This window comes from Heliconius melpomene, chromosome 2 (genome assembly GCF_056956725.1).
Source record: "Heliconius melpomene rosina isolate 202511_hmr_F chromosome 2, ASM5695672v1, whole genome shotgun sequence".
NCBI lineage: Eukaryota > Metazoa > Arthropoda > Insecta > Lepidoptera > Nymphalidae > Heliconius > Heliconius melpomene.
The window spans coordinates 480287-552375 of record NC_140390.1 but is presented as its reverse complement, the minus strand read 5'-3'; the positions used below and the strand labels follow the sequence as shown (position 1 = coordinate 552375).

Below are 72089 nucleotides of genomic sequence, written 5' to 3'. Positions count from 1 at the left end.
TTTTAATAAATTAATTTATTAATAAATAAATATATTATAAATATCTAATAATAATTAATTGGTAGTATAAGATAAACAATAATTTTTAACAATAAAATTTAGTTAATTTATCCGGACTTATCCATATATTGTTATGAGTTTTAATAATACGGTAATTTAAATAGATGATCGTCATTATTCCCATGTTCACTTATCATGGAGGAAAACGGTGAATTAATTAAACTCAATGAAATAACTTTAGACATTGACAGCGTCTGCGTTTAATCTCGACGGTTGTGGATTCTATGTCCACTCTTCGCTCTAGTTAAAAAGCACAGCGTTGAGTTCCGCAACTGAATACTGATTAACTGTCATATTACTAGATTTCCGATATCTACTCTCTCTTTGCGGGGAAACGCGTGAATCTGAATTGTTACATTGAATTGTTTTAACGATCGTTATTTTTTTTTTAAATTATTATTGATATGAGACATATCTGTGGTAGGAAATTTGCTGCGTTCAACTACAACATTCAACAAATAGAAAAATTTTAAAGATTAGGTCAAATTTTGGTAGAAGATGGAAAACCTGATCTTTTAACACTATGCTCTTTCTGGCTGGTTGAAGCTAAACTAAAAAAACAAAACAATATAATGTTATTGTTACTGTACAGTCACTTGGTCGGTATTCTTTTCCTATATGCTCTTTTTGCCGGTAAATACAAAAAAATGGTAGTAAAAAACTAGTTTCTAAAGCGAAAAATATTTTAATAAAATAAAATACGAAATATTCAAAAGTAAATACTACAAATTATACAGAGAAGACAATTAACTATTTATTACTATTAACGTTTTAAAATGAACTACACTAATATTTGTACATAGTGGGAAACGAATCCATCAATATAATCTCGAGTCGTTAACTAATAGATCAATTAAATTTATAAAAGAATTACAAGCTTTGCCCTTAATATTGTTGTTTTTTGGTGTTATTGTTGAGAATTTCATCATTTTTTAATAAACTTCAAAAGTGATAAAAATGGAGAACGCTATGTTTTATTAGGACTTTTTATCTGTTTAGAAGATGGCACTATAGAAAATTTTAAGGTTTATTTAAATTTAAATATACTTGTATTATGTTAAAATTACTTATTTTTAAAAATCATCAACATCTTCATTTACAAAACCGACAACATACAACATTTTTTTTAGTATCCCGTATGTTACAAAGTAGTTAGAGGAAATTTATTATTAACACACTCCGTTCCCCACACTCCGCTTAATTCAAACGCTTTTACTTTTTCCAAAGCGAGGAAAATAAAATACTTCATTCCCCCGAATAGGCATTGAATCCACAACCGTCGCATTTACAGTCAGACGCTGTCAAACTGGGTCACGACGGCCCCATGTATACATGCAAAATAAATTACGCCAAAAACAGAATTAAAACTAACAACCTTCAATCATTAATAATGAACTATTTCGCTATAGCGTCAAGCACAATCTACACTAAAAATAATTGTAAGGATCATCAAATACTTTTAATAAACAAACAAATATATTTACATTCGTAGATGATTCGACAGAACGTGGTTCATATAATGCAAGTCATCAGGGAACTTATATAGTAAAGGATAATGACTTGTATGTCATTAGATCTCAAGATCTTGCACGAAGTGGTTGTCGCGAGTTATAAGAAATATCTATATTTAAAAATAAATATAGAATACAAAATTAAAAATAGTAGGTACATATAAAATACCAAGAAAAAATGGATCGTTGGGTAGGCAAAGTGGCTGTCGTCACCGGGGCTAGTTCTGGCATTGGGGCAGATATTTCTATTCGTCTTGCCAACTTGGGGCTCAAAGTGGTCGGGTTGGCTAGAAGAAAAGAATTGATTGATGTAAGTGATCATTTTGATAATTTTAGTGTCGTAACATTATAAACTTATAATCTACTAGCGACCCCCTTGCGGCTTCGCCCGCTTTTACTACTGGATTATTCATATAATGTATGTTTGCAAAGCACTTAAGATAATGTGAAAATTAATTAAACCCTAATGCAACCCGCATTTTCGTAGTTTCAATAAGGATTTTCCAATTGTTTTACACAACAAAAAATCCTTGTTTTTTAGTAGGTACCGTAATTTTAAATCTGTGCTACTAATCTTTTCAAGTACATATTTAAATGACTATTTTTAAACGGAAGAAATTATAAACAAAAACCTACCTACTAATAACTACTACAAAAAATATGAAACCAAATATATCGCGCTGAAATAATACATTCAACTCCAATTATCCAATACGTGCAAACGCATCTAAATCTTCGTTGCTATAAAGGCAGGCGGGTTTTTTTTTTCGAGCTTGTGGTTAATGCTGAAGAGGGTATTCTGTCCCTGATGAAAAGCAAGCATTACGTAGCTGCCTGTGAGGAAAATTAAATAGAATGATCGGCCGGGAATCGAACCCGGGCCGCCCGCGTGGCAGGCGAGCATTCTACCACTGAACCACCGATGCGTGTAAGCCGCGGCGGACGCGCTTGTATTGCATGGCGAGTGGCGAGCCGTTACGCAGCAAGGATTTTTTGATATTGTAACAACTTCTAAAGTACTTAGTACTTAAAATGAAAAACAGTAATAGACAGTTTTGATCTACAATAAATGGCCACCGTAACTAATATACTTATTTATATGCTGAGAGTAAGGGATAAGTGAAACTTGACTCGATACAGCTGATGTGTGAACGGCGTGATGTGTCAATAATTAAATGCGTTTTTCTCTAAAACTATTCGCAATTTCGAAATAGTTTAAAAAGCAAATTTTATCTTCGTTTAACGTAGAAATTTAATAAAGTATTTTAAAGGATAAGGATTAATACCATTATGGAAAAATATCCCTCACAATAAAAAATATATTGAAATTACTATTTTTAGACAGAAATATGATCACTACACATTATTCTTAAAAGATACGAATATGCCATCGCGGACTTTTTTGTAGATCTTATTAAGAGGAACAATACTCCAGTACATTTTTTTCATGTAGTATTTACCATTAAAGCAGCGCATGCGCCTAAGTGTCTCAGCGGGTAGGACTTTATACACATTTATCGTATTTATGTTAATTTACATAAGAATGTACAAATAATAAACTATATATAAACCTTCCCTGAGAAATACTCGACCTAATGGTGAAAACCGCATAAAAATCCGTTGGGTGGTTTAGAAGAAGAAGAGTTAGAAAGTTCAGACAGACACAAAAAGCGACTTTGTTTTATAAGATATAGGATTTATAACTCTATACTGTGATCCATAACACGCGGTCCACAATCTAACGAAATATATTTCGTTAGATTATAATCTACTGAATTGAAATCGTTTCATTGCAACTTGTCATTTTTCAAACGCTGTCAAGGACTACGTTAGATTGGTCGGTTTTACAGCAAAACCGTTAAGTTAAATTAGTTTAGTTATTTTTTTAGCGTCTTGTTGTATGCGAGCACACTCAATATTTCAGAATAAGCAGAGAGCTAAGACCACGTGCTAAGACACTTTGTTTCCCAAGGATTTTAATTTCCGAGACATTGTGTGTTGAATGGTGGAACTCAACACCGCACTTTGTCTTGCAACCAGAGCGAAATAAAAATAATTCATTCACTCGAGTGGTAGCCGCATTGAAAAATCGTCGTTTCACATATTTTTGAAAATGTAATTACAAGCAATGTTTTTTACGAGGGCCATGCGTAATACAGCATTAAGCCATATTTTTCAATCACATATTTTATACTCTAATTCATGATTTTTAAAAAAATATATTTACAGAAATTAGCACAAAAAGTCACTGGAAAGGGCAAAATTTACTCAAGACAGATAGATCTCTCAAAGGAATCGGAAATAAAAGAAACTTTCGAATGGATCGACTCGGAATTCGGGGGACCTTACATTCTTGTAAATAACGCTGGTTATTTGCCAGTGGGATCTATAACTGGTAAATTTATATTTTCAATACAAATTATTATTTTTGTATGTACATATAGTGGGGTTCAAAGCATTGCGTGTTGAGAGGCGGAACTTAACGCCACGCTTTACCTTGCTGCCAGAGTCAGGAAATTAAAATATTATTAAATAATAACATAGATTTCCCCGAATAGGAATCGAAATCACAACCATCAACCTGTTATTTTAAATAACAAATATTTCAACTATATTATTCGTAAAATACATTTTCTTCTGTCTGTTTTTGATGCTATAAAATAAATATTTTCATAATATTTTACAAAAGCTTACAGCTTCATCTCAATCGTTTTTTTTTCTCCAATTTTCTACCTGTCACCTGTCAAAATCAGAATATAAAAAAATAATAACAAGAATATTATATATTTTCTTGTAATTTCAGATTATGGAGATCAGAAAGTAAATGACAGTGCTATAGCACTAACAGTTGATGTCAACGTGAAGGGCCTCATACTGTGTACGCGGTACGCCGTCTCTAGCATGAGAAGGTGGAATATCGAAGGTCACATTGTCAACATAAATAGGTAAATATCTATTATATAACACGTGATAACTGACCATCGAGGATAGCGTGACAGTATCTGATTTTAAAAGCGGTGGCTATAGGTTCGATTTGCACTCAGGGGAATTATTTTGAATTCCTTACTCTGGTCGATGAAGTGCGGCGTTGAGTTCCGCAACTCAATACACAATGTCGAATTAATTTTTTTAAGAAAATGAAAAGCAGGGTGTCTTGTCACTACGTTGTCTCTGTCTCCCTTGTTGTATAAGGATGCTTTATATAGAAGTAAGGCATACCAAAAGCCAAAAAAAAATTCTTACAAATAAAGACAAGTTTCTTGATATGACTTGCAGAGCGAGGACATGAATATATTAAATAATTGATTCCTTTTTCTATGATAATAAAGATTCCTTTTGTTTCAGTGTAACCGGTCACTACGTGCCAGTCTCCCAGACTATGAACGTGTACCCGCTGACGAAGCAGGCAGTCACTGGATTCAGCAGTTCCTTAATCAATGAACTCGCCAAATACAAAAGCAAAATAAAAGTTACGGTACGATTTAAAATAATATTTGTAAAGCTATGATAGTAAATATTGTCATAATAAAATTGCGCTACATTAAATTTTTATACAGTATTTTAATATTTACTTATTATTAAATTAATTAATGATCTCGGGGTTTACTCGAGGGGGGATGGATTAGTTTCATTTCCACATTGGGTTTTATCTTCCCACTCTGCAAAATGCGGGATACAGCGTGAAAATAAACAAAAAAAAGTTAAAAGAAGTAACAAAATAAATAAAAAAAACATATACTCGTATAGTACGTCAGAATCCACATATTAAGTAATAACCTTGCGTTCCGATACTCACGTTTTTATATTAGATTCAGCTCTAAAACTATTCTACATATTATAATTTACTAGAACACTATAAAATAATTATTTAATGACTAATTTTACATGATTAATTATTTGAATATAATACAGAATCTCTCTCCCGGTGTTGTCAAAACGGACATGCCTCCCGGCGAGCTGGCGAACGCACCCAAGCTGGAAATTGACGAAGTCGTCGACGCACTGGTCTACGTGTTATCTACACCACCTTCAGTTAATGTATGTTTTTAATATTAATATTTTGTAGCCTTAACATATATATAGAATAGGATATTTTTTTCATAATGAATTCAATTAATGGCACACGCTATGTCCCACATGAAGTACTGACGCAGGATAGGCACGCCGAGCTTTTGTCTTGTTAACAGAGAAAAGAGAAAATAATTCAATTTAAATGTCAAAGATACTTCTATGAAGATATTATAATTAATATAAAGCTATGGGATTCAGCGTGAAACTAATAAAATGGACTATTATATTTATCCATGTTTTTTATTTCAGATCTACGAACTTGGAATTAAAGCTATAGGTGAAGGACTTTTATAAATACCATATAATATGAAATAATTACATGGTTTATAAAATTATGTTCATAAAATAAAATGTTCCTTTCTAAATATACTCAAACAAAAAATATATTATAATATAAATAAAAAAATTGTTTTCATTTTCATATTTCCCTCTGAGGGAATGAAACATTTTAATTTACCTCCTTCCTTTATTTACTCGTATACATATTATAGAGGTAAATTCGAAACAGCAATGACTTTGGCCTAAGTAGAGTAGTTTCGTGCAAGTTCGTACAAACGGTCACAAAGGCGAACTGTATTTGCTATCACCAACTAAACTTAATTTGGTTCTAGACATTTCCTCTTAAGACTATCATACAACAAAAAGATTGTATAACAGGATATTTTTAAATAGTCATGAAATATTACTTTGATTTACGGAGTTCCTTCTACATATCCTGCTATATCAGGGATGAAGCTGAAAAAAAAAAATTAAAATATACATTTTTAAAGGCACTCTGTGGTTTTCAACTGACCACCTTTAAAGAAGATTATGCCAATTAGTCCTACGTTTCGACCTCAAGTTTCAATTAGCAGCAGAGGGTTTCAGCTATAAGGCCCCTAATGCCAATCGTTTGAGCAGAGTTAAAGTGAGATGTTTAAAAATATTTGAATTTTATAGAATACCTTAGATTTTAGGTTTTCTTATATTTTAAGATATATAAATTTCAATAATGAGGAGAAAAGAGTGACTATATAATGTTGAATTACTCTTTTCTCCTTATCGTTGAGTTTCGTCACTCCACATTTAATAAAAATTGTGCGTAAAGTTGGAAAGTAAGCGGAGTATCTTGACATACAAAAAGAAAAGCTACTTTTTTTTCTTAATTGATATAGACGCGGTCGAAAAGTCATCTAAGGCTTAGAAGATTTTTTATGAGTATTAAAGGGTGAACTGAAGAACTTAACGCCTCGTTGTCTTGCTACCGGAGCAAATTCCCCTGAGTGGGAAATGAACCCACAGTTTGTGTCTTCAGTCAGACGTCCTTCATCAGAAAAAAAGATACACACAGATAACAGATCAAAAATCTTAAGAGAAGTAGGTTACAGCAGCTACTTTCAAACTTACATTTGATACTAAGCTTGTCAAAAGAGCTTCGTTAAAGCTCACATGTTCGCGGACGCAGAGTCGAGTCGGGACTGGTTTGTTATTTTTTTATTGGAACTGCCATACTCAGGACATAGTGGAGAGTTAGCGGATAATGATGTCATACGGACTGCTGATGGAAGTAAAAATTAACTCAGAATTTTAGTATTAAAATTTGAAATTTTCTATTTGGCTTATTTATATTTAAATACTTCATCAAAATATACATGTGAAATGAGAGCTAAGTTCAATGTAAATTAACAAACAAAAGAATGAGATGAGTGCCGAATTCTGTGTTCACTCGGCATAAAATTCTTAAAGGACAAGCAGAGGGAACTTAGTGTTAAGACACTCCGTTCTCCACATTCTGCCAAATTTTCAAAACATTTTATAGAGTGGGAGAACAATTTGTTTTGCTATCAGAGCATAGAAAATAATATTACAAGTTAAAGTTGCCTGTTTGGTTTTTAATATTACAAAATACATAAAAATATCCTATTACATTATATTTTTGACGTCTTGGAAAATAAAACAGACGACGAAATTGTACAGCGTCTAGTACCAAACTCGTTATTTCGCGATGTTATATTAAAACAACATCGCAAATACTTACTCGTATGAATGTTGGTATATTTACTTTATAATGGAAATAAGTTTAACTTAAATTATAATATTACTGGAATATTTTATTCGCTAGCTCAAGTACGTGACTTCTTTAGCCGACTTAACAAAGGGGGTTACCAGTTTGATTTGTTTTGTAGTGTTGAAATTGAATAGTATTAGAATTTGATTATTTATTGAGGCCCGTCCGAGCAAAAAATCAATCTCTCGAGTGGGAATCGAACCCACAATTATCGCGTTTATAATCGGGTATGCCGCAGTACCACTATAGCTTCAAAAACAAATTAAAATATTCTATATTTTGTTACCATTTAGTTTCAGTAACGCTCATTAGTACATTAAGTATTTACAGTTAATACGACTAGCTAATGTTTGGAGAACGCTTATTACTCGCTGAACTAAAGTGTAGTTTTAGTTTATTTAAAATAATATTATTTTATATTTGATACCAACGCCTGTGTTCCAGACCCTGTTTATTTCATAGCGGAACTTAGCACTACTCTATTTTTAGAGTTCCGTACTTTTTAAGGAAAAAAAGAACCCACTCTCTTGTCCGTCTGTCTGTTCGTCAAGACCTTTTATCTCATGAACCGGAGATACCGAATTGTAATTCAAACCATTTACTCAGATCTACGGCACCATGATCTCTTTTTAAAAAAATAATTCTATATAATAATTAATTATTCTAATAATTATGTAGTTTTATTTTAACATCAAATATTCCGTGAGAACCTACAGTAATGAAGTTTGGCAAGAAGTCAGAACTTACAACACAAGTAAATAAAATCCGAAATATGAATATTTATAAGTTCTTTATAGAACAACAAAATACACTCGCAAATTTAAGTTTGTAAACTTTTATAAGTTGTACTTCTTCTTTTATTAACATATAATCTTAAAATTGGTTCAGAACCCTCGGTGAGAGAGTCCGATTCGCCCGTCTCCTATTTTTTCATTATTTAACAAACTGTATTTTAACTAGAAGGGAAGATAAAATCAATAATAAGAATTTGCAGCGAAAAATTCTAAAACAAAGTTCGGATCATAAAGGAAAATAGAATTTATTTATATATAAGAAAATACTCTTTGAACCACTTTATCTCATGTTATCAAAACAGTTTCTAGCAGAAAATGTCGGAGAATAACATTTTAAATTGTTATAGCTTATTTACTAAGAATTACGTTATATAATCCGGCGAAAAATGGGAAACGGATAACGAAAATGTCTTAATGGGAACGGGGTGTCTTGCGCCGTCACTAGCCTAAAATATACTTAGTTTATTTATTTCAATTACAACTTTAATAATTTATTCTAGTATTTACAAAATACAATGTATTATGCATTACATTCATTTAAAACATTTTCATTTAAACTGTACTTAGTGTTTCAGCGTGAATGTAAACAGTGTTCGGTAAATGAGTCGCTGTTAATGTTGCTTTTAAAATGACCTAATACACATTTGAATAATTAAATTATTATTTAATGTGTTAATTTCACAGTACGTTAGTTTAGTGGGGCCTTTGTGGTATATTCCGATGAAATTTGATACTTATAGGTTCTATTTCTAGATGAGTTGATTTAAAAAAACATGTGAGCTAGTGGGAAATTAATTATTTTCTTTTTTCCGCTCTGGGGATAAAACAAGGTCTCGATGATTACGCAGAAATGGGGGAAGAATTGTCTTAAGACAAGTTTCTTAATTTAGGTGTATTTAATATTTTAGAGAAGCATGGTCCATGTCCAGCGCTATTCGAAATGTTAAATAAACATATTCCTAAATATACTTCTCTTCTTAGAGTGCAATAAAACTGTAAAAACGTAAAGATATTTAATAAATGAATTAAAAATGCGACGTTAGCTTCATTTATTACATTCTTCATTTAGAGTTATCTTAATTTTCAAGAGTAATTGAAAACAGAGTGTCTCGGCACTTTCTTCTTTTGGCCTACATGAGTAATAGAGTTAGGTAATAATTTGTAATCTACACGTGGTTTATAAACCAAATATAACTTGTAATTAATTTAAATTCCCCAATTCATACAACCGCGGAGTAACCTTTTGTTCTCAGTTCGTTCATCTCTAACATTTTAGTTCTGGGGGAAGAACATTAAATTATATCGCGCTGTATTTTACTAAATTTAAATATTTTTAGAAGTTTATCCTTTTTTAAATTGAAAATAATTAGTTATCGGACGAAAACTAATTTGTTTTGTGAACTTAAAAACGTAAAATGTTCCTGTTTTTGCTTAATCAAACCCTATAGGATACTTTCCATGTTCATGTACAGTTATAAAATACGGCACGATTTGAATTTTATAATATAAATAAACAATAATCCGTAAAGTGAAACTTTATAACAATTTTAAAGAAAAAAAACTAGCAATATAAGCGCCATACTGATTCAATATACAATACAATCAGCAAAGTTTCAGTAGATGAACATAGATCAAATGCAACTGAAGCAATATTGGTTAAGCATTGTGTTAGCATCATGTTTGAGTTTAAACTCCAAGTAAAGCCGATAAGCTTATAGCGGATATAGCGCTTATACCACAAATGTAAGATAATAGCTTACGAGGAAACTTAGATTAAGCTTAGTTTTGCCAAATAGAAACCAGTTGTCTATTAACTAGAAGGACACTCAACCTCTTGACGTGCCCAAGCCACCTGAGCATGTCGTTCTTCGTACTACCTTTTACATTCTCTCTGGTACCTGCTATACTACTTAGTTGTGTATTCAATCATCCAAAGTGAATCTGACTGACGGAGAGATTGCGGGTCCAAAACATTCATATTTCTTTAATTCTTCATCCCTAATATCTTGGTTTCGTTTGCCGTATAATAGCCGGCCAAACATGCAGTGCTGACGCTTCATTCTCTCAACAATTTACAGCTATATATTTATTGTTTTAATTTCATACAATTTGAACGCATGAATCGCAAACGTAAACAAAAGTTTGACAGCTTATATAAATTTGTATGAAAATCTCATTGGATCAATTTGACTCACACTTGACCAATTTTTTAGTTCACTAATTGGAAGTGAAACACGATAAATTGTATATAGAAATAAAACTAAAAAGAAATTAATTGTTCATACATAAAACAATGACCACTTTCATTCATACTGCATGAGAAGCTTCATACTAATTACAATAAGCTTAAAGTGGTGTAAACATACATTGAAAAATCAATCTTAAGTCAATACTATAAGGTACAAAATAGTTAAATAATATCATTCGGCGTTGAAACTATCGTAATATTTATAAGTACAACAATTGTAGCGCTTAAAACGAATATTTTATTCAGATAGGTTTCATTTGAAATGAATAATGCGCAAACAACTGGTCTGTTTGGATCTCCATGGTTGTGTAGCTACAGGTCTGTGTTTGATAGTAAAGAGTTTAAATACGACCTAAAGGAAAGTAGTTTCTTTACGCAGCAAAGTAGAACGGGAATTTGTGCTCAGATATTCCATTTCTCACTTTCAACCAAATTTTCGAAACATTTGTGTCGATCGGTGGAACTCATCGGCGCGTTTGTCTCGTTACCAGAACTAGAAAATGTAAATAATTTCTTACCCTGAGTTGAAATCGAACCCACCATCATTGCGTTTACAATCAGTAGCTGTGCCACGTCGGCCTCTTTCATAATATTTTAAGGTATAGTTGTGTTAGTTTTAGTTTAGACTTTTCGTACATATAATGTTGATACTTTATTTTCTATTTTTCACCTGATTTGATTTCTTCTGGGTGGCGTAACTCAACTGTTACATGTACAGAAAAGAAAAAGAATCCGTGCAGACATGGCCGTGGCGGGCCGGCACAGGGTCTGACTGTAAGGGCTATAGTTGTAGATTCGATTCCCAGTCAGGGAAATTAATTATTTTCATTCTTTCACTCTGGTAACAACACAAATCGTAGCGTTGAGTTTCTCCATTAAGAACAATGTATATGAAAATTTAAAAAGAAAATGGGATTCGGAGTGTCTGACCACTGCATTCCCTTTGCCTACCCTGTTATCTGCTACTAATATTATTTTACTCGGTAGCCTACTGTAATATCTTCAATAACCAAATCAGCTAAATAAATGCATATATGACATCTTACTTATGTAAATCATGATGAGAAATGCAGCTCAGAGTACTTGACAAGATTTTGCACTTCAAAGCTATATGCATTTACATTGCATATGTAAACATTCTGTTCATTATTTATTTATAATTTACTTAATCACTAATGCTGTTCTACAGGGTGGAATTGACAGCACCACTTTAAAAGAAACCACAGCTTTAACTACCTATAAAAGCCTATTATAATTCTGAAAAAAAAATAATTCCCAAAAACGACAAAGTCGATAGTCGACTAACGATAGGCTATCGATATTCTATCGATAGTTGTCCGATAGTAGGACTATCGATATTTTCGATAGTATCGAGTACAATACTATCGGACAAATGTAATATTATCGATATTATCGATAGTATTGTATCTCCCAGTCAGAAAGATATCGATAGTATCGATTGCTGTGAACTATCGCTGGCATGCTAAGTTGCGATAGTATCGTTTACTATTTTCATTTATAGTAACTAATCATCATAGTATTAGAAACGAAGTTGAAGTACTTAACTATACTTCGGTATTAAGTAATCTTTCTCTTCACCAAAATATGAAAAAACAAAAGAAATGTAACAAAAATGTTTCTTGTTCTTTACATTTCATCTTTTAGCTATGCTTAAGAATCATATTCAACACTATCGCGAATTAGCATACAATCGATAGTCCAAAACAATCGATAGTATCGATACTATCGATTCTACCGATACTGTTGTTGGGTGAGCGGGGGTGTCTTTGTGTAGATATCAAAATTCATTTTTAATATTGATTAATTGTTTAATATAACACTATAGTTCATAATAAATGTAGATTATAATTTTTACGCATGATTTGATATTAAAATAATTTTATTAACTAATTATCAATACTATTTACAAATAATTACTAAATATTAATTTATTTCGTATCGAGTTTTCGTAGATTCTCGTGTAACATTATAAAACTCGTTTACTATTTAATTTTTATACGATTTTCTATCAAAATAATTATATAAATATAAATAATAATGAAAATCTTAATAAAAAATTTTAAAGTATGTTCGATTAGTATTTTAGTTAATGGCAACTATTACAATGTTTTTAATTATCTGTGTAAGAACAGAAGTTAGCCGCGAAACGGCTAAATTCTATTGTATTTACATTATTTTGTTCGACTTTACGTTGAATAATTATTGTTTTAAATTATTTGGATGTTGTTTAATATTAATTTATTAAACGGATTTCTAAAATCGTGGTGAATGTATCGTGATCGTGATGATGTGATTACTGAGTATTTTTCTCAAATGTGAAACTATTGTGTCAGTATTTGAGTGTCCTATCAAAACATACATTCTTTTAAGACATTTCAAACAAATGTTGAGTTTTTAATATTACTTATGATGTAAATATTAGTGCTAGTAAAAGAAGAATGCGGCAACGGCGATGTAACACTAATGTTAAATGTAAGTACCTATCTATCTATCGTAGTTCAATATCATTTTGTGTGTTAACAATTTTGAATATAATTTTGTGGGTGATTCAATAACCATGCAGTATTTCTAAATAATTTCATAATAAAGGAGATATAATAAATTGACTTAAAGTAGGATTTTATTAAACAATTTTAATAAGAGCTTTGAACGTTGTTTATATTAATTATAATAAATAGGTAATTGCGTGAAAAAGAACGCGAGATATCGTTCTTTCTCGTTCGGTTATGTTTTGACGTAGTATGTGTATGTGTGCGTCACACGAAATACAGGTATGGAGAAAAATTGTAAAATGAAAAAAAAAATCCTACGTCCAAACTGTTGAGGCATCTTGATTAATTTCTTTAGCTCCGGGTTTGTTGGAGGGAAGAAATAGAAATAATTCATTATACTTAGGACTATATTTCTATATTATATACTAGTGGGCCCGGACGCGGCTACGCACTATGGGAAATCGAGGTCTGTATCAGATCAAAAATCGATAACTTTTTTATTTGTTAAGATAAACAATAGAATTTTTGCACAAGCATAAAGTATGAAATAGTGCGTTAGGTGACGTTCAGATATTATACCTTTATTGGAGAATATATATATATAAAAAAATAATTAAAAGAAAAGTTTTCAGTAAATAATAGTAAAAATTAAAGGAATAATAGTAAAAATGTATTATTAAATTAGTTTATTATTATTCCCGACTGCTAAGGAAGAGTTATGTTTTTCGCGCGTATTTTGTATGTATGTATGTACGTATGTATGTATGCAATACTCTTTATTACCTTGTATCTCCAGAACCACTGAACGGATTTACATAATTAAGGTATCGTTATATTCGCTTTAGCAGCCCAAGTATTCTTAGACAGGTGACGTTAAAAAATAATAATCATGGCGGCTGTGTTACGCCATTGGACTTAGTGAAGAAAAAATTTTTGGTTTCGAATACCACAATATGGGTATCAAATTGAAGAACTCAACACGAGGATTTCAAAAAGGTATCATGATTATCATTACCATAATGAATCCTAACAAAAATTTTAAAAATAAAAAAATATTTATTAAAAAACAAACACCCCGACTGCATAAATCTGAAAAGAAATTAACAAGCCCAATAGTTTATTAGGATGAACAGTCGGGACCTATAAGTAATTCTTCAATCAATAAAATCTTTACCAGGAACCTCAAATAATTTAAAGAGGTGCTAATTCTTCTCCTATTGAACGTAAACCCTGCACCTTCAATGTATGGGAGTAATAATTCACGCTTGGAACACTAAAAGTATTCGTCATTTTGAAATTTAGTGAAAACACTTAATAATCAAACGTCTGTTAGTAATTTTATTACTAATTTGTAATAGTTTTTTGAAATTAATTCACTCTTCATATAATTTCATAAATGAGGGTAGTGTGAATAAATGATTGTGCAAAAAGTGTGCAAAATGAGGATAAAACGTCCTTTTATCAGTAAATAACAATAATTTTATGGAAATTTACTACAATCTAATCAATTAAATAGTAAAACATTAGAAACTACAATAGATAGAGTTTTCGTGTCCCCTGACTTGTATCGCAGTTTTCGTGATAACTTCTCAGTCTGCAGGTCTCTGCAGCTGATTTTTGATAAATGTTATTTATGAATATCTGGACTATAAAACAATATCAAATATAACGCGTCGGGAGACGTCGGTAACTGTTAAAAGTCTCGATGAACTTTAAACACGTACCTTTTTTCTCTTCACTTGTTGTTAATATTTTTTATAAAAATATAGTCACGATATCCACAATATAATAATTGTTTTAAAATCTACATACTATGGGCTTTTCAAAAATATATAACACTTTATACCTACTTGCACATTTTTTTAAGGAAATTATGTTTAAAGTATCAAAGTGAACAACCTGAAATAGACATTCTCACGAATGACAATTTTTCACGATGAATAAATATATATTCCAAATGTAATTCACGAAAAAATAATTCATAACATTAAAGTTCCACTCTTATACTATTAATTAAAAAAAAATAATGCGTCACGGACGACTTTGAAAAAATGACTTTTGATCTGCCGTTGTTCTACCATTGTCCATAGTGCTACGCCCGCTTGAACTATACGATTACTTATTAAATATATTTATGAAGTTATTTTCGGTTTTCAATAGAATTTGTAAGAAAATATAAGCCTAAATAATTAAAATAAGTTAAAAAAGAATATTAAGTGGAGATTTATTATTAGAAAAAATATCTGAGTAACCGAAATGAACAAACAAAAGAAGTAAAAGTAACTAAAGGAAATTCTTAATATTAGAAAAAGTATCTAAAGTGTCCCATGCGCGCGTATTAAACATTTTTCTATATTAAATAATTAATAATTTTTGCGAACAATATTAAATAAAATCCCAAATGATTAAAATTACGATATTTTAAGTGTATAACATCGGTATAGATAACCGAACTGAGATAAATTAATTGTAAGCAGCAAATAATTAAATAAAAATTAACAGTAATTCGAAAATATATAAAAATTTACCAAACCATCAAAGTCATCTGCCCGTTCGCGTCGGTCATACTATGGTGCCCGTAGGCTAGGTCATTTCGAATCAGTAACATCTCCTTAATTATTTATTAGAATGTTATACAGTAAACTATTATATTTATTTTCATAAGAATGAATATCCAATTATAGAAATGATCTAATTTTTGTTAATGTATACAAATCTATATCTATAGTACCTATATATCAATACGGACTTTTTTAAACAATATTTAAGGGACAATATTTTTGTAGAATATTGTTTTTGTGTCTCATAAGGTTGAGTGGGCGCACCATATACGCGTCAAGCAAACTCATTTTGGGTGACGTTTTCTAACAACAAACTTTGCAAATCGTTGCTTAGCAACGGCGGTTGTTATAAGCATGGCGGAATAAATTGCATATCAATTTAATAAGTATTTTAATATACTAATATATATCGACAATATTACAAAAAAAGTATCCTATGTTCATCCCGGGACCCTCAAGTATCTCTATATGAGTATTTTATCACAATTAAATTAGTGGTTTGGCCCTGATTGCGTAAAAGACAGACAGACAGACAGACAGACAGAGTTACTTTCGAATTTATAATATAGGTATGGATAAGGCTGTCGTGGCGCTATGGAACAAGCGTGTGACTGTCACCGCGACGGTTACGAGTTCGATTCCCACTTGGAGAGGATGAAATATTTAATACATGTATGTATGTATTTTCCTTTTCTCGCTCTTATCTGGTTATACTTATCTTATAGTGTGACGTTAGGTTCCACAATCCAACAAGCAAAGTTCCGGAAATTCGACGGGACGTGGAGAACAGAGTCTCTTAACACTAGGTTCCCGAGTTACTTCTACGTGTCCTACTAGATAACGGCGTGATGTTGAAAAATAAATATATATATAAAGCAAACTTCAAATCTATACTGATAACGTGGCAAGATACTTTTAATTAAAAGTGGAAAACCGTGTAATCTGGAACTTAGTAGTTCGCAAGTTCCTTTGCGGGAAGTAGGCTTGGCGGTGCGGGTCGTGATCGATACTGTAAGTAAACTTTGGTTTACAGAACTAATAAGGAGGTTTGGACATGGTATGAAAATTATGTCTTATTTTAATACTAGCTTTAGTCAAATTGTAAAATTAAAATACATATCACTTAGAGAGACACGTGACACCGAAATATTTAGAGAAATGTTGTATAAATAGTATTCGTTGATAAATATATTACTCAATATTAAAATACTTTTTCAATTTGAACCAGTATTTACTGAGATTGCGTATTCATGGAAACAACCTCTTCAGTTTTATAAGTAAAATAAAGCTTTAGCGGCCGGAGCTGGTGGAACGATTTCAACGTAATTTTCTATAAATAAAATTATATCAACTTGTTTCAAACACTTTATAACATTATTTTCAAATGGAAAAATGTCAAATTCCACGATGTAGAAAAATATGATGTTAGTCGGAGTTGCTATCTCTTAGAGAGCAAATAGAGCACAAACATGGCTATAAATTATATGAAACATTATTGGCCAAGAGTTGACTGCAAAATTTATATTATATCTTACAAATACAATACAATATTTTTATTTTCCATTTTCTTTAGTTTTACACTGTATCCCGACCACTGCAGAGCACATAGAGGGAACCTGTGGACCTACTGTTAAGTCGCTCTGTTCCCTTTAAAACACTTCTGTTTCCAACTTTCCATCGAATTCTTGAGGCATTACAGGTTGACTCAACTTACCAAAACGAGAAAATGAAAATATGAAATATTTCATTTCCTCGAGTAACCTACCAGCAACACAACGTCGTCGTACGCGTATGCCCCTGCGCTACAACTGGCCTGCCTGCATTGCTTATCTCTTCTCTCAATTCAGCCCTGTAAGAATAATTATTCACTTAACACGCAATATACAATACACACATATTTCAAACGAAAGTAGAAAACGGAGAATCTAAACGTTACGTTCTCTTTGTCTCCCCTCGTCCACGTCTGCGTCTCACTTTAATAAGTCGCTACTTTTCCAAGGTTTCTAATTATAATGAAGATTTTCTAAGAGGTTAATCTTACTTAATACTGTTTTATCAGGGTAATTGTTTTAGTCAGTAATACTATACTTCTAGACTAACAATGAGTTGCTGAGCTAGAAGGATTTACGACTTATCACTTAGTAAATATAAAAAGAATGGTCATAAAATTTCAGAATAATACTTTAACTTACTGGATTTGTACAAAAACAGCTAAGACACTCCATTCTCCATTTTTATCCAAGTTTAATAACACTGCGTGCCGAGTGTCAGAACTCAACGCCATGCTTCCTCTGTCTATACGGAACCCGTAACGTTTATTGTAAGACATCCACTACGCCACAAAGTAATTATCTTCTATATATATAAAAGGACTTGTCCTCACTGACTGAGGTAAGACGCACGCACAGCCGTAACCGTTGATGGTAGAAACGTGATATTTGGACAGATATTTACTGTTGTAATCTGGACATCCACTAAGAAGGGATTTTGAAAAATTTTAACCCTAAAGGGGCGAAATAGGGGTTGAAAGTTTGTATGGGAAAAAAAGTAAATATGCACCGATTTTAATAAAATTGTAAATTCAGACTCTTAAAATGATTTAATTGAACACGTGTTTCACGATTTTTTGGAATTTACCCCCTAAGGGTGCCAATAAGGGGTTGAAAGTTCGTATGGAAAAATCTTTAAATCGCCATCGCTTTTTATAAAATTTGAAATTTAGACTCTTAAAAATATTTCATTGAATACATGTTTCTTGGTTTATTTTAATTCATCCCCTAGGGGCACAAATAAGGGGTTGAAAGTGTGTATGGAAAAAAAATTAAATCGGATTATTATAAAATTTGAATCTTAGACTCTTTAAAATATATCACTGAACACATGTTTCGTGGTTTATATTAATTCATCCCCTACGGTTCTAAATCAGGGGTTGAAAGTTAGTATGGAAAAATCCTTAATCGCCACCGATTTTTATAAAATTTGAAACTTACTCTTAAAAATATTTCATTGAATACATATTTCGTGGTTCATTTTAATTCATCCCCTAGGGGTGCAAATAAGGGATTGAGAGTTTAGTATGGAAAAGTCTTTAAACCGCCACCGATTTTTTTTAATTTTTAATTTAGACTCTTAAAAATATTTAATTGAACACATGTTTCTTGGTTTATTTTAATTCATCCATTAGGGGCGCAAATAAGGAATTGAAAGTTTGTATGAAAAGTCTTTAAATCGCCACTGATTTTCATAAAATTTGAAATTGTTACTCTTAAAAATATTTCATTGAACTGCGAAAGCGAAGCTGCGCGCGTCCGCTAGTATTATATAATAACCTCTTCGAGACAAAAGTTAATATTTTTTCCTTTTCTACTAACATATAAAGATCTAATATACTACCACGAAATGTTCCAGTCTCATCTAGTATCATTATTACGATATTTATTATCATTACCCCGGAGAGTAAAAGATAAAGTTAATGAAAATTACATAAGGGTTGGCTCATTGTGGTTTATTCGGAGATAATACTTATTTTCATACAAAACATATTCTGCTGTAAATAAAATGTAAGTGGAACGTAAGTCTGTCTACAAAATAATAATAAAACAAATAATATTAAATAAACTTTATAATTATGACTTAAAAATGTTCGAGACATTGCGTGTTAAGTGGTGGAAGTCTGTACTATTCTCCTTCTCTCTGCGCTATTCTCCAGGGTGATAATTCATCATCTCGTTACCTTGCTCTTTGACTTCAGAAAAATAGTGATTTATTAATTTTAATGCGTACTCTAAACTGTAGCTGCGGTAAGAGTTACTTTTGGCACTTAAACCTAGTACAAAATAAACTCCATAGTCCACTATCACAAGACCTCCCTTTTTACTTAAACTTTGGAAAGTTCGGTTCCTCTAAGCACTAATATTTAAGTAACAAAAGCCACAACTACCTCAGACCGTCTATAAATAGACGATACGAGAACTTGCTTATCAGTTGAGTGAAATTAATAGATTGGCGGGTAGTTGCGAACGTCTTATAGTTGATAGCATCGCTTTGTGGCGGATGATCTGGTTTCCTGTTAACTTGTTCTAGAGACGCAATATGTTATATTATAGTTTGATATATTGACAGTGAGTTCAATTTCTATCACATGATGATGGCTTTTGAAGGGAACACTTCTTTAGACACGTAGAGCAGTTTTTATTGGGCAAAATCTTAGGGGTCCGCGATTTCGCTTCACCGACCTGTGAGATAGCGGTTTATCTGTTTCTCATTAATATATTGATAATTAACAAAATGGACCGACACTTGAACCCACGAGGAAAAACGATATTTGAACTCACTATTCTCGTATTGTGTCAATAAAGTAATATTATCCTTTTCTATTCTGCAAGTTAAGTTGTAAATATTTTATGGCTGCCATAACTTTGTTATTAGCAACTTTGTACGACGATTTTTCTACAAAGCTACTGAAAAATTGTTATAAAAAATTAATATACTTCAATTTATAAAATAAGTTCAATGGTATCTAGGAACTATGTAGAAAAAAAGTGCCTTGCTCTGTCTATCCATGGAGATAGACCCCCGGAAGCCAAAAAGAAATGTTGGCTGGATACAGGACATGAGAGCCAATGGACTGACTATTTAAGATATTGAAGACTGAAAAGTGGAGTATGCAATGTCGGAAAGCAGACCCCGGTAATCCAGAACAGTGCCAAGACCTGGTAGAAGAAAAAGCCTTTACCATCAATTGTTCTAACTCTGGTGGACAATTTGACGCGCTAATAAAGAATATGATACTTAAAATATCCGACAAAAATATTTTCAATGTGAAATTGACATAGCTTTTCATGTTTATTGCGATAAATACTGAAAAGAATATTGAAAACAAAAACTTAGAATATTAGGTTATTAATGAAAATCTGAAAAACCTTGAGGGTATTGACGTTATTTTTTTTCTTTGTTTCCTTTTGTTCATATTGAAATGATGTTCATTTGGTTGAGAAATATAAATATCACCAGGTATTTTGTGCGAAGAGCATGTTATTTATTCAACATTTTTTTAATATGTTACAGTGCCTTTAAATATCTATCTATTTAGCGGATATCAGTGACCCCGCACACAGAAGAGACGACCGAGAGACTAATAAATCGAACCCATAACCTATCGCGTTTACACTCACACTTTGCCCCCTGCGCCACAACTGGCCTCAATATTTTGATCTCGACTTTCACCAACAGTATGCTTCAACTTTAAGTAGGGTCCAGTGAAGTAATCTTGTAAGAGCATTTCATAAACATAGTATCTACATAAGGGAACCCGGCTGAGGCCGAGGGTTCCTCACCTCGTCCTAAGTCAACATTCGCTGCATAATTCTGTTTGCTGTAACGAACCAAAATTCACAAAACTCCACCTCTTACGTGGACTTAGTGATTCAGCGAAGCCGCATTACTATTAGTTTTCAACTTCAAACATGATGAAAAATGTGTAAGCTTTTATGTTTTGATAAAATATTTATATATAAGCTAGCCGTTGTGGATTTTGGTAAAGCAGCACAGCCTCTCATTGTAAGCACAACAGTTATACGTTCGATGTCCCTTCGAGAAAAGACAAAACGAGGTGTGCGTGAGGAGGCACTCAACACACAACCTCCTGAAAACTAAGTGAAAAGCTTGTAACGGAGTGTTTCAGTGCCAGGTTCCTTTTGCATAGCCTGCTATATTAAGGACAGAAAGCTAAAAAAAAAAATATTATAGAATTTTTTACTCTAGTAACAAAAGAAAGTGATTTTAAGTTTCACACAGTTTTCGTTAGGAATGATTTCCTCTACCTTGCTACTTGTGTTATACTGTGTAAAGCTAAAACAAATCTTTTTAAAGAAATCCATAGCTGTGGTTGGATAAACTATGCATTATTTATGAGTAATAGATATGAACATTCAATCATTAGTTATTAGTCATTTGTCTATCGAAGTGGGTGTCTACTGTAAACGTGATAGTCGGGGGTCCAAATCGGGGAAATGGCTATATTCATATCAGAAAGCAGAAAGAGTTAGTAGCTGCTATATATTGGCCTATCTTATTTATTATAATTTCAATTTCAATGACATTTATCTATCTAGTACTACAAATGCACAATGTGAGAACAGTAAGGTTTACTCTACGCAAATGCTGCTTCCTACAAATCGAATACCCGAGCGTCGCAGCTGCTCCGCTCGAGACAAACACGCTGGACAAACACTACACGAACAACAACAAGACTACGGAGAATATCCTTAAACTGATATGTTTATTAGCCTCGCTTGTTTAACGAAATTAAATTGTTTTGCTGTCTTGTAGGAATAGTACTGAATTCATTAGGTATATCCTATATCCTATAACTTATCAATAATACTGGTCATTTCCATAGTTCACGTTTATTATATACATTGTTAAGAGTCTCTTTTGCGCTTCTTCTACCGAACTTTTGGGACATTGGACATATTGAGAGGTGGATCTTAACGCAGTACTTTATTTTATTATCTTTATAGCTGTTTTGTGTGATACGCTTTGTAACGTAAAATTAAAGTTCGAAATTTTGTGGAAAAATTGTCTAAATTTATTTAACGCATAAGAAAATTATTTTACAATTACGGAGAAGAACACTTACAGAGTGTTTTAGTATTAGGTTCCCAGGCTCCCTCTGCCTACAGTTTTCTTTATTCCAAACTATATTTCCAAGCTCGACCTCACCACCCATTAGTCATATTTAGTAAGAAACCTGCAAAGTGACATATCTTATGTTACACGTGTTCAGACGCCGCCTTGTGTGAGGCGCGTGTCACTGACGTACTACCTGTAGCAGCGATCACATTTGTCAATGTTGGAGACGAATATATATCTTTATATTTTAAGTACTTTGAAGCCGTCATAGTCCATCGTCATAGTCCTTATAACAAGCGGGACAAGCAGTCTCGATAATTCAGACAGCATGTGGGGAACATAGTGTCTTATACAACGTTCCCGTTGCTTTTCTTTTTGCGGGATACAGCGTGAAGTTAAAACAAAAGTCAATATTTAAAATACTAGTTGGCGAGAACGTTCTTTTATTTTCATTTAACAGCTTGAAAGATAAAATATAAACGGCACTCGGAGTGGAATCACTTCTTTGCAGCGACGACAATGAAAAACAAAGTATTTGTGTATTTAAGTGTTTGTAAGTATTATATTGTTGAAATATACATAAGGACTTCGTGAAGCACTAATAGTAAGAGTGCTTTTTAAATATTTTATACATTGAAAGCTACATTTAAAGTTATTTCATTTTTTTTATATTTTGTCTAATTTTCGAAAACTCAACCCGCTTTGTCTTGTTATCAGAGCAAGGAAATGAAAATAGCTAATTCCTCCGAGTTTGAATCGACACTTCAACCGTAATGTATAGAGTCAAACGCCGCTGCGCCGCGAGGGCCTCGAAATAAAAATATAAAATACAAACTAGAAATGTTTTTAATAGTTTTTACATTTTGTTCTCTTTCTGTTCATGTTAATATAACTATAGGTGGAGGTCTTATGGCAAAAGTGTGTGACGGTAAACGCGACGCTTGAGGGTTCGAGTCCCACTGGGACACATTGAAATATTAAATATTTTAATTTATTAGGTTCCCAGAAACCCTCTATCTATCCAATTATGTGAAACTAAAAAAAGAAGAATACCTACAACTCTTCAATAATAATTAATGAATCTAATAAAACTTTGATCTATATACAATTATTATTTTCCTGTAATTAGTAGGTAAAGTGAGTGAAGGGTGAAGGGTGAATAACTAAGTATTTAATATTTCATCTTTCCCTCAGACGGGGCTCTCGTAGTAATTTACTCGTAGCTCCAGCCCTCGGCCCTCCAGAGATGTCAAGGAACAGAACAGAATTTTAATCAATTTTAAATTGTAATGCTGATTCATCAAACTTTTGCCACATTTATTATTTGGACTTTTATTTTTTTGGTTAATTATGATATAGTACTACTATATCATAATTTTCTTTCATTCCGCTGATTAGAACGATTTATTATTATTCACATTTATTACTATGAAGTTGTATAGTGGGTAATTGAAGTATCTTAGTAGAAATGGATTAACATTTTTCTGCTATTTAGCCGGACTCTCTTTCGTGTGTCTACGAAGAAAAGCACTGTAATATATAAACATATAATCAGGCTGTATCTCACATATAGCAGGGAGGGAACATACTGTTAAGACACTCCGTTCCCCAATTTCTGCTGAATTCTGGAAGCACTACGTGTTGAGTGGTAGAACTCATCGACACCGGAGCTAAGAAATGAAAATATAAACGTAGATAAGTATTTAATTTACACAATATAATTGTAATTTACACAGTTTCACTCAGTCCCATTCCGCAAACCGCACTCCGCCAGCCCAGAGCGTGTTGCAACGGTCTATAACAAGACGTACGGCGCTCGAGACCGCTCTATCAATCTTGATCACTCAATAGCTCTCGAGCGAACGTTTCTATTACACTTAGCTGCTCCTCAAATTATATGTTTTTCTACTCTTCAATTATTAAAGTATAGTGGTGGTGGTAGGTGGTGGGGCAGGGGTAAACTGAGAACCTATTATTTATTAAAAACTTAGATTTCAAAACAAATATTAAAATAAGTCAATAAACTAAGACAGAATTTAATAAGAATGTTCGTTTTCTTTTGCCAGCAAGTACGCGTCGTGTGCGTGACAGGCGCCGTGATTAAAGGAACTTTGAGAGTCTACATTCTTAGATTAAGTAAAAAACTGTCACCTTATCAAGAATTTTGTTTTTTTATGAACAATATTTTTAAAGGACGCCATTTTAGGTATATTCATCTTAGTTTTTTATATTTTACGGGAAAGTAGACTTCAATATAATAAATAGAAAAAAAATGGGACATTTCTGTTCCCCACTTTCCGAAACTTTTTTCTTCCGGTTTCCGGTTCTGATATCTCGGGGCATTTCGGAACTCATCGCTACGAATTGCCTCATTAGCTGAGTGAGAAAATGAAAATATTTAATTTCCCCGAGTGTGAATTGAACCTACAACAATGCCACTCCAACCTCAAAATACATTTCAATATAGATGAAATATTTCCATTTCTAAAATTAATCAGAGAAAGAAAGCGACGTGACGTCACAAATAAAACGTCAATGGCCGCACCAATCACTTAATGCTTAAGTCTAGTAACGGATTTTATTGAAAACCTTTCAGTTATTTAAAATATACGCAACGGAATTGTTTTCGATATCAAGAAAAAACAATCTTACTTTGTAAAATAAATAACTTACAAAATAAGATTTTTATAGTTAGTTATATGATATTTTATACGTTCTTCATTTTTTTTTCTCCAAACGCGGTGTTGAGTTCCGCCACTCAATGTCCCCAGAATTCGTATAATGAGAGGAGATATTTTAACACTTCCTCTGTCATATGACACAATGATATGTCCAAACACGCTGAAAGTAAAACAAAAAACTGAAATATTTGCAAAATATAAGCCCCATGTTTACGAGCCCCCGTTCGAATACTACAAGTGGGTGCACGACGTGAATAAACGTGACATACATGAGCCGCGCGTGAACTATGCCTGCCGTGTGAGCGCCTTTTGTTAAGTAAGCAGACGAATAAATACGGGGACTAATTGAAAACTTTCATACTATATACTGTATACAAAGGAAATCTTGTCATATTTTATTGCTGAAAGTTACTAGTTTTTATATATTTCCTAGGTGATCCAAATAAAATTAAAAGTTTTTTATTGAAAAATATTGAAATTCAGAATTGTGTTTGAAGTGATTTCTTATTACAGAGCAAGTTGCTTTTGACGACTTCGTCTCTCATAAATATAATAAAAAGAAAGCGTATATTTATACATAGGTATATAAGTCTTAATCAATGTATTATTACTGTACCGGTCTGTCCGTGAGCCGTCAATTTACCTAACGAGGGGTTCATTACGTCCCCGTATGAGCCCGCGTCGTGCTTCATCGTGTAATTGATGTAATTGTATTATTTCAGCAAGCTTTTAAAATGTATTTTTAAATTTAAATCCAATGTTTTTTGTTATACTCTTTAGTTATAAAATTGTTCTTTTTTATATTTGTGATAATATAAACGATCTTATCTTTTTTTTAAGTAAATGTAAAAATAACATATTTGTAGCAAGCGTTCCTGAGATAACGGCTTTTGATAGACGGACAGACACACGGACGGACGGGCAACAAAGGGTTTTCTTTTTATAGCTTGCTTATATTTAATAGCTTGGAACCCTGAAAATCACTTCAGTAAAATATGCATGAACACGTTACTACTAGATATTATATTTTATATTCAACGATTCGATTAAAACAAATCACAAATTTAATTACGAAATTATTAGATTTATTCCAAATTATTCCACAAACGAAAGCTAACTCTTAAGCCCCACATGGGTCTCTGTTCAAATATAAATGTTATAGGATTAACCTACTTTTATATTGATTTCTACGTTCTATAACCTCAAGGCTTTCCATTTTGTAATCTAAAACATTTAACTTGTTTTCAATACTTTACCTTAATAACAACTTTTATTTACATTTCGTTCTTCACTTTCAGTCTAAATTCGAGATATTGCGTGGTGAATGACGGAACTTAACGCCGATCTTTATAAATTCCTGTAAAATTGTTTTTTTTTTCAATGCCGTAGATATTCTGGAGGGGATGTGTATAATATAGGTTACATACAAAGTGATTACATAATATGATATTTGAGGCCGACCTGACGCAGGGCCACGCGACGGTTGTGTGGGCTTAATTGCTATTTGAGTAAATGATATTTTCATTTTCTCGCGCTGGTCATTCACTGCGTGGTAGCGCCAATCAGCACGTAATACCCCGAGAACTTGACGATAGATGAGGAATGAACTCACTTAACACTAGTTTCCGAGGCAGAGGGCTGCCTACGCTGCTATATTCGCGAAACAGCGTGAAGCTAACGAACAACAAACTATAACAATATAAAAATAACTAATGATACCACTCATATTCTCATGTATACATATCCAAGTTGGAACGGTTATCAGATAATTAGGAAGGCAACTTGTAAACAGACGAGCGAGGTGTTCCCGAGTGCTTGGAGCTCTGCCAGTTTCATATGCGGATAACGTTCTGGGGAAAAGTTGAAATTAAATGCAGTTATAACGATGTTTATTATTTATTTGTTTTTTAGTTTCACGCTCTACCACGCACTTATCAGGGTACGCAGAGGGAACATCGAAACCTGTTTTAAGACAGAGGTCCCATAAGGAGACTCGAGGAGATGAAATATTTATTTAAAGTTATGTTTCCATCTCCTCGCTTTGGTGTTGAGACAAAGCTTGGATTTGACTTGCGCCACTCAACTCGCAATGCCTGCAGAGTTCGGCGAAAAGTGGGAAAACGAGAGTCCTAATATTAGGTTCTCTCGGCCTGCTGTGCTGTGCTGTGTGCGGGACACAGCGTATAGCTGAAAAAAAAATCTTTACTTTAAAATGTTTTATTGTTATTATTTACATACTGGTTGACTCTCGACTCGGGGGAACTGAATTATTTTCATTACTTGTTTCATGTAAGACAACACTACTCAACACTGATATTTGATATAATATAGATATTCTGGTCACGCACTGGTAATAATGCGCGAAGTAAAAAAATATTCGTATAAATAATACTCGTTGTAATCTGAAACTTCGTTTTCGTACACTACTTACTAAAAATAGCTTTGTTCTGTTTCTTTAGGAACTTCGGAAAATCCTCTTTTAATATATTCCTACACCACCGCGTATTTTCTGCTGATCTTTAAAACAGCTTTTTTTTATTGGATAGGCTTGCGTTTGACCGCATCAAGTCTGGTGAGCGTTGATGCGATCTACGGTGGTGCACGCTTGCCTAGCAGATACCTATTCACTCTGGCTTTGATGAATGTTGAATGATATTTTTAATTCTCATTGTTATCAACAAAACGTGACGTTGAGTTCCGCTACTCAACACGAAATGCCTCCAGAATGCGGCGGAAAGTGCGGAGCGGACGTAAGTGTTGTAGCACAAGATTCCCTCTGCCTACTCTGCTGTTCGAGTGATACATCGTAAAGCTAAAATAAAAACAAAAAAACAATAAATATAAGTCTCCCCACGACGCCATTTTACGCAGTACACAGAATATCGTAACTAGACCTGTAATGCCTGCCCTCCTCTTTAAATGATCACTAACGAGAAGCCTTACATAAGTTCAAATATTTATCACTTAATTACGATCAACCGCCTGGTAAACAGCTAGACGAGGTGTTTCCTGACTACTTGGATGTCTGCCAGTTTCATATTGGAGCGTCAACGAACATTTAGAGTAAAATTTAAAAACAGCTTGAAGTAGTGACCAAAGTTATTAGATTTGGATTCTTTTATTATATTATTAAAATATTTTTTTAGCTTTACTTGCACATTTCAGGCTAAGAATAGGGAACCTAGTGTCACGACAATCCGGGCCCTACTAGAAATAAAAATATTTATGATTTACGAACAGCACTAACGCTCTCCTCAGCACATTGGCATTTAAAATGGAAAGCACCACGACAGCTTCACAACTTATTTAAATTGACTAATTTTATTATATTATAAAACTAATGAAGAATTTATTTTGGTACAGTACCAAACATAGAGTAGGGATTCAACTTATACACCATATCGATATAAGCCGAATCCCTACTCATATTACATACTACTTAATTGGAATTACTAGTAGAAAAGGCCTTATTTATATTTCCTCGCAATGACAAAACAGGGCGGCGTTAAGTTCCACCACTCGCGTTTATGGCTCCAATAACTTTATTTGATAAATAATTCAATTTCACTTACAATATAAAACTTTAAAATGGTAAAATAGCATATGCAACAGCGCGAGGCCTCGTTCCTTCGCACGTGTAAATAGCGCTACATTATGCAGGGTATTTAAGTAGGTGACGTGACTGAGGGCGCCGCGTTAAATGGAAAATTACGTGAATATACTGTTCGTAAAATTACTTTATTTGTACATTTTCTTTGTTTCACGCTATATCCCGTTAATAATAGGGTAGGCAATGGCAATGCAGTGTTAAGATGCTAAGTTTTAATTTTCGAGACTTCAACGAATCCACAACCGTCACAGATAGTGAATGGAGGGGACCATGATGATGAATGATTTTTGTTACTATATCATTTATTACCAACATTTTGATGGGAAAAACTTTAAGAAGAACTCTAAAACCTGCATGAAAAGTCTAAATCAACTTTTCCATATATATGCATAACTTCCTTTCTACAAAGTTAGGTAAAAACAAATCCTTTGATGCCATAACAGAATAAAAATTGCAATCGCGGAACATGAGCTGAATTTCATGAAACTGTACAAATGTTATTTCGTAGCACGTAAATTGCTGGCGTAGACGTACGTAGCTACGGCGTAGCTACCACGGGGGCGGTGCTACGGCCTAGCTCCCAAGGGAGCGCTGCTATGGCATAGCTGTATATTGATTTCTTTACCATTCTACCAGTCTATAAGCCAACATAAATATATAATTTAAAATTGTAATAAATATTAACAACTCTTTTTTAATATTTTTAAACCCTTAATATTTTTTATGTTTCTTTTAACTTTTTATTGTTTTTTTAGGGAGCCTATTAAGTTACGACTTTATTAGCTAAGACCATTTCACATGCAGCATTAAATTTTAGCTGCATTGCATATTAAATGTTAAAACTAGAAGCCACGATTTATCTTCTAACCCTAATGGAAAATAAAAATAATCACGAATAAACCCACGTTCGGTTCTCATTTAAAGGAATTCATTATTTTACGAAAAGCAAGTGGAACAGTTTATAGATCAACTTCATCAGAGTTTACACGTAGTTTCAAATGGAGTGTAAAGCGGAGTATTAGCATAATAGAACATCGCGGAGAATAAGTAATCTTCTGTTACTGAACGACTCATTACTTCCCGAAGATTAAGACGACGCGTATTGTGAGGAGGTTCTTCTCTCTGGAGCCCTAGTCACTGAGGACCTGGACTTTTCCCCACCGTCGGAGAAGAGTTTTTTTTAAATATTTTTTAATGTATATTTTATAATAATTTTTATTTCTCTTTAATAATAAAAATATTTGAAATAATCTTTCTTACCCAGCTATATGCTAGATGCTAGATACGATAGTAGTGATTTATCACTATTTTACTACACAACTATTATTGATTTGCAGACTCGGCGTAGTGATGATTGTCGTTACTCACTACATACCTCATTTATATTGAAATCACAGCTACCGGCACATTAAACTCGTACGAGTATTTCTGACAACTTTTCTGTACACTCTGATTGTATCTCGTTAGCGATGACAAATTTCCCCTTATGAAGGTTTTAAACGAGGCAAATGTAAAAACGGAAAAAGTATACTATTTTAATACTTTATGGAATATTACTATTTTGTGAGTTAACCTTGTGAATGATTTTTATATATGTTCATATTTTTTGCTAAATTTTAATCTTTTGCAATATTACACTTTTATTAGTTACTTAGTTATTATGTTATTACGGGTGTGACTGTCACGCGACGTTGTGGGCTAGAACTTAAGGTTAGGTTATGGTTCGATTCCTAATTTGGGGAAATTAAATATAATTTTCATATCAATAAGTTGACTGAGAGAAATTTCTGTTAGAGATAAATCCACTCAAGTCAACAATGTAACAGATTATTGTATTCATTTGTTAGATAGATAGAGAAGATATATATAGCTAAGAAGCTTAGAGTCCAATTACTGTGTGTTTTTTGTATAACGTTCACGCATTTGGTCACAACTCTGAGTTTTTTTAGTGATATAAGTATTATAAGAAAAATAATGATTACAATATTTCCCCAGATACATCAAGCACCAGCTCGCGCGTGTTTCGAGGCAACAACTTTAGCAATAAGCTTGCAAATTTTTGTTTATTACAACTATTCCCCGCTTGGCCGGTCAGAGGCACACGCGTCTTGAACTTTAATTAAAACTTCGGCCACATTATTAAAGTTGCCCGTTTTGTACTAACATTTTTGTTCGTATTCCTGGTAATCTCTGGCTTTTGGCTTTTTACTTTTCTTTTGGGGCCAATAATGAAAGTACCACCATATTATATTTTATTTTTTAACAAAAGATGCTGGTTTCTTAAAATATAATATTAGTTTAACAAAAGTAATATCCGTTTTGTTTTATATGTTAGTTCATTTTATTTTATATGTTATCTAATAAAAGGCGCAAAAAAATAAATAAAAAAACGTAATTGAAGCCGTCGTAATATTTTCATTTCTTCACTCAGGTGTCGAGCCAAGCGTGATATTAAATTCTGCCACTCTACACGCAATGCCTCCAGAGTTCGACGTAAAGTGGACAGCGGAGTGTCTTGTCTTAACACTAGGTGTTTCCATTTGATCACGTGGACAAAGACACAAGACAAGCCGGAGATAAACTCTGCTTATTTAACTTTAGCTTTGAGGCTGTATTCCGTGTCCCACCTTCCCCTCATTCTCCAACTTCATGTTGAACTCGACGGTACAGTTTGTCTCGTTACCAGGGTAAAGAAATTAAAATATTAAATATTTCACTCTCCAATAAAAATCGAATCCACAACCGTCGCATTGACAGTCGCACGCTTGTGCCTCTGCGTGGTGCAGACAGCCCTTGCTCATCTCGAGCTTTAATAATAACTATTTCTAGCTAGTTGTAACTTCTCATCTGCGAGGATGTCAGTAATGTAAGGTGCATAAATCACCGTACGCACTAATGCTGGCTTTTCCAGCTGTCGACGGGGATCTGTGACTTGCTAGTTTATGTCTCCCTTTGAATGACTCGTGGTGTGTGAATATTTGTTACATACAAGAAATTTTATTGTGGGAGATGCAGTTTTAATAGAGTTTATATTTCTTTAGTTTATTACGGATTTTATTAAGTGTTGAAATAAATGTTATTATTTAAAAAAAATAATTTGTGTTTGTGTTATGTACTTAAAGAATGCCATGATAATCATCAATTCATAGTAAATGTTTTTAACCTCCTCTTTCCCTCGCCTATTTTTTCGTAAATAAAAATATATTAAAAACCAAAATCGTAAATGTAAAAATATGTTCTTTTAACAGAAGGTGAGTGGAATCCTAATGTTGAGACATCGGAATCCTAATGTTCCTATTAAGACACATCTGTCCCCCACTTCCTGACGAATTCTGGAAACGTTCAGTTATTAAATATTTATTTCCTCTAGTCGGAATCGTACGTTAAATTAATATAGTACCGCCACTCACTACGCAATGCATAGAGAATTTAACGAAAAGTGGGGAGAAGAAGTGATTTAATAGAACAGAGTATCTTAATAAAAGGTTCCCAGGTTCCCTCAGCATACCCTTCTACGAGCAATATATAACGTGAAGCTAATAAAAAGATAATAACACGTTTTTACAGCAAAAACTATAGATAATAGCCCAGTAATTGATAACTAATAAGGGATTGCAGCTTTTACCTGAAAAGCTCAAAGGTTCACTTAAATGTAAGCGCTTTGAAGTAACGTGAATAGAGAGGTCACCTACATACGAGGGTCACGGCTTGTGCTGGGAAACTACTAGTGTTTTGATATTTAAACAATGATATGACTTTGCTTCTACTATATATTTATAGCTATTGGATAGGCAGAGAAACACTCCGTTCTCAACTACTCGGAACTTGGAAATATAATGTTTTGAATAGCGGGTTTTTTCTCGGTATTTTTAGTATTATCGGGATGGATAATTAAAAATATTTTACTCTATACATTTATGTATACTAATATTATGATATTGAATTAATAGACTCCGAGAATGAACGTGCTAATTTCAAGAACTACGGATTCAAATTGAAAACTGAAAATCTGTTGGTATCAGATGGTCCAATCATAGAGAAAGGAAATGTGGGCTATTTTAAATTACGTCAATGGTTTTGATGTGACACACTGTATCTAAAGTCAGAGTTGCCTCGGGCACCTCATGTCATGTCACATACGTTTCATACATAAACCTTAGTTATTTTGCTTTGACCACGGAGGCAAAGCCGTATGTGAAAGCTATTTTAAATATAATCATACGCTTAATCAGAATGAAATGATGTTGCATATACCACACCGTTACGAGGAATTATTTTCTTAAAAAAAATGAGTTTTCCAAGCATTTTTTGTTAATTATTTGTTTTTTTAGCAGGATAAGAAATAGGATCCTAGCAACTTAGACTTAACCACTCTGACTCTATTAAGTTATTTTTGTTCACTTACCGAATTCTGTAAGCATTGCGAGTTGAATGGCGGACTTCAAAGCCGCGCTTTGCTTTGTTATCAGAGTAAGAAAATATTAATTATATAATTTCCTCGAAGGGGAATCAAACTCACAACTTGTCGCCTTCACAGTGACACACTTTTCCTGCGCCACGAGTGCGACTGGCCCCTTAAATTCATTTCTGTTATACTAAATTAATAATATTATATGTATACTGTATATATTTCACTTGTCAAACTTATATTTCAACTTGCCGTACAGAGCGTGGGTATAGTTTCTGTATATTCTCACGAACTAGTTATCATGCTGCAATTGACATTTGTTAAATTTTGTTATACAGCAAAGCTTATTTCCTATAGAGCGTAAGCTCTTTTATTATTTTTTAACTTGCCGACGAAAACGTAAAGGAGGAAGTTTATTTTTTAACCGACTTCTGTAAGAAAAGGAGGTTATCAATTCGACTGTATTTTTTTTATTATTTTTTTTTTATGTTTGTTACCTCATAACTTTTAACTGGGTGAACCGATTTTGATAAATTTTTTTTTATTTGAAAGGTATAGCTTCCCGAATGGTCCCATTTTTTTTTTGGTCCATGTCTGACAATGGTATCCATGAGAAAATCACAAAAGTCTTAAATTTGCATTAGGCATGTGCGCGACTAATAGCCAAATAACTCAATGTCGCGCCAACCGATTTTGATTATTCTTTTTTTATTTGAAAGGATACACTTCAAGGATAATTTGATGAAAGTTTGATTAGGTTTCGATTATGGAATCCGGAGAAAATTGAGAAAGTTTGTTTTTTTTGGTAAAAAATTGATTATACTGTAATAGTTACAAGCAAAAACTTTTTAAATTGATGTCAGAAGTGAGATTCCTGATCGTTGCATTTCTTTTCAACCAACCTCAAAAAAGAGGATGTTTTCATTTTCAACCAACTTCAAAAAAGGGAGATTCCCAATTCGCCCGAATACTTTTTATGTGTGTTCTTGTCAATATACCAAAATGTAACTTTGCACAAAAATAATACCTAATTAAATGAAGTTTTACATGGGACAACCACAACCACTCGTTGACAACCACTACCACCACTATCACCACTCGTTTAAGAAGATCCATTTTAAGATCTACCCATCACTTAAAATCGTAAAATAAATTAATTTTTAACAAAAACAAAAACCGACTTCTAACAATGAACTAAAAAGTGAAAAATAATTTTACAAAGATTTTATAATTTTGAAGTCGGTGCCAAGTAAAACAAACAGGCTTAGTAATTAGATATTGTAGTAAAGGTGTTGTAGCATTAGTTTGACACCGACTTCAAAATTATAAAATCTTTGTAAAATTATTTTTCACTTTTTAGTTCATTGTTAGAAGTCGGTTTTTGTTTTTGTTAAAAATTAATTTATTATCTTAGGCGTACAAATTTTATGGCAATTAAGGGTAATTATACGACGTCATAGTAAAATGAGGCCAGTCGTGGCGTAGGGGCAAAAGCACGCGAGGCCTCTAGAATTTGGTAGAAAAAGGGAAACGGAAATACCTTAATGGCACCTTAATATCTTAACACTAGGTTCCAATTTCCTCTGCCTACCCTGCTAAAAGAAAATAGTATAAATAAGTAGGTCATTTGATTAAATTTGTGGTAGAATTCAATGTCACACTTTGCCTCATTGCCAGAGCAAGGAAATTAAAATAATTCATTTGCCCGAGTGGGAATCGAACCCAATACTGTTGCATTTATGACGCTGTATCGTTACGCCACGATGACTTCTAAATAAATAAACAATCATACTAAAACGTATCCAAACGTCCGCAATGAAGTATAATATCCGCAACACGTTATTGGCGTTCTATTCTGTATTTGCCGGAGCGATGTATTAGAGGCAGATCTCGCGCAGTAAAACTTACATTAGTTGTAAAGTTTATTTGTATTTATTTACATTTTATAGTTTTATTCGATACCGACCTCTAGGGAATGAAATCTTAATTATTAATATTTCCACTTTTTCTATCGGTGTTCAGTTCCGCCACTTCAACGGAATGTCTTAGCACTAGGTTCCTTTTACATCTACCCTGCTGCGCGGAAATAAAATAAAAATAGATCATTGTTTATTTGTTTCTTTTTGAACAAAATTTATTACAGTGGTGACGTGAGCTTGAGCCAGTCTGACGTGACGTGACGTGACGTGACGGAGCATACACACTCGTACTCCGCAGTCCCACGTCCTGTTTGACGTTGATTTGTTTTGTTTTTAGGATTGCGACATTAGCTACTGTCAGCCAGTGCACAATGTTTTTCAATAGACAGAATTATATTATTCACGAAGGGAGTAGAGAAATAAATAAAAAAAATGATGGACCTTAATATAGTTAATTAAATAAAAATATATCTATTAATGGCAGTTAAAAATATTATTAAATGATGTCTATAGAACTAATTAGATCATAATAATTATTATAATTTATCGATTTCATTGATAATGAAATGTATCTCGCACCCAGCAAGGTAGGCAGAGCTAGTGTTAGGACACACCGTTCCCCACTTACCGCCCAATTCCGGGAAGAAATCATACAAGGTAGTTTAAATAAATAACTTCTTTCTTTTTTTCATATATTTTCTAATCAAATGGACACTTTGAAGTATTGTTACCGTCAGCCATTTTTCTTTTGGTCTTTATAACATCAAATGTCATGTAATTTTTCGTTACGTTAAAAACGTCAAAAGAGGCTTTTTGTTTATGTTTAGCATAGTTTATATTGATATGTTATTTTCGTTATAAGAGGTTAAAATGTAATATTTTACTATATCTTATAATATTCAGTCATAATATGAATGACAACATGGCGCTATAACACTAAGAAACCCGCACAATAAATTATGTTCATTTACCTTATCGTTCTGGTAAAACAATACGTGGTGAGTTCGAGCACTCACCGTACAATATTAGGCGACTTGGAGAATGCCGTCACTGACACAAAATGTTCTCTACCATTATTATGTTTAGATTGCTTTTATAAAGCAGAAAAATAAAAATAATTTTAATATAGTAATTGTTTATCATACGCGCGTCCCCCATTGTGGCGGTACCACGCGACGCCTACTACAATACGATACAAAAAGTATCAATTTCAATATAATATGTATAAAATGTCGCTGTGTACAAAATGCAAGCCGCGAGTGCACATGTAAGTTTTGAGGGCGGACGTCTCCTGCTTTAATCACCATTAAATAACTGCACAGATCCAACTTCGAACCCACTACCGTTATATTCACAGTTTTGTTCCACTGCGCCAAGACGACATTATATAATATGTAGATTATCATTCACATACATACATATATAATAGTAATAGCTTTAGTTCAAAACTACCGCAGAATAAGTCCATAGCAGTGACTGCTAACGAATTTATGGCTTACACCGGACAAAAGAGTTCCAGCTTACTCCGCCTTCTAAGGTGACTCCGCTTGAATTTGTGAATCCATTCTTTTTACAGTTAGTTATAAGTGCTTTAGAGATTCATCTTAAACGTCCTTTCCGTTTCTGGAAAAGATTTTTTGTGTTTATGCCATGAAAAATATTATACTATTATGTTTTTTAAATTTATTTTATAGGATATTTATATAGTTCATTGGTCACTTTATATAACTACACATATACACATATATAACTACTTTGGAATAGAGCAGGTTATGCAGAAGAAACTTGCAAAGATAAAACCTAATATTAAGGCAGCGGAACTCAACGACCCGTCTTTGTCTTGTCACTAAAAAGGCGAAATGAAAATTCATTTCCTTTTTAGACGGAAAATCGAACACACAACTATTGCGTTTACACAAAGAGGTTGTGCTGCTGTACTACAATCCACATCGACTAACTAATATGTAGGCATCACTGAAAACTCATAGTAATGCGATTTTACTGAATCACTAAGTCCACGTAAGAGGTGGAGTTTTGTGAATTTTGGTTCGTTACAGCAAATAGAATTATGCAGCGAATGTTGACTTAGGACGAGGTGAGGAACCCTCCGCCTTATGTAGATACTATGTTTATGAAATGTTCTTACAAGATTACTTCACTGGACCCTACTTTAAAGTATTAGTCAAAGTCATGATCAAAATATTGAGGCTGTGACGCAGGGGCACGAAGTGTGACTGGTCCTGGGCTCGATTCCCATTCAAGGGGAATGAAAAATATAATATTTACATTTTTTCGCTTTTGTAATAAGGCAAAACGTGGCTTTGATTTCCACTACTCAACATGCAATGCCTCGGATATTTGATGGCAATGGGGAAGGGAGTAGGATATATCATATGCTAAATAATCTCCCTATCTGAAAATTTTCCTATCTATCTTCTATTTACCTTTATTAAATAACAATCTATCTCAATACCCCTTAATTCTCAATACCTAATTACCATATCTTCCAATGTTCCCACTATTTCCTTCATAAAGATATAACGTCCAACAAGCGCTCAGGTAGAACTAATCTGTTACTCCGTATAAATGGCTATCCATCTTTTGTGTAGAGTTTCAAAGGTTTATTAGAGTGGTAATAAAATGAGCTGCAAAACTCTCCACCTCGTTATATGAATATATTGCATTCCTGCAGTATAGTATTGTTGGCAACTTTATGCAGGATCTGATGCAACTTGGTGTTCGGGACTCGGTTGAAACAAAGGAAACGTTGAATTGTTGATGTAGTTTGTTAGAATCTGTACCGTCTTTTGGTGTCAAATAATTTTGGGTGTACGTGGAAATTTGGTGTAAGTTATAATTATATTTATTTGTATGATTATTGTTAGCTTGTATCTCGTATACAGCAGGGTAGGCAGTCCGTTCGTTCGCCACGTACTACACGATTTTTGCAACCATTGCGAGTTGAGTGGCGGAATTCAACGCCGCGTTTTGTCTCGTTACCAGAGCGAGAAAATGAAAATCTATTATTCCCCCAAGTGGGAACCGAATCGACAACCGTCGCGTTACAATTTCTAATAAAATATCTTTATTTATTTCTATCTTTATATGTTTGCAAAACGATGTCGCCAAATAAGACAAAGAGGTACCTACTTCGTCTTACAAATGTCGTCGTAAGCTTCTTTTCGTCAGACGTCGCTCTCATTACCGTAACACGCTCGGACGTCACGTCGCTGAGCAATGCTAAGGTGACAGGTATGGAGGGTTTGCTAAAATTATTTTGCATTTTTCGGTACAGCTTCGTGCTGTATCCAGCATATTATCATAGACAGGGTAAACTGGAGGAACACACCGTTCCCTTCACAGTGATCTATTTTGTAGATATTGTTTGTTGAGTGGTGGTGTAAAACGCCGCGTTTTGACTCTTTTTACATGAGCGAGAAAATGAAATACATTCTCACGAGTGGAAATAGAAACTATAATATAATCGTCTTTTCTTCTTTACGTATGGTATATATAGCTATATACTATCGCCGCGTAATTATAACCTACTATATAATGGGCCTACAATTTTAATGAACTTTCAGTACAAATAATAAAATAAACACTCAGATTCACGCAGTATCCCGTATATTGTTATGCGGAGGCAGAGTGACCTAGTGTTGAGACTCACTGCCCCCTACTTTATGCGGAATTTTACTAGGCATTACGTGTTAAGTGTAGGGAACTTAACATCACACTATGTTTTATTACTTGAAAATATAAAAAAATAATTTCTGCGAGTGGGAATCCAACCCACAACCTGTCGCGGTGACAGTCGCATACCTGCCGCTGTGCTACGACCGGCCTCTCTCTTTGTTTTTTTATAACATTTTGGAATCGATTTATATCTTTATAACGCAATATTTAAAATATATATCCTTGATCCCTCATGCTGAGGATGGATCAGGTAATAAAAGGAATCATTATACAAGTGAAGGGGAAGTAAAACTGCGATTATTCGATTTGTCAAGAAACGATAGCGACCGGACTGAGCGATGGCCGCGACGTGCCGCGCTAACGAGATGAGGGCGACTCTTTATAACATACGATATTGTATTGAAATATAATTTTATTGACGCTCTCGTGATATACTAGCACAGTCTCTGAATGTAAACACAACGATTATTCGTTTTAATAATTTTTCTTTCTCATTTTCTCGCTCTCGTAACAAAACAAAGCGTTGAGTTCTATCACTCAACGAGCTCAGCCACTTTTCAATATCTTAAAAATTGAACTGTGTGTGGGGAAGGTAGTGCCGTAACAGTAAATTATCTCTGTATGCCTTGTTTTGTTCCGTATATCTCGTGAAACAAAAAAAAATAAAGAATTGACTATTGGCAAAATACATATGTATATATATAAATCGTAATACATTTGATATATTTTGTTTGCATGTTTAATATTTAATTGTAATGTAAGTGAGTGGTCTCTCACAGGTCACAGATCTATATTCAAATTGGTTTTTTAATTATACTTTATGTTGTAAAATTTAAGAATTTGTTTGATTTATGATACTAATATCAGAAACTACTGGTTTGAATTAAAAAATCTTTTTAGTATTAAATAATCTACACTAATATAATAAAGCGGAAGAGTTTGTTTGTTTGTTTGTTTGTTTGAACGCTAAGATCTCTGGATCTACTGGTCCGATTTACTATATTTTTGTTTTGTATGAAAGCTGCATTCTTCAGAAGTGATATAGGCTATATAATTATTACATTACACATATATACTAATAAATTAAAATACTTTCTAATTTGACATGCAATTTATTCTGCCATGTTAATAACAACCGTCGTTGCTAAGCACCGGTTTGCAAAGTTTCTTTGTTGCTTTAAGAAAACGTCACCCAAAATGAACTTATATTTTGATATTCATCCTTATGAAAATAAATATATTATATAATATTTAATAAATATTCTTATAGACCAAGCAGGCGTAGCCGCGTCCGGGTCCACTAGTCTATTTATAAAGGAGGGATATAGGTTATATTACATTACGTTAAGTAAACACACAATTCTAAATTATTTCCATTCGACCGCATACGAACCACAGGACGGACTTTTATATTTATTTTTTTTTAGTATAATAATATTGATAGAAAAGTATAAATGTCTTCGACTTCAAGGAAGCATGAAGCATTGGTACTCCAGCAGACACTCCCCGCCAGTAGGTAGCGTATCGGCGACACGTGACTGTAACAATGAAAAAATTACCCTCCAGAACACTTGCGTTGGGATTTTTTCCCTTTAAGAACTTTTAGAATGGACTAGATATTTTCTGGGTACATTAATAAATAGATTAGGCTAAATATAATTATATTTCGTTAATTTTCTTTCAAGGGGCTAAGGTTCAAATCCCGCTACGTTCTAATTTTTATACGATTTATAAATAAATATTTTTCTTTCCTTGTTTTAAAGTAAAATATTTACATAAATATAAAAAAATATTATTGATAGCAAATAAAAGTATAGTATATTCACTAGAAAGTATGTATCTACCACAATAAAGCAGACGACGATATCGCTTATTGCATTTATTGTTCTGTGACGTCTCTATGAAACCGAAACAAAGGGGAAAATACATATTTATTCATTCGCATACCGAATACTTCAACCGCTTAGGTCTCGTACAGACTGTATTCATTTAATATAAAATTTGGAGCCACAGAGATTCTAGTAAAAACGAAGGGATTTCAGTTGACCTTTTGGGAACCTTTTAGCGTTCCGTTCGTTCTGGCTACCAATCTAGAGATGAAACTTGAAGAGAACCTTGTTAATAATCAATTCGAGAAATAGTTATTAGAAAATACTATCAAAAAAATAAAAAATAATACTTATTTTTTTTTGTTACCTCGTCTTTCTTGGAAGTATATCAGACTACCACAGTATGGAGATATTGTATGATTTAATATATGTTTATTCATAGTCGGCTTTTGTCAAATCATTTCAATTAATAAATTATAAAAAATCCAAATAAGTACGTTTTCATTTTTTTCTTATTTCTTATGCATATTAATGTTAGCATGTAAATATTATACTGTTAAAGGACAAAGTATTTTTGTTAAAAAACTATATTTCTTAATCGAAAAATAAATATAAAATCGACTAAAAACAGCCTTAAGCATTTTCACAAACAAAACAGACGCGGGTTTTCATAAGTAACTTTGAATATATGACTGCGCGTTTCCCTCTCGATGTGAAATATGTATTAACGTGACCATTTCATATTACTTTAACTTTCTATTTTTTTACCTTCACCCTGTATCCCATCTTGTAGCGGGGCAGTACAATGATAACATACTCCGTTCCCATTAAAACACTTTCGTTTCTCATTTTGAAAAGAACAAATATAATGAAATTATTCAAATTATTTTTCTTATAATTTTTCCCTCATTATTAGATTTATATTATTTTTAATTATTTGAATAATAATTCCTAATTTATTTAATATAATTATATTTAATTCAGGTTTATTATTTTTTTTATCTTGTACTAGAGTAGAAGTTTATATATTATTTATAGCTTACGTAGCGTTGTGACAAAACGCTGTAAAGCTGGAAAATGCAAATGTCCCCAAGTGAGAATCGAATCCACGACCATCACGTTTACAATCACATATTTCAGGATACAGCATGAAATTAAAAAAAACAAATAAATACAAAAACATAAAACCATAATTATATTCCGTATACATTTTATTATTTCCTTTTATATAATAATTCGCTAACAGGCCGTAAGACTCGCCTCTCGCTATAAATTCACACAAAACCTTTATAACTTCGTAAGCCATTCCAAATTTATGTTCTTGTTTATTGAAAGCACTTTATAATTAAATTAAGGAATCTCTTTTAAATATAACCTTCTGTGAAACGAAATTAATTTTGTTAATAATAAATAACTCGATACAGACTGTAATAGAGGTCGAAGTTGATAGCATCCCTCAGTTGCCCATTAACATTTCCATTCCCTATTCTCACACTCTCTTCTCTCTACGTATAATAAGATAACTTCTACATATATCCTCTGTGACTAAAACACAAAAGTTTCATTGAAATCCCCATCTTCTCCCATTTCCAGATCGTTTCAATCAAATAATTTCCAGTAGAATTTATAATAATAAAGTCTAATAAAAAGTTAGATGGCCCGTTTTGTATTCATGAAGAGTTCGCAAATTGATTTTGATCCGCATCAGACGCCGTCAGGGGTACATTTCTATAAGAAAAATCTTTTAAATTTCTTTAATTTCATTATATTTTGTTATTTATTAAGAATTATAAAAAAAATATGGGGTAGTGTTGAATTGATTATTTTTTATTACATATTTTAGTGAAATTTGACTAAAATTTTAATAAAACATCTATTATTCGATAAGTATACGTATGTGTATTGGGTTTTTTAGTAATATAGTGTTGTCGCCGTTTTAAAATGTCCATACAACTTTTGAGACACTGCGATGGAATTTAACTCTCTGCTTTATCTTCTAGTGTTAGAAAATCTTAGACCGAGATAAAACTTAAGTAGGTATATATCTAACCCATTTAAAGAATTAAACAAAAAAGTCAATAGAAATATTTTTAAAAAGTCTAAAATCTAGACAAAAATTCAATTTTCCAAGATAAAAAAGGTGCTATAACGACGTAAGCGCCCCCACCTCTATAATTAAAGGAGTTTTCGTTTTCCCGAAAACAATGGGCGTTCGATTGACGGTATTTAATATTCATAGCCGTTAAGCGACTGAGATTGACTCTATCAATGTTAATATTGAAATGGTGATGAGAGAATTACCTTTTTTTATTTCGATTTAAATATTTATTTTTTTTTATATTACTGGGAACTGAAATATTTGATATATTTTTACTCGCTCTGGTATCGAAGCTAAAAGCGGGGTTGAATTTCGCCATTCAACATTCAATATGCAATTAAACGATAGGTTCCCAGGTTCCTTCTACCTACCCTGATATTTCGGGAAATGAGAAATACACTACATATCTTCTCGTTTTACTTACTGTGATCTTTGATCACTCTAGATTGAATATTGAGAAGATTTTTTTCAGTATTTGAAAAAAATAAGAAACATTATTTAACCAGAGTAACAAGACAAAACGGGGTGTTGAGTTCCGCATCTCAACACGTAATGTCTTGAAATTCAGCGCAAAATGAGTAGTAGAGTGACTTAACGCTGGTTTTACTCTGTTAAAAAAAATGGTATAAAAAACACAAATATTACATATTTATTACCTTTCAGCCAAACTCGTCAACTACCTCGCCCCGCACGTCGAGGTCGACTATTTGGTATTGTGCGCCAAAAGCCTTCCCGCGTACCTTTTTGTACGATGTCGGGGTCAGCTACGCATGTAATATGTCTTCTTTAATCCCTTACATTATTACGTGGGTGTATGATGTGATGGATTTATTCAATATTTTTACATTGAGAGTTATAGATTCGATTTTTATTCGCAGTAAATACTCGTATGGATAATGTTTATATATATTGGTCATGATGCCGCTATGGCTTAGTGGTACAGCGTGTCACAGTAAGCGCGGGGTCCCGTCACGTTACACGCAATGTGTCGAATATTGGGTAAATTTTTTTAAATATATTACTTTATATATATTTGTACTCCTACAACGAGTGGTAATATTTCCAAATAACAATACAACGTAACAACAGTGCGTAACTGCCGTAAAACAAATAACGCACATAAAATTAAATCACTTGTTTTATTTCTTTCAAGCGTCGTGGATGTTGCCAAATCATATTTGAATTATAACATCCGGCTGTTTATTTTTCTACGCAGTCACTATGAATTTTTTCTTTGCTAATATTATAATGCCCAAGAGTTTGTTAGGTTGAGATTAGTAAATCTCAGGAACTATTGGTTCTAATTGTAGTCCGTTTATAAGTCTATTTATATATTGAGACCAGCCGTGCCGAGCCAGATATGCCCTGGATAAAATAAAATATTCCATTTTCTCGCTCTGGTAACGAGGCACAGACGGTATTGTGTTCTGCTACTCAACACGCAATGCCTCCAGAATACGAGGAATAAGAGAAATGAAGAATGGAAATGTCTAATGGGAACATAGTGTCTTAACACTAGGTTCCCTCTAGCTACCCTGGATTTATTAAGGATCGGGATTATAAGCTTTATCATAGCATGCTAATCGTCGATGTAATCTACTACATCTTCCACAGCGGTCACCTGGAATTTCTTATTTAAGGTAAAGTCACAGTTAAAAGCTAGTAAATAATAAATAGAGTATCTTACATTCTTTCTAAGGTGACAAATCGGTTTCGCAAAATACAATATATTGTAACACGCAATTTTTCAGTGAACATCGATACCGACCTTTTCCTGATATATTACTTATTTATACGACCTTTAATGTAATGAAATGTAGTTTACAGTACGGAAACATACAATTTAGAGGTCAGTAGTGGCACAGGGCTACTAGTGTGTCGCTGTAAACTCGACGGGTTCTGGGTTCGATTCCCACTGGAATAAATGAAATATTTAATATATTTATTTCCTCAATCTGGTAAAGAGGCATTAAATTCGGCCGCTCAACATCTAATACCTTCAGAATTCACGGGAACACAGTGTTTTAACACCTTTCCAGGAATTAAAAAATAAAGGATGAATCTAAAAAAAATACTATTTAGTTGAAATTGTAAGAGTAAATCGAAAATCATATTTAAATTTTATATCAACTTTTCATTCAAATTCAATTCAAATGAATTAAAGGTGTAGATTCAGAATCAATTCAATTCAAAAAGTTATTTAAAGTTTCTTGTAAGAGACACACTGACAAGAATGGGCAGCACGTCCACGTCCAGCAATAAGGCGGTAGCAATCAACGTGTTTAAGCTTACTGAAAAGTGATACAAATTAATATAGGAATATCAGGGGAAGCTTAGTCACGTTTTGGCATATTTTTTCAAAAAGAAAGTTTTTACCTTTTTGTTTTTCCAAATAAAGTAGGAACTATGATTAAAAAAATAAAGAAGCTACAAGTTGACCTAACTAGATTTTTTTAGTGTAAGAACTAAGTACTTATGTAATAAATATTATAATATATTATTTTACGTATCTAAGACGTCTTATAAGAAGCCAGTGGCCAGGAAATGATTTACTATGTTTTCCTGTTATCATATATAACAATCCCAACAATTATGATTTTTTATAACATTATTTCTACTTTTGTTATATTTTTTTATTATTTTCATCATAGTATTTATTTCGGGGCAGTTGTAGGTTAAAATGTAATTTAGAATACTATTTAAATATAAGTATGTACGTTTATTTGTTACAGTACTTTTTTTCGTAGTCGATCTTCACACACGAAAGTGTGCCCAGCCGAGTGCTAGAAAAAACCGACGACGAACCTTTCAAAACTACCTTTGAACTCTTTACAACTCATATAATATTTGATCTACATACGCCTTTTTTGGCACATGTACCGCACATAGCAGGGTACGCAGAGGGAACCTGGGAGCCTAGTATTAAGATAATCCGTTCTTATTAAGATACTTCCGTTCCCCACTTTTCGCCGAATTCTGGAGATATGGCGTGTTGAATGGCGAAGCTCGACGCTGCATATGTTAAATTAGGCAAATTATTTAAAGTGTAAACTAATTAAAATTTCATTAAATCAAGCCAAACGGGATTTAGATCCTTAAAACTGCCTCCTTATAAACTACTAATAATTTCAGGAATTTCTAAATAACATTATACTAAGTAAAATGTAATTTAGAGATGACCTTGAATAAATCAAATTAGAATTTCTAAAGTGACAGGTGGTATACTTCGCTGACGCAGGTCCGGTGCAGGTGTACTTGATGTTGAGAAATTAATCAATTTTTTATTTTTTATTTCACATTTAAATGCCTTTTGAAACTAATATTTGGTATCTATTTATACAAATACTATAAAGTTTTAAGGTACGCGCTTATCTCAAGGTTTTTTTCAATGAAGATTAGGTAAGAGAGAGTGAGTGCTGGACAGGTCATAATCTCGAACTCGGAACTATTACACAAAACGAATAGGTAATATTTGTCATATTGCATTTACTTTCCAAACGTATTTTGTTAGTCCGTTGTACCGGGATCGCTTCACCGAAACCCGGGGGATTGTGCATATTTTTAATAATTCCCGCTTTATACGCGGGATTCGCGTCGGATTTAGCGGGATTGCCCATCGGCTTGCGATCGCGCGCAATATTCAAATATAGACAAGTAAATCCGATTTATATTATAGAAGAGTTTGATTTTTTTTTATTTTTATACATTTTGAGGCCGATAGGTGATGATGATTGTGGGTTCAATTTTCTCTCTAGAGGGCTATTACAATTACATTTAAAAAAAACCTCTTATCATACTTCTTTTCCTCTCCTCCCAAAACCTCTTATCCTTAAGTGAAGTAACCTAACGCCGTCTAATCAGCCACAAACAGAAATTATAAGTCCTGAGCTAAAATTATAACAATAACAATTAAAATTTGACTTTTCCATTAGACAAGTCATCAAAAATGGAAATATTTCACACCTGTCAAACCTGTCAGTTTTTTCAAATATACTTTTATAAAGAATCAGTCATAAAGCTAAGTTTCCTTTAAAATTTAAAAATATTATCTCAGATTTTTTTAGTCTCACGTGGAATCCCGCAGTAATATAACGGAGAGTAGGCAGGGGAAACCTTGTTTTAGGACCCTCCGATTCCACAGATCTCTATTGGTACAGATGTTCTATTACTGTTCCAAAATTTTTTTGTTTGATTTTGATTGTTTTTTCAATCATATCTGACTCACTTATTATCTGATTTATATTCCGGAACCCGTATCCTTATAACTGGAGGCTGGGTACTCGGTCTTAATGTTAGCATAATCTCCATAATAGATGTCGCTGTCATTGCGGGGACGTCATTTGATATTGTTTCCATTACCGATTGTATTGGGTGGCGCTAGTGTGCTGCGTCTGTACTGATGCGTTTCCAATAAAAGCACAGACGACACGGCACCCGGGGCTAGATCCGATTCGGCCTTGCTTCGGTGAGGTCGCACAATTGGGCTATTATATTTATTTCGATCCCTTGTCGAAGTGCTACTGTATTTATACTAGTGTTGTGCTGCGGATTCCTGCGACTGCTGAGCTGCGTGGCGTCCTGCTGCGCTGCGTTGCCCTGTGGTTGCCGAGTCCCGCATCGCTCGTTTCCAGCGTCCGGATTGTTGTTCAGTAAGTGGATACACGGTTGTTATTAGATAGGTACTCACCTACCGTTCACCGACGGTAGACTTTTGCTTGCCAAAGATAGTGTAGTTTTAAAATACACACCCCGTCCCTCGCCGCAAGGTGAGGGGAGAGACAAAGCATGGCCGGCCTCAGTCGCTCCGAGCTGCTGAGGTATTTAGAGACCTTCCACGGCGAAGCGTTCAACGCCGTGATGAAGTTCGCGCAAACGCGCAATGACGCGCCTAGCTCGCCTAGCGTACCCGATGTCGGCCCGGATGCCGATATGCAGCCCTCAGCTGCCGGCCCGAGTGCCGATGATGAGACGATGTTCTCCGGTGGGCCTTGCGACCTCGGAGTCGCCCCGCCGAGGGAGCACTCCCGCGACCGCTCACCGATCCAGTCTGGTGAAGAGATGGAGGAGGGCAATTGCCCGTCCTCTGATACGGAAAATGATGACGGGTTCGAGACCGTCGGATCACGCTCGGCCAAGCGTAAGGCCAGGGCCCCTAAGGCCCCCCCCCGCCCAAAAAGGCGAATAAACCCGACGGCCGCCGTTCCCGCGTGAACGAGTTAACGGTTTTCCCCTCCCCTGCCCCCGCCTCTGCGGTTGAGCGGGAAGAGGATGTACCCCCCCGCGCGCCCCGCGTTAAACCCCCGCCGCCCATTTATGTGCAAGATAAGCACAAATGGGGCAAGGTGTCGCAGTGGCTCAATAGCCACAATGTCCAATATTCCACCGCGCGCTTAACGCAGGTTGGAATCAAAATCCAAGTTAGGTCTTCGTCGGAACACCGACAATTCACCTCTTTCCTTCGGGAGTACCAGATAGGGTACCACTCCTACGCCCTGGAGGACGAGCGCCAATTGCGCGTCGTGCTTAAGGGCATTCCCAAGGAGATCGAAGTCGATCTCGTGTTAGATGACCTTCGTAGCAAAGGCTACCCCGTGCGCCAGGCGCACCGTCTATATAATTCTCGCACTAAAGCGAAATATGACATCGTGTTAGTCATCCTTGACCTCACTAAGGAGGGAAAGGAAATTTTCAACCTGAGGTCGGTGTGCTCTCTCACCGGCATCAGAGTCGAGCCCCCACACTCGAGGGGCCTCATAGGGCAGTGTCATCGCTGCCAATTATACGGGCACTCTGCCCGCAATTGTTTCGCGCGGCCTAGGTGCGTCAAGTGCCTAGACGATCACGCGACTGCGGATTGTCCCCACAAAGTCCCCGATCCCGCTGTGCCCCCAAGCTGCGTGCTATGCGAGACGCAGGGCCATCCCGCGAACTATCGCGGATGTTCCCGCGCGCCTCGCAGACGCACTAGGCGCGGAGGCAAAAAGCGCACCTCCTATAAAAAGGAGCCGGCTCCTACTCAGTACGAGCCCGCCCCTCTCCCTAAAGAGAATGCGTGGTTCAAACCCGCACCTACACCGGTCGTCGCCCTCGCCGCGGCACCGGTACAGCCGCCTACCCCTCAGGTAGCGGCCCCGCGCTCGTGCCTTCCGGCGCGACCGCGACCGCGCCCTTGCGCCCGGCGCCTTCCTGCGCCGCGCCCGCCCCCTCTTCTAACGCTAGCGACTTAGCACTTGTGCTAAGTTTCGCTAGATGTTTTGATTTTAAAGAAATCAAAGTCCTCGCGGCGAAACTTAGGAACACGAACGGTTCCGATGATCGCGCTCAGGTTATTATAGATCATATAGATCTCATCGAAGCCATTCAAGGCTTCGTCGCGGTTTAAATTTTTCCAATGGCGGTCATAAATAGACCCACCCCACGGCCCGCTGACTCGCAACTCGCGCGAATTAAACCTAGAGCCCTGTCAATAGCGACCTTTAACGCAAACGGTGTCAAACGCCAAAAAGAGGCTGTGAGCGCCTTCGCGCACGCCCATCAATTAGATATCTTATGTATACAGGAGACTTTTCTTAAACCTGCTGTTCGTAGTCCTGGCATTGCGAACTACAGGATTGTAAGAAATGATAGAGCCACCCACGGTGGAGGCACTATGATTTATTACAAGAAGAATTTACACTGTATACCACTCGACCCTCCGTCTCTCGAAGCAGCCGAGGCGTCGGTGTGTCAGGTATTCCTCACAGGCCATCAGCCTTTAATTATAGCTTCAGTTTATCGTTCGCCGTATAGGCAATTATTAGAAAGCGACATTTTGGCGCTACTTAGTATGGGAGACTCGGTCCTTCTGATCGGGGATTTCAATTGCAAACATAGACTTTGGAATTCGTCGGTGACTAATGTCAGCGGCAAGAGGCTTCTAGCCTTCACAGAGAAATATAACGTTTGTGTTATAGGCCCGCCTTCTCCCACTCGCTTTAGTGTCCTCGGCACAGGCGATGTACTCGATATTGCCATACTTTCGAACGTTGCATTGTCGCAACGTTCAATAGATACCATTCTCGACCTAGATTCGGACCATCGTCCTGTCATTCTCAAGTTAGGTGACGAGCGCCCCTCAGGCCCTCCCACCAAAACAGTGGTCGACTGGAGGAGATTTGCAAAGCTCCTCCGTTCAAATGAATCCCCTCTTAAGGAATTAATACCTGGCATCGCCGACTCCGCGGCGCTAGCGATAGACGCGGCGAATAAATTCACCGATTATATTTTAAATACAATCCAGAGTTGTTCGAAAGAGGTATCAAACCTGCCCGACGGCAGGTTTGATATCTCAGAAAAGCTCAGGCGATTGATTAGACGCAAGAATGTAGCTATGCGACGACACGATACCTACCCGACTGACAACAATCGTAGGGAATTTTACAGATTAAAGAGGAGAGTTCGGTTCGAATTCGAACTTCTGCGCGGTGAGTCGTGGGATAAGAAGCTCGAGGGGCTCGCTCCATCGCACCAGGCATTCTGGGCGCTGTCGCGAGCTTTTAGAGTCGATTGTCTCTCGACTATGCCTCCTCTCGTTAGGTCAGATTTATCAATTGCCGCCGATGACACCGAAAAAGCGGAATGTCTCGCTGACAGTTTAGAGGCTCAATGTACCCCGAGTAGTCAGCCCTGCGATCCGAGCCACATGGCGCGTGTTGGTTCCGCGGTCGCAGAATGGGCTCTGACGCCCCCGCAAGGGGAACCGCTCCGCCCGACCTCTGAAGACGAGGTCAAAGTCATTATCAAAAACCTCAAAGATAGGAAGGCCCCGGGGCCCGATAAATTGTCTAATAGAATGTTCAAGTCCCTACCGGCTCAGTTCATATCTCTATTGGTCATTATTTTCAATTCCCTTCTTAAGTCGTGCTCATTCCCCGACGAATGGAAGGAGGCCATAGTCATAGGCATTCCCAAGCCTAATAAGCCGCGGAATATCCCGTAAAGTTATCGACCTATCAGCCTTCTCAGCTGTTTAGGTAAAATTTACGAGAGAATCATTCTCGTTAGACTCTCAGAGGTGGTAGAGGCCGACTCTCTGCTCTGCAATGAGCAATTCGGTTTCAGAAAGAAACATTCCGCCATACATCAAGTCCACCGTGTTGTAGAGCATATAGCTCGACACAACCTTAGGGACCCTTTTCACAGCAATACAGCTGCTATTTTTCTCGATATAGCGAAAGCTTTCGATAAAGTCTGGCATAACGGCTTGATTTACAAGCTGCGCGCCGTTTACGGCTCTTATTAAAAGATCGACTCCAGAAAGCGGCCCGCGCACTCGGTGAGTGGTTCCGCCAATGGAGAATCGAAGTCAATCCCGAGAAGAGTAAAGCAATACTCTTCCCTCTCAATAAAAATATAAGAGTCTCTACCATCCATCTCTTAGACAAACCCATTCCCTGGGAAAAACAGGTCAAATATCTAGGTGTCACTCTAGACTCTAGATTAACTTTCAAACCCCACATTACAAAAGTCTGCAATAAAGCAAAGTACATTCTCAATAGATTATATTATCTCATAAACAAGAAAAGTAAAATGTCACTTAGAAATAAGCTGACACTATACAAAGCTTGTATTAGACCTGTCCTTACTTACGCTTGCGTTGCGTTCGCGCACACCAAGCTTGCTCCCTTGCAAAAAGTGCTAAATAAATTCCTGCGCATCGCTTCAGGTTCCCCCTGGTACGTGCGTAATGTCGATTTTGTGTCTGATTCGTTGGTTCGTCCAACATTAATGAGAACGGAATGCCTTAACACTAAGTTCCCAGGTCTCCTTCCCTGGTATCTGCAGGATACAGCAAGAAGCTAAAACATATTATAATGTTCTCTCTGTATTCCAAAATGTCATTGTCAATTTTATATTGGTGGTTATGGTTATTTTATTTCGGCGTTCCGAACGTGTCAGTCAAGCACATGTCACTTCACCAATGTCCCGTTGCCTGGAGAGTACACGAAGAATTTTTTACAAAAATGTCTATAGTATAAACAACGCCTTACTGTGGCAAGTTGTAAATAATTCACATACGGCGGCAGAGAGTGCCACCAATGTGGGACTGTATCGATTTGAACTTCTATTATTCATTCTAACCCCATTCAGATATAGATAGATAGGAATAGGTTCAATAAATATTTCTAATTTGTTTTTCATACATCAATTAGAGACCGTCCGTCGCCAATTAACTAAATATATAAATATTGAGGCCAGTTGTGGTGCAGTAAATAATACTAATAATAATATTCTTTATTGTACACCCAAAAATATAACACAAGGAATCAAGATAAGAAAGAAATGTACAAGAGGCGGCCTTAACGCTAAAATAGCGATCTCTTCCAGGCAGCCTTAATTACCTTAAAACCGTAAATACGAGTAAGTGTGAAATAGTCTAACTTGATTAAAAGACCAAGTTTGAAATCAACACTTACTACTACGTATACAATTTTTTAAGAAAAGTTTAGTAATTTTTAAGTTATGGGCGTACCAGCGTTTATAATGATTGAATTACGTTGATCAAAATTGATAGCAGATATCAATTTAAACCGCAACCACAATTTAATTACTAGTATTAGCCAAAACTGCATAAATGAAACATATTGCAAGAACGAAGCTTAAAATATTTCAAATCTAAATTTGCAATAACGATTAGTTACAAATCTGTTCCCCTGAATCCCTTTTAAATGAAACGGGGATTTTCTAACAAATTGGAAAACTTAGTTCGAATGTAACCACTGACTAAAAACCGTTTATTTGTTTTAGTTGTGTGTTCGATTCGAAGTCGGGGGAATGAATTATTTTCATTTTCTTGTTTTAGTAACAAAACAAAGAGCGCCGTTGAGCGTTGCGCTTGAACATTGGACGGTGCGTGGGGAACGGCTTGAACACTAGGTTCCCTCTGCCTACATTATGCCTATACAAGGGATATTCGAGACGCTTCCGCCGAATGAGCATTACAATTTAAAATTGATTAAAATTCTGTTCTGTTCCTTGACATCTCTGGAGGGCCGAGCTACGAGTAAATTACTACGAGAGCCCCTTCTCAGGGAAAGATGAAATAATAAATACTTAGTTATTCACCCTTCAGTCACTTTTACCAGTAATTAGAGAATAATAAAAAAGTAAAAAAAAATTTTAAGTTAAACGGTTTTATATTGCAGATAAATGTACTAAAAGCTAAAAAATAATTTCATAGAAATTATGATTACTAAAATTTAATCGTGGGGCACGTCCAATATCTACAATTGAAAGACATAGCGTGAGACTTCACCCACCTAGTGGTAAGTAGCAAGTGTCCCCACGATTTTACGACAAGGCTATGTACAACAAGATGTGCCTGAATCTTGAGGGGAAAACGCTAACGACATATCATTTTTATCCACCTAGTGCCATACAGTTCTCGGCGCGCTTTTACCTTTTACCTTGGGTGGTACCCCTAGCGACGTCTCATTTTTAGGCACCCTATAGCCACACAGTCCTCGACAGGATACCAGATCTTGACTTAGGTGGGAGATTCATATTGTAATTGTGTATAGTATACTGTATTATACTTACCAACCCTTTATTTTGATACCCATATTGATGGGATTGAAAACTACATTATCCGCCATTTTGTAGCAGTGGCCATCTTTGATTTTGATTTTGTATAATGCCCTGAATTCTACTTGACAAGCCCTTTCATTTGATACCCATATTGATGGGATCGAAAAAAACTAACTTGTCCGCCATCTTGTAGCGGCGGCCATCTTGGATTTTGATTTTGTGTAGTCCACTGAATTCTACTTGACAAGCCCTTTCATTTGATACCCGTATTGATAGGATTGAAAAAAACTAACTTGTCCGCCATCTTGTAGTGTTGGCCATCTTGGATTTTGATTTTGTATAGTTCACTGAATTCTAATTGACAAGCCCTTTCATTTGATACCCATATTGATGGGATTGAAAAAAACTAAGTTGTCCGCCATCTTGTAGCGGCGGCCATCTTGGATTCACAATAATATTGAATATGGATAATTGTATTGTCACCAGAATCAAAGGCGTATACCAAATTTCAGATCAATCGGTTAACGGGAAGAGGGTTAAATTTCAATTACTAAATTTGACCCAAACAAACAAATAAACAAACGGGGTGAGCTAAATAAAACCGTTTAATTATCTATATATATAAAAGGACTTGTCCTCACTGACTGAGGTAAGACGCACGCACAGCCGTAACCGCTGTGCGTAGAAACCTTAAATTTGGACAAAAGTTTACTTTCGTAATTTGGATATCCACTAAGAAGGGATTTTGAAAAATGTTAACCCTAAAGGGGTGAAATAGGGATTCAAAGTTTGTATGGAAAAAAATTTAAATTGGCACCGATTTTTATAAAATTTGGAATTTAGATTTTTAAAAGTATTTAATTGAACACGTATTTCATCGTTTTCTAGAATTCACCCCCTAAGGGTGCAAATAAGGAGTTGAAAGTTTGTATGGGAAAATTCTTAAATCGCCACCGATTTTTATAAAATTTGATATTTAGACTCTTAAAAATATTTAATTGAACATATGTTTCATGGTTTTGTAGAATTCACCCCCTAAGGGTGCAAATAGGGGGTTGAAAGTTTGTATGAAAAAATCTTTAAATCGCCACCGATTTTTATAAAATTTGAAATTTAGACTCTTAAAAATATTTCATTGAACACATGTTACATGGGTTATTAGAATTCACCCTTAAATACGCAAGCGAAGCTGCGCGCGTCCGCTAGTAATTGTATATAGATCATAGTTGTACCAGATGCACTGATTAATGAAGAATTATTTTCTTTTTTTTTGAGATTCACGCAGTATTCCGCACATAACAGACCAAGCAGAGGGAATGGCAACCTAGTGTTAAAACACTTCGTTCTCCGTTAAGACACATACAATTTCCGCCGAATTATTGAGCATTGGGTGATGAGTAGCAGTAAAACAGCAGTAAAAGCAGCAAAACCAGTAGTGACGAAGAACGTTCTGTTAAGACACGCCGATCCGCTGAGTGACGAGCGAATGAGTGAGTGATTATAGAGACGAGAAAATTAATATGATTCATTCTCCGAAATGGGAATAGAACCTACAATCGTCACGTTTACAGTGCGCTGCTACGCTATGACGGCTTCAAAGTTCTTAAAAGATAAAGATAAATATTCGCCTATATATAACATTGACAAATGTGATCGCTGGTACAGGTAGTACGTCAGTTACACGCGCGTCACATAAGATATGTCACTTTGCAACTTTCTGACTAAATATGACTAATGGGTGGTAAGTTCGAGTTTGGAAATATAACATGAGGTATTTTTCTTTCTTTTTTATTACTTATCCTGCACATAAAATACGCAGAGGGTGACTCAAATTGTCGCAGTTATAATCAAACACAGTGCTTCCACATATATATGTGTTTCTACAAATCTACAAATTTTCAAAATTCCCTCCGAATATAATATTAGTAGAATTTAGTTTAATATTCTCAAAGACGTCCCACATTATTATGACGGCAGCCGCCACCTGCGAGCTGGAGGCACGCGGCGCGGCGTAGCGTTCGTGGTTTCAAATCTTTTACAATCACAAATGTGATTTTTCTGGTAATATCTGGTAATATTGGTAATCTTATAACTGTCAATGGTGTAACGGAATGAAATGGGTTTTAAAGTAAATTAGAAATAGTTTTGGTGATATTATTCAGTAATCTTGTTTACCCGCTATTAGTTGTCCTAGAAATGTAATATTTTACAGCTTGAATGTTATCCCCAGTGAACACAAATCTCGACACTCATATAGATTTCCCATTTTCTTATCGATGAACATTTAACTTGAGTCTCATTTCATGTTTTTGACGGGAGTCTCAATACGCCATTCAAAATAAGTACAATGTATGTATATTGGATATCATTAATATTGACAGAAGGACGTACAGCTTTCCACGTTCGCGTTATTTGATATACTCGTATATTTTATCCCCTCCAGTGAACCATTTAATTTCCTTTAATATTAAATGAGGAGGTATCTAAGATGATTCTTATAAAGCTGATGATGGATGGCGGCTGGAAGGATGTTATGCTGAAATAACAGATTTAAATTAGAAACGGTTTTGATTCGTTTCAAATGTATTTTGCGTAATGGAGTTTTTATCTGTTTTTTTTAGTGTGTATATGGTTTTATGTATTAGTATTTTTCTTTTAACCTGACTGAGCAACCCATATTTGACAAATATGGTGATAATATTCGAGCATCTAGAAGCCATCACGGCATTACAGCACAGTGTCTGACAGCACGCTCGATGGTTGCGGGTTCGGCTTACACACGCGGGATAAATTATTTAATTTCCTCACTTCCTCCATTCGAAAACCACAATCAAAAACATATTAAGAAACAAATTATTTTCATTCCATTTACCCTTCATTTTCTATTTATTGGAAAATATGGAATATATGTAGGCAAATTAAAAATTAAAAACGTAGACTCATTTTAAGTACGGCTCGAAATGGTTTTCATTATGGTCTTAATAGGTATTGACGTAAGCTTATTAAGTACAAGTATCGAACGCTCTGAGTGTGTTTTATAAATATTTAAATACCTTGGCTGAAGGGAGGGGTTTAATAAGCGACAGCCAACGAACATCATTATAATAATGTTCTTTATAAAATCAAATGTTAGGGTAATTATCAATAAGGAAGGGTAAATAAACTGTGGTTAGTAATTAATTTCATAAGTACGTTTTTTTCTGCGTGGCTCTTGATGTCATATCCATTGTTTGCATTGAAATTAATAGAGTTAATTCCGTTAAATTGAGGTCATCGTGGCGCAGTGCAAGGGTGTGATTGTAAATACAGCGGTTGTGGGTTCGATTTCTACTCAGGAGAATGAATTATTATTTAATAATATTTTCATTTTATCGCTCTGGTACCAACGCAGCAATGCACGGCGTTGAGTTCCTCCACTCAACATGCAATGCATCAAAAATTCGACCGAATGTGGGGAACGTCACTGGGTTCCCCTTTACCAAGGTAAATGTTGCTTTTGTTATACTTATTCGTATATAATCTACTTTTACCCTGAGATTATTACGGCCATACATCGCCCCCTTCGTACTTAATGACGCCTAATGACCACCTCGCGGCCGCAATCATCGCAAATTATGTTAATATTTCATACAGACGGAAAAAACAGAATTTTTGTTAATATATCTTTTTGCTTATTTTGTTTTACTGGCATTATGTAGCGCTGGGCACCTTATGAGAATGAACATACGTTACTTGGAGTCATTTTGTATATTATTTGAGGTTATTATTTTCCTTTTTTACCCTTTTTTCGAGTCTCATTTTTAAAAGGTTTGAGGTGATAAAGTTAGATTATGGTTCTGATTGAAAAAAAACCAAAAATGATTCATTCCCTCGCTCGAGAGTTGAACTCACAACCCTTAAGTTTGCTTTATATAAATAGAAAATAAGAATTCACTTATATAAAACAACAATAATGTATCCAAACCTAGAGGTCGACACAGATCTCAACCAGCCACGTCTCAAGTACTACAAAAATAGAAAGGTCCATAACAATACAAGTTTGGTCGTATAAAGAATACTTACAATAACGTCTCATATTTTAGTAAGAAACTTAAAACATATTGTATTTCTTTTTATCACCAAATAAGGGTTAGATAAGACGAAAAATTAAAACATAATACATACAGTTGTGTAAACATATTGGGATTGCTTTGTCCGAGATACAGCGTAAAAAATATATACAATAATTAAAGATCCTTAAACTACTAAAAATACTTAAAATATTCATATCTATTGGTAATCTTTCTTCCCTTGAAATTCGGCATGTAGGTAAGTCGATTAGGAATAGTAGGGGAGCACAAAGAGGTTTTCTATTTAAATGTAAAACAAATTAATGTATAAATATTGAAACAATCATATTTTAATAATATTAATATTCAAAGTCTTATTACCACAGCTAAGTTAAAGGAAGAAATATAATATAAAAGTTATATCTTAAATTTATTTTTTTATTAAATAATTTATTATCTTATTCCCTAAATACTACTTTTAAGAAATAAGGCACCAGAAGATATTAAAAATATTTCAGTCATTTTATGATAATAGCTAATAAAATTTGTGAATATTTAATTTAAAAATAATTACAATATCGAACTTAACTTCAAAGAGTATTAAAATAAAGTTGTAAAGAGTTATTACGCCTCTTATTAAAATTGAGAAGGTTGCGACGCCACGAGGCCTATTCAACTGGATAACTGCTTTTTCTATACAGTTTTTTACCTGCGGCTTCGCCCGCGTGGTCTATAATAGAATATATAAAAATAAATATGTGAACGTAGCGGGAGTCGAACTTGCGCATCTTGAAAACTCTTCAACCGTTCTGACCTCTTAGCCATACGTTCTTATCTTCCTAAGGAAAGCCGTAGTATGTAATAACACTTTGAAAATGCTACGCATAATATAAAGAAAGAAATTTTCCTCAAATTATAAATCCATTCAGTAAATTTTGTTTAATTTTTTCCCCTCGTATCAACCATGGTTTGGTTATATTATGACAAAATAACTCGCAAAGTTGGTAACAGGCGCTACGTTTTAACAATCTCGGGGCAACTTCGCGGAGAAGTTCGGGAACCTGCAGCGGGCTGCTAGAGACGATGTCTTGCATGCGTCACAATATGTTGAGCTTGGTAATAATACGATGTAGATTTTTTTAAAAATTCATTTAAAAATATGTCGCCATTAGTATACGTTGTCATAATTCTAAACATGTTGCTAAAGGAAGTGATACCAAAAATAAAATAAAAAATGGTGAAGCTAAAAATTCCAATAAATAAAATAAACTAAAAAGTATACCCTGCCATATACGAATATAGCATAGTAGACGCCTAGTCTTTCTTGTTGAGTGCTGAAAAATGAAAATAACGTAATTGTCGAACTAGATATCGTATATCAGTCAGAGACTGACATTGACCTATTAACGTCGTGTTACTATACGAGTACATTAAACATGACTTGCATAAAACTATTTTATAATATACTATCAAAATGAACCATCCAAGTCGAGGGATATTAGAAAATAAAGATATTGTTTTGAAGAACAATACTCGCTGTAGGTACCTACTGTAATAATGCTCTAATACAATAACTGTGTAAAGGAAGCGAGGCGGTATTGTTATCCTACTGTAAATATTTTCTGCAATATATATTTGTTCTTTTATCAGATTTATTTATAAATTTAATATAATTTATTTTAAATGAAATTATATTTTATTTTCTCTTTACATTCTTAATTTGTATCTGCTCTAATGTCATAGAGCTAGAGAGTTTGTTTGCGCACTAATGACAGGGACAACTGGTTTAAATTGAAGAAATATTTTATCTATTAGTTCATCGGTCCAGGAAGGCTAGCAGTTACGGTCTTTGGTTTTGAAAAATCCGACTCGCATCTGATCCGATTTTTAAATACAACTATTTTATATATTTATATATTTTATATACTTAGGGCACTAGCTTCTATTAAGCTCGTCTCAAATTGAAATTTGCCCGCTTCATGGTGTATTGATCTATCCTACAAAATTTTACGCAAGATCATCCATTTATTACATCCACCACCGTTTTTGTGCAAAACTGACGCACCAATTAAGAACGGCCGTGACTCTCACAATCTGAATATTGAAACATTCTTTGGCAAAATTAAATTAAATTTTAAAACGTTTTATTATTATAAGATGTTATGGGATGGTCATCGTGAGTAATATCTTCATAAAATATTAAAATTAGATGATTCTACCACACTCTTACAGTAACTGACGTTAACGTAAACATGAAGGGTGGTAGAGTTTCATCCCCACTCGAGTGATTGATTACTTTCTAATTATTTCTTTGCAAATATGCATGAGAAATGCATTTCTCGTGATAGTGCAACATTTATTGATTATGTTAAAAAAACAATACTAACAATGAGAAAAGTTTTAACCAGACCTCAGTACGTGTTTCACAACTGTTTGATAACTTTCTGTTAACTTATATACAAGTTATCTGACAAAGATTTCTATCGGCTTCTCGTTCTATCCTACATCTAGGATAGTATGTAAAGGCACTCTGTTCGAATTCCAGATCTTATATGTTGAGCGAAGCTGGCGGATCTGAACGCCGCACTGCTGCCTTATCAAATTAGGAAAATGAATATTATTAATTCTTCAGCCATGAGTGGAGGCCAGATCCACAAAAATAGCCTACACTGTTCTATTGCACCACGATAGCCTCTGATGTTGAATAAATATCCTCATAGGTCTATTAAGACACTTTCCTACTTTCCACCAAATTCACGTGGCATTATGTGATGAGTGGCTGAATTTAACGTCGCCCTTTGCCTCTTTATCAGGGTATGAATGAATCGAACCCATAACCGTCGCGTTTCCAGCCTCATCCTTGTGTTATTGGGCCTCGATGGCCTCATAATATGTTAATATGTATGTATATCTTATTCTTCTACAAATCATCTAATAGTAGTTAAATAGTATAAAGCATTTCTTTGTTTATAGTAATCTATAGAAAACCTCCAAACAGTGACGTGGGGAAGTACACTAACTCGATATGTAAAGTTGAGCGTTGCCAGATTGTCAGCAAGTTGGAACAAAAACTACGTCAGCGTTTGAAGAACATGTTGTGGAAGTTACACTTGTGTCAGCATCGTATGTGACGGTGCCAGCGAGCAACCTAACCAATGTAGGTTACATTTAGGCTATTATTTAGTTTTTTGGGGATAGTAAATTTACTAATAAATTTCTTTAATAAATTATATTCCGTTGTGGATTGTCGCTTTAGTGGGATCAATTTTTTTATATTTTCATATCCTCTCTCTGGTGACAAACCTCGGTTTTGAGCTCTGTGACTCAATAGTAATGTCTTGGATAGGAAACCTACTAAGATAGGAAAGTAGCAAACGAAGTGCTTTAACCTCAACAATCTGCTATAAACTGAATACAGCGTTAAGCAAAAAATACTTTTTAATAATATATGTTAGACTCATTACTTTTAATGGCAAGCTTCATTATTGAATCGACAAAAAAAATAAAAATAAATAAAAAAAAAATAAGATAACATAAAAGCAAATCTCCCAAACAAATTCCGAGTTTGGCTGATGAAGCGTTGGATGCGTTTCTGGTTACCCCGCTAGGAAAAAAATGGAGACCTAAAAAAATAATAAATTATTATCACTTTAATAAATCCTAAAAGCGTTTCTTCCAGTTATTTAAGTAATACAATACTAATATTTGGGCGGACTCCCAGCAACACGTCTCCGAGGACCGTGAGTTAATGACGCGTTTCCATTCCTCTCGAGGGACAGGACTTGCTCCGCGAGCGCAAGGTCACACACACTTTCTATGATAAATAAGCTATAATGTCCTTAAGGGACGCTGGGATTAGAATGATTTAGAAGTAATATCAAAGATATTATAGTGAAACGGTTGGAATTGTTTTTATTATATATATAATATTAGCTTTTGCCTTCGACTTCGTCTATTTAGTGAAATAACTAAGAGTTTTGTAAGGCACATTCTAAGTACTCGAGATGAGTCTGACAGACAAATATGGCCTAGACAGACAGACAGACAGACTATTACAGTCTAGGCTTCCTCGATAAATGGACACCACTAAGTATTCTTTTCAACAGTACTTGCTGGGATTAGCGCGATCAAACAAACACGCTCCTCAGCTTTATAATAATAAGTATACACATAGATTTAGTTATTTAACTAAAATAATACCAAAGTAGTCGTTTTCTAGAATAAGTAAAAAATCTAATAACCTATTGTTTTCCGTTCGTTTTCATAAAAGTTTGTTTAGTTAATGGCGCGTCTCATTTCTCTCGCGGGACTTACATTACTTCACTGAGCTAAAGTTTTGCAGTTCGTTTTTAAATCGGAATAGAAACCAGTTGCAGGTGAACATCGAAATGACTAAAAAATTACTTTAAGCTTTGCTTATTTCCTTTGATTGAGATTAGGTTTTTTCTTTAATGTTTACTTTGTATTTTTATAATCGACTTCCGATCCCAATCCTGACTGTATTTTTTATGTTTATTACGTTAAAACTTTCGACTGGATGGACCGATTTTTATGATTCTTTTTTATTTAAAAGCTCGTGCTTCCCATGTGGGCACATTTTAACTCGGTCCTTTTGATTCTTGAGTTGTCCAACAGTGGGCGTCAGAAAGTTGACGATGATGATGATGATGTTCGAACTTTCGATATCACTTATAACTTCAGGGTTTGGTTCTATTTGACAATTTAGTTATTTAATTATGACTTGTGAGCTTGTTAAAGTATTAGGTAATTTGTGGTGCATAGTTAGAATCATGTGCATCTGTCTGGATGCGCTACTCGATATGCTAACAGGACAGAACGCGGCTTTGAGTTCCGCCACACAACACACAATTTATCGAAAATTGGGCTGAAAATAGATAACGGAGTGTTTTTACGCCACGTTCTTTCTTTCTACTATGTCATGTGGGTAAAAGCAAAAACATTTTTATCCTATATCTTATAAAACAAAGTCGCTTTTTGTGTCTGTCTGAACTTTCTAACTCTTCTTCTTCTAAACCACCCAACGGATATTTATGCGGTTTTCACCATTAGGTTGAGTATTTCTCAGGGAAGGTTTATATATAGTTTATTATTTGTACATTCTTATGTAAATTAACATAAATACGATAAATGTGTATAAAGTCCTACCCGCTGAGACACTTTGGCGCATGCGCTGCTTTAATGGTAAATACTACATGAAAAAAATGTACTGGAGTATTGTTCCTCTTAATAAGATCTACAAAAAAGTCCGCGATGGCATATTCGTATCTTTTAAGAATAACGTGTAGTGATCATATTTCTGTCTAAAAATAGTAATTTCAATATATTTTTTATTGTGAGGGATATTTTTCCATAATGGTATTAATCCTTATCCTTTAAAATACTTTATTAAATTTCTACGTTAAACGAAGATATAATTTGCTTTTTAAACTATTTCGAAATTGCGAATAGTTTTAGAGAAAAACGCATTTAATTATTGACACATCACGCCGTTCACACATCAACTGCATCGAGTCAAGTTTCACTTATCCCTTACTCTCAGCATATAAATAAGTATATTAGTTACGTTGGCCATTTAATGTAGATCAAAACTGTCTTTTACTGTTTTTCATTTTAATAAGTACTTTAGAAGTTGTTACAATATCAAAAAATCCTTGCTGCGAAACGCGCCTCGCGACGTTATACTTATACAAGCGAGTCCGCCGCGCCCGCCTGCCTTACACGCATCGGTGGTTCAGTGGTAGAATGCTCGCCTGACACGCGGGCAGCCCGGGTTCAATTCCCGGCCGATGCATTCTATTTAATTTTCGTCACAGGCAGCCACGTAGTGCTTGCTTTTCATCAGGGACAGAATACCCTCTTCAGCATTAACCACAAGCTCGAAAAAAAAAAAACCCGCCTGCCTTTATAACAACGAAGATTTAGATGCGTTTGCACGTATTGGATAATTCGAGTTGAATGTATTCTTTAATGTCACTTAACTATCAAAAAGTAGTAATTTAAATATATTTTAATAAGTACTTGAAAAGATTAGTATCACAGATATAAAATTACGGTACCTACTAAAAAATCCTTGCTTTGTAAAACAATTGGAAAATCCTTATTGAAACTACGAAAATGCGGGTTGCATTAGGGTTTAATCAATTTTCACATTATCTTAAGTGATTTGTAAACATATATTATATGAATAATCCAGTAGTAAAAGCGGGCGAAGCCGCAATAGGGTCGCTAGTATTTCAATATTTCATTGAAGTAATGCAGTTTTTTATTAAATTTGATTTTGTCATATTTCAAAGGACGGTGACAGTCGTTTATATGAATATATTTTTAGCGAGGTTCATTCAGTTCTATACAGAGTGGTTATTATAAAAATGGATTATTCGGAAAAAACTATTTCATGATTTCAATAAACCAAATAAAATGTAACTATAGCTTCTATTGAAAATGTAAAAATATATAGCTTTTTTATTTTAATAGCTTTCAAATATGCTTCGCTTGGTTTGAATATAACAATAAGATATTTGGGCTATAATATAACAATAAGATAAATCGGTCAAACACGTACTTGAGTCTCTAGATAAAATTATTTAATATAAAAAAGTACGAAAAGCAACATATGGACAAAAAAATATGTAAATCATCCAACAGATCTTCTAACAACATAAATAAATTGCAAAGCGTATAAGAATTTCGACAAATCTTGACGAGATAGTATCGCTTAGTGGTCGGAGCGCTATGACTAGGTTTTCAAGAGGCGAGGTTTCAATTTTTTTATACGTTTTCAAAAAAAATCCTCTCTACGTGAGGACTAGCACTAAAAATATTAAGAACCTAAATATGTTACAGAAATTCTATACTACAGAAATTCTAGGTCTCTCGCTAACTAGTTGTAAAGTAATTTTGACAATCTGGCCGTGTTTCATGTAAATTTCCATCCATTCGATTAAAGTAGCCTTAAGCACATAATCGATATTCCATTATTCAAGTTTCAATAACTTAATTAACGTTTTGTGTAACGCCTCCAGCTTTGACCTTCGCTTCGAGACCTCCTCCGGTGTCTGATGTCGGTGTTGCGAGTAGTTTAGACGTTTATTATTATTATTGATGGTTCCACACGATGTTGAGGAAGAGAAGATTTTAGATGATTTAATAGGGTTAAAATATTATTAATTAAAATATGAATAAGATAAGATTATTTGAATTTACTTAATAATTTCGTTATGGTTATGGGGGCGTAGTAGACCAGCGTCAACTGTAAACACGTTGGTTATGGGCTCGATCTTTATTACCTATAAATAAACTATCAATCCTAGATCTAAACTAATATTGTTATTTTTTTAAAAAAAAAAAAGCGAAATTAAAAGTAGCGATTAGAGGAGAATTTTTTACATATCTATCTTATATCATTAAAAAGTATATTTCAAATTTAAGCACAGGCAGAATTTTCTATATAGTTCAATATTTTGAAAAACGTTTTGTTTTTCTGGGTGTGGACAGATAAAGAATAGGATAACACTCTAAAACAGGTAAACTGAGTGTCTTGACAGTATTTTTTTTAAAATATATCTCCTATTATATGGTTAGATGGCAGTTAGAACTCCTAACAATTAATTATTAAACTGTTATCACATTTTAATTAAGTGTACAAAGCTAATTACACACTGTTCTAACAAACTTCTTGGTACAACTTTAAACACACAGAGCGAGGCGAGGGCGGAGGTGAGAGGTGATTAAAGACAAATTAAAACGTTTTCATCCCATCAGCAAGCAGTTTGAAACGTGAGCTGGAATCAGCTTTATCAAGTTTGTGGAAGTTCTCCTTATACAAGTGTACGGTAAATGCAAATACGGATGGTTTAGTTCCTATATAGAATATACGTATGAATAATTCTGTAATCTGTTTATTTACTTACATTATTTTATGTACGACAATTAAGTATTAAAATTGTATATGCTCCGACACTGTAAGTAGCTAGCTAATTTAATATAACCAAACTGTAACCGAGAGGAAAATTATAATTTTCTTAGTGAGTGACAAATGCAAATGAGCCATCTCTCTTAATGTAATTACTTGGTGAGGAGGTACTCGCGCTGGAAAGTAAAAGCCAAATGGACGAATGCTCTGTAAAAATGTAATAACTCAGACCCTTTAAAATATTCTATACCTTTTCATGAAATGTACCTACTCGGCGAAATGAGGGTTTCCTTCGAAAAAATATTATTATTTTTTGTTTACATGTATTTTAATATGTTGAGTTCTGCCAATCAACACACAATGTTTGCAAAATTAGGCGGATGATGGGGAATAGAGTTTTTCATAACTAGGTTTGCTTTGCCTACCCTGCAATATGCGGGTAACAACATAAATTTTATTTTTTATCTTTTGAAAGAAACAATGAAAAGCGCAATGATACATATTTCTTCATTTAATTATAAGAAAGTTCGCAATGAAAATACAAAACTACAGAATTTCATCACGCTGTATACCACACATATCAAGATAGGCACCTAGAAAACTAGTGTTATTACACTTCCGTTTCCCATTTTTCACTTAATTTTCGAGACTCAACATCGAACTCAGCCTTTATGTACACTATCCATCCATACCTATATTATAAATTCGAAAGTAACTCTGTCTGTCTGTCTGTCTGTCTGTCTTTTACGCAATCAGGGCCAAACCGCTAATTCTATTGTGATAAAATACACATATAGAGATACTTGAGGGTCTCGGGATGAACATAGGATACTTCTTTTTCTCATATTTGTAATATTTTCGATATATATGAATATATAAAAATACTTATAATTGACATGCAATTTACTCCGCCATGTTTATAACAACCGCCGTTGCTAAGCAACGATTTGGAAAGTTTGTTGTTAGAAAACGTCACCCATAATGAGCTTGCTTAACGCATCTCTCTATTGACAACTGAAAAGAATTTCATAAATATATTTAATAAATATTCGTATAGTTCAAGCGAGCGTAGCCGCGCTCGGGTCCACTAGTTACTTATAAAACCTCAACCGTCCCCACCATCAGCCCGTAACTAAGAGGTAGCGACGCGGAAGATCGGTAATTTACTCTCTCTTAATGCGGACGTCGAATAGTCCGGGGATTAAACGGAATTAGTGGGACGGACGGACGGACGTCTGTGGGGAATAAATATATTTATATATTTTGACTTATTTAATATATTGTCACGGTTTTTAAGTCAGTCTTAGTAGTTCAAAATATCAATAATAGATACTTGCAACTTTTCACTTTTGATATTTTACCTGGGGACCGTTAATTCATTTAGTATTTGAATTAATAACCTTTGATCTACTCAAACTATATCTTTACAATATATTTAAACAAATATTTGTATACATATGTGGAGGTTATCATGGCGTAGCAGCACAGCATCTGACTTCCCACTTGGGGTCTGATTTATTTTCACGTCCTTGCTCTAATAACAAAATCTAATATCTCGAATATTGGTGCATTGGGAACAGAGTGTCTTAAAGCTAAGTTCCCTCTACTTCCCCAGCAGTATACAGCATGAGTTTAAAATGCTACATATAATATAGCTTTTCATACAACATAAGAAAATGTGCGAGTGTGACCCAACGAGATAACGCCTCGTTAGATGCTTCCGTTTAATTGAGTTGCCGGTCGTTAGTCGTTACCTTCTTGTCCCTCGTTTATCTGCGACGGGAGCGCCACGAGGTGTGCGCCATTCAAATTATTATCTGGCTAATTATATACTTATATATTAGGTTTAGCTTTATTCAAAAGTAATATTATTTTCTGACTTTACGTATGTACGTGATGGTTCTGGGTTCCATTCCCACTTGAAGGAATTAATTATTTTAATATACACCCGTATAAGCTTTGGTAACAAAATAATATCGGGTGTTAAGTTCCGTCAGTCAATACGTATGTCTTAAAATAAGATGATATTAGCCTTCCCTGCAAAGAGTGATACAGCGTGATTCTGGTTTTCTGCAACATGATCGTGGTAGATAAAAATATATTGAATATTTTTTATCTCCACGGTGTATCCTGAACAAAAAAGGGGAGACAGCGGGAACCCGGGAACATCGTGTTAAGACACTTTGTTTTCCATTAAGACACATCCGCTCTCTACTTTAAGTAGCGAAGTTTTTTTGCCTCGTAAACAGAGTTCAACACCAAAACATTCAATATTTACATACAAATATTCCTTATACATATAATTTTAAAGTAGCGCTCACTAAAATGGCATAACTAAGAATATTCAATACAAGCAAAGTCACGTACAAGCACTAGTGTGCCATAAATATAAATAACGTGAATATGTTTGTAAATAATTTATCGCCGCATCTCGTATGCGTTACGTTTTGTTTACAGAATGCATTGGGGTTTGGGGCTTGAAATTTTATTAGACGATAATAAAACTGAATAAATGTTTAAAGAATGTCTTGGTTGGAAGCTTGGTAATGGAGTGTCTAAATATTAAGTTTTCTCTCTATATCTCTGTGTGTGGGACTTAAATATACTTATGTACCAATAAAAGTAATAACACAGCAAGACAGAGAGAGATAGAGCAGAGGCAAGACAGCCTCGTCTTTTAAATTGGAGCATGCAGCTGTATACTCGTTGTGGGTTTGACGCAAAGCGCGGCGTTAAGTACCGCCATTCGGTAATGAAAGGATAGTGTTGTTCCCCATTAAAAGACGTGTAGTCAAGCCAGTCGTGGCGCAGAGGCACAACGTATGACTGTGAAATCGACTCGTTATGGGTTCGATCTCCGCTCGAGGAAACGAAATATTTATTTAAATTTTTATATTTAATTTTTCGCTCTCGTGTCGAGGCAGAACGCGGCGTTTAGCTACGCCACTTGACAAGCAATGTCCAGAATTCAGCGGAAACTTGAGAACGGAGTATCTTAACACTAGGGTCCGTCTGCCTATCCTGTTACATGTGGGATACAGCGTGGAGCAAATATACACTTACAAACACAAAACTTTAAACCTAAATTATAGAGAAATAATCAAATATAATTCTAGTGTCACCATCAATATCGACGTACTCGTATAAACATACGAGTACATAATGTTTACAATTAGTGAACGTTAATATCCATCCGTTGTATGATATATCTATAGTGTGTGTGTGTGTGTGCGTGTGTGTGTGTCCGCTCCGTTACCTCGTTTTGTATCGGTAATTCTCATAATTAACAAACGAGTAAATTCAGAACTAAAACAACAAATCCCAAATGAACTTGCATTGGGCAAACTTTGCTGTAATGTCACAGCCTGTATAGAACTCAGCTTGATCATTTTTCACTCAACTACACGCGGTGTTCCTCGTATAGCAGGGTAGACAGAGGGAACGTAGTGTTAAGACACGCCGTTCTCAAGTTTCCGCGATTTTTTGTGGCATTACGTGTTGAGTGGCGAATCTCAATGTATTGCATGCTTTGGCACCAGAGCGAAAAGAATTATAAATTATATTTCATTCTCCCGAGTGGGAATAGAACCCACTATCGTCACATAAACACGTTACCGGCACACGCTTGTGCCCCTGCACTACGACGGCCTTATGATTAATCATTTATGTTAAGTATTTTTTTTTAATTAAACTTATAATATATGTCGGGGGTAACATTATTTTACAAGACATAAATTACAGATTAAGAAAATATATTTTTTTCCGCTTAAAGCTGTCTGAAGCTAGTTAATGTTCTTCAAAAGAATTAAAAAACGGCCATGTTTTCTAATTTTTTTATGTTCAGCACTAGTTAAAATTATTAAGAGCAATTTTCAAGTCTCAGTAGGCCAAGTACAGTGAATTTTTAAATTCATGCAGGCAAAACGTAGCCTCATATTTGTACGTGCAAAATAAGTGAAAAAAAGGAGAATAAGATTTTTATTTTTTTAAAAACGTACAAATATTTTAACATAACGGGATCGGAACCCACGTCTATTGGAAACAGAATAGATTTATCTGAAATTAAATTGGCGTTGAGTTCAGCAACTTAGCACGCAACGCTTCCATAAATTCGGCGGAAAGTGGGGAACGGAGTGTTTTAACACTAAGTTCCCTCTGCCTAACCTACTGTGTGCGTTGCAGCGTGAAGCTGAAAAAAATGATACGTTTCATATTTCAAAAATGACTACCAAGGCTCTCCAAAAGCTGTATTACAACGTGTTATAGCGCAATACAACGGTGATTATCTAATAACAACATAATGTTCGGTATTTACTCAAATGATTCATAAAATTTTGGGATCGCACTCGTTACATGTAATTAACTGATATCCCCCCTCCCCTCCCCCCCGCCTCGTTTATTGCGAATTAAAGTTATTACGTTAGAATGATTCACGCTAGAAGTAATAAAATTGGGAAATGAAGTTGTTATTGTGGAAATTAATATTATATTTGAAGTTTTGAGTTTTATTCAATTTTACGAGGCCATCGTAGCGTAATAAGACATCGTCAAAGTGTAAATGTGATGGTTGTGGATTTGATTCCCACTCGAGGGAAAGAAATATTTAATATTTTTTATTTTATGTAGGTGTCGTATAATTAATCAAACTTTAGTTACTAACTTTCAATTGTAGATTATTTTAATGAATAAATAATGTATATTTCTCTTGAAGCCTTATGACTCTATTTAAAGTAAGAGTAAAATGTTAAAAATGTTATATTTAAGTACTTTTTATTCTAGGTTATAAGATAAAAGTGAAGGTAGATGAAACATAACAGTAAAATAAACTATTGTACCAAATATTTATCGTTACTTCCCCAAGAGTAACGATAATCGTCAATAACTCTACTATCACAAACAAACATATCGCTCAAACACTGCACAAATAGCTGTAATCAAATAAATGTTATTTCTGAAACACTTGTATTTATTCGAACAATAACGACCGCGAGTGGGAACTCCGTCGATACGTTCCTATATCCAGATAGGAGGGTACGTCTCTGCGTGAATTATTCATAGGGCAATGATGTAATGCGTAGAAAAAAAAGCGTCCACGCGATGACCGGGAAAATAACGGAAATGATAATATTTCCAAAATAAGTTATTGTAGCATTTTCTCGATTGATATTCAAACCCTCACCCACTATGAATGCAGTTAGACACGTCATTCGTGCAATTCTGTAACAAAATCATTTTCATATAAAATAAGTTATAATATAATATCTAGAACTGGTCCACTACAAACTTTTGATTTCAAAGTGAACTCAACAACTCGCGTATTTCGATGCAACTCAATTACACGAGTTAAGACTAAATTTGATACTACTTTCAGAACAAAGTGGTTGCACCGCGGGTATTGTAAAATCCTTATTCAGATATTACGGGTATAAGAGAACTAAAGTTAAGGGCGATGACTAGTTTAAATATGTAATATAAAAAAAAATCTTAATAATATGAGTAATTCATCATTGAACCATAGTATGCATAATTAAATTTTTCTATGACCCGCAATATGTAGACCAATATTCAGTTATAAGCTTAACATTAAGTAGAATTCTTTTAATATTCACATAATAAAGACTTTTTATGTTTGCAATTTTCTTAGTAAAGGAAATATATATATGATATTCTTTCCCCTCCACTACAGGCCATCAAGTATAGACTCCGGCTGTCCCATTTCAAAACCTAGTAAGTGACTTTTTGTCGTGAAGAAACCCTTTTCCAGGGACGCCACCCGAGAGGGGAATCAAGTGGTTTATGTACTGCACATGCAATCGGTTCACACTACCCACCACGCTCCTCCTCGGCCGCCACAGGCCAGGGTTACGTGAGCCGTGAGAGGTCTACCATAACCCCGGTAGCAACCTAATAAGTAGCTACCAAATGCAAAAGTATCAGCGTCTTAAGTTCACTTAAAGGCAGATATATTTAATAATTGCTAGTTAGCGCCCCAATTACTCCCTCGTATCCAATTCAAAACCAGGTAAGTTTAAGAAACTTACTTGGTTTTTATTCCGTTTTTAAAGGAATGCAGATGGAATCTGGGTACATAGAGCTAAAGCACGTCGTGATTGGCTAAATCACTTTCCGCTAAATTTAGCGGCACTGCGTGTTGTGCGGCGGAACTCAACGCCGCGTTTTACCCCGTTACCAGAGCTAGTAAATTAAAACTCGAACACACAACCTATCATCAGCTGTACGCTCGTACCCCTGCGCCACGACTGCCCTCTACGACATAAACACACACAACATACAATGCAAGATTCCAATTATATAGCTCTAATAGCAAACAAAATCAAAAGACAAATGCAAACGTTGTGTTGATGGGAACCATCACGGACGGAATCACGGGACTTAACTAGTAATGTAATAAACAATTTCCATGTAAAGCTTCGCCGGCAGCTCTGGGTAATTGCTGCACGGGACATTGGACGCGATTTGCGAAACACGAGCGGGACGCCTTACAGCCTTTTGATTGGGAAATCTAAATGAGAAGAAAAGCTTACTTGAATGAGTTAATCGTATATTGTGTGACGGAGGAGTTGTTAAAATATCCTTTTGAAATGTAAATTTCTTTTTTTAGGGTTCCGTATTTTAAATGTATCGCTTAGATTTCAGTTAGCCGTCGACAACCTTTTGATGGTCAAATATAAATTATCTGAATTTATAAAAGATCTTGAGTTACCAGTCACAACTTGAGTAATTTGAATAATAATCCGATAAGCGGTTCCAAACACGTCACAAGCCATAGTATAATTTACTAAGTATAAATCTAAAAGGTGTCTAAGGAAACAGTTCAAGTGACGGAACTTAACGCCGCCCT

At 34.6% G+C, this 72089-nt stretch overlaps 1 protein-coding gene and 1 non-coding gene across 2 annotated transcripts; both read left to right on the top strand.

Annotated features, from left to right (window-relative positions):
• Positions 1-1619: 1619 nt before the first annotated feature.
• LOC146540227 (farnesol dehydrogenase-like) lies at positions 1620-6042 on the top strand. Its single transcript, XM_085204033.1, has 6 exons — positions 1620-1881; positions 3801-3966; positions 4375-4516; positions 4917-5046; positions 5484-5609; positions 5892-6042. Exons 1-6 carry the CDS (start codon positions 1750-1752, stop codon positions 5934-5936), a joined length of 741 nt encoding a protein of 246 aa, XP_085060159.1. The 5' UTR covers positions 1620-1749; the 3' UTR covers positions 5937-6042.
• Positions 6043-63035: 56993 nt separating this feature from the next.
• Positions 63036-63106, top strand: TRNAV-GAC (transfer RNA valine (anticodon GAC)). Its single transcript has one exon. It is a non-coding gene; the product is annotated as a tRNA-Val (tRNA).
• Positions 63107-72089: the final 8983 nt, after the last annotated feature.

What these genes read in the sequence shown, in the direction of transcription:
- LOC146540227 (XM_085204033.1), top strand. Translation starts at nt 1,750, where the DNA reads ATGGATCGTTGGGTAGGCAAAGTGGCTGTCGTCACCGGGGCTAGTTCT. An exon ending in CACATTGTCAACATAAATAG is followed by an intron (nt 4,517 to 4,916) that starts GTAAATATCTAT and finishes CTTTTGTTTCAG; the next exon opens with TGTAACCGGTCACTACGTGC. An exon ending in CTACACCACCTTCAGTTAAT is followed by an intron (nt 5,610 to 5,891) that starts GTATGTTTTTAA and finishes TTTTTATTTCAG; the next exon opens with ATCTACGAACTTGGAATTAA.